This window comes from Hippopotamus amphibius, chromosome 14 (assembly GCF_030028045.1).
Source record: "Hippopotamus amphibius kiboko isolate mHipAmp2 chromosome 14, mHipAmp2.hap2, whole genome shotgun sequence".
Lineage (NCBI taxonomy): Eukaryota > Metazoa > Chordata > Mammalia > Artiodactyla > Hippopotamidae > Hippopotamus > Hippopotamus amphibius.
This window is the reverse complement of record NC_080199.1, coordinates 10,793,064-10,864,113: the sequence shown is the minus strand read 5'-3', so window position 1 is coordinate 10,864,113 and position 71,050 is coordinate 10,793,064. Positions and strand designations below refer to the sequence as shown.

General features: G+C 47.9%; 2 protein-coding genes across 2 annotated transcripts; one reads left to right on the top strand and one right to left on the bottom strand.

Moving 5' to 3' along the window:
• Positions 1–20,168: 20,168 nt before the first annotated feature.
• On the bottom strand, positions 20,169–26,548 carry ZIC5 (Zic family member 5). The gene is made up of 2 exons (XM_057707774.1): positions 25,024–26,548; positions 20,169–20,611 (listed from the first exon to the last, which is right to left on the bottom strand). Exons 1-2 carry the CDS (start codon positions 26,546–26,548, stop codon positions 20,169–20,171), a joined length of 1,968 nt encoding a protein of 655 aa, XP_057563757.1.
• A 10,421-nt stretch (positions 26,549–36,969) lies between these two features.
• ZIC2 (Zic family member 2) lies at positions 36,970–40,536 on the top strand. Its single transcript, XM_057707706.1, has 3 exons — positions 36,970–38,041; positions 39,835–39,998; positions 40,186–40,536. The coding sequence occupies exons 1-3, from the start codon at positions 36,970–36,972 to the stop codon at positions 40,534–40,536; spliced, it is 1,587 nt and encodes a 528-aa protein (XP_057563689.1).
• The last annotated feature ends 30,514 nt before the right edge of the window (positions 40,537–71,050 follow it).

The window sequence follows — 71,050 nt, the reverse complement described above, 5'->3', positions numbered from 1 at the left end:
CTAATTGGGTGCGTGCATCCTAGGGACCTGTGGCATGTAGGGGGAAGGGATTCTGCCAGGTGACTCGAGAGGGCATTTTGGGCTCTTCTGAAGAACGTTCTTCAGGATGAGCAGAGCAGTAGGGAACCATATTGGTTAATAAATTTGAAATGAGGTTTGCCTCGTGCCATCTACAGCATCATGAAGAAGGAAGAGAAGGAAGATAGTACCATCTTTGGGGCTCCAAAGACACCATCGGTCATTCTTCATGACCCCCTGCACCCCCTGGTGCATCCAGCCTGAGTTCCATGGTCTCCCATTGTAACCCCTACCTCACAAGCACCGCTGACTCCTTGCTCCCCTCTCCCTCGCCAGGCCTGTGTAACTCAACCGTCCACCCCTCCGTGTCTACACCCAAACATTGCTGGGGAGAAACACTCCCCCTGTGGTTCCCAGGGGCTGGGAGGAGAGGAAATCAGGAGTTACCTGTTCACAGATGGCACAGTTTCAGTTTGGGACAGTGAACAAGTTCTGGAGACGGATGGTGGTGAAGGCAGCACAACAATTTGGTCTTAATGCCACTGAACTGTGCACTCGAAAATAGTTAAACTGGTAGGTTTTATGTCATGTACATTTTACCACATTAAAGAGTTTAAAAAAAAAAACACTCAATGTTGTTGGCTGGTGTCACTTCAATTTCAAGTACGCAAATAGCAAGTGGACATTTGATACCCACCATCAATCCTAATATACTTCCCTGGTTTTTTCACTTTCCCACTCTCCAAGTGACTGTTTCACACTTTCTCCTGTCTCCTCCTACACTCTTATGCCTATCTTCACCCTCAAGCTTCAATGAGAAAATGCAAGCCATTGGCTAGAAACCCCCTTATCTTCCCATCAACACACCCATACCTCTAGCCACATTCTGTGCCTTCCCTCCTGTTACTGGGGATGAAATGTCCTGCTCGTATCAAAAACTCCCCTCTGGGGGGAAAGGACCAGGGAATTATTGCTTAATGATTAGAGTTTTGGTTTGGGGTGATGAAAACAATCTAGTTGTACAATATTGTGAGTGTGATTAATATCACTGAAGTATACACTTAAAATAGCTAAAATGGCAAATATCGGGGCTTCCTTGGTGGCGCAGTAGTTAATAATCCGCCTGCCAATGCAGGGGACACTGGTTCGATCCCTGGTCTGGGAAGATCCTACATGCCGAGGAGCAACCAAGCCCACATGTCACAACTATTGAGCCTGTGCTCTGGAGCCCGTGAACCACAACCACTGAGCCCATGAGCCGCAACTACTGAAGCCCGTGCATCTAAAGTCCGTGCTCCACAACAAGAGAAGCCACCGCCATGAGAAGCCCACGCACTGCAATGAAGAGTAGCCTCCGCTTTCTGCAACTACAGAAAGCCCACACGCAGCAGCAAAGACCCAATGCAGCCAATAAATGAAAAACAAAATGGCAAATATCATATCTACTTTACTGCAGTAAAATTTATTTTTAAAAAACCCAGCCCCCCCGGGCTTCCTAGGTGGCGCAGTGGTTAAGAATCCGCCTGCCAATGCAGAGGACATGGGTTCCATCCCTGCTCCAGGAAGATCCCACATGCCATGGAGCAACTAAGCCCGTGTGCCAAAAAAAAAAAAAAAAAAAAAAACAAAAAAAAAAACCCAGCCCCCGACTTGGGCTCTGGCTCCCATTCAAGGCCTTTCTTCCTGCAGGATTCCCTCTTGCTCCCATGCCAGCAACCTTTTCAGCCTTTCTCTGTCTCCCCCTAACCCGCCCCAGACCACTGGCCCCAGCACACAAACACAATCCATCATCTCTTATCTTGAGAAAACGCCTGTGATCCTGGCCCCTCACCTGCTACTGCCCGTACTCTGCTCCCTTCACAGCCGTCCCCTTAAAAGTTTCTAGGCCTCTCTCTCCTCACCTCACCCACCCAATCAGCCTTCCATCCTTCCCTGTCCACAGAGACTGCCCATAGCAACGACACTGATGTGCTCTGTGTCATCCAATCAAACGACCACTCGGCCTTCTTGCTACACTAGTGGCTTCTGTGGCACCGTCCTTTCCTACCTCACGGAGAGCTCCATCTGGATCTTTCTCTGCTTCCTCCTCTGCCTGCTACAACGTCTCCAGGACTTTGTTTTGGGCGCCCTTCTCTTGTCCATTCATACAGTACCCCAGGTGATCTTATTCAGTCGTGTGGTTTAAATACCCATGAAGATCAACACACCCCAAATTCCTGTACCCACGTCTCCACCCCCTCCCTGGGTCTCTGGATTTTTACATCCTCCTGTCTAGCAGGCACCTCCACATTAATGACTTTCTGTCCCAAACCAGCTAAGGCCTTTCAAATGGAACTGTTACCCACCCTGTCATTGGACTCAGATCTTCAATCATTTCTGTGGTCCTTCTGTCCCTCATCTCTCACTGTTGCTTTGGCAAGTGCTGTCAACTATTCATCTGAAACATACCCTGAATCTGTCCACTCTTCTCTGTCTCCATTCCCCCATCACCTACACCACTGCCATAGCTTGCTCCCAGGATCTTCGGCTTCCTTCTTGCCTCCTCCCACCCCTAAAAATAAATTACATCATTCCATGCCCCAGCTTAACCCCCCCCCCCCCAGTGGCTTTCACGGAACCTCCAATTACATCTACACACCTTATGTGATCTGAGTCCAGGCTGCATCTCTCCAACATCAGGAACCATATTCTACCTCATTCACTATGTTCTAGCTACTCTGGCCATCCTTCTGGTCCTCTAACTCAGTGGTCCTCAACCAGGGGTGATTTTGCCTCAGGGGACACTTGGCAATGTGTGGAGGCATTTTGATCGCCACAGTTTAGAGGGGAGGAGGTTACTAACAGCATCTAATGCGTAGAGGCTGGGGGGTGCCAGGATACTCCTGAACGTCCCACAAGGCACAGGAAGCCCCCAAACAAAGAATTATCTGGCCCAAAATGTCCGTAGTGCTGCTACGGACTGAGTATTTATATGTTGCCCCGAAATTCATATGCTGAAGCCCTAATCCCCAGTGTGATGGTATTTGGAGGTGGGGCCTTTGGGAGGTGATTAGGTTTAAATGAGGTCATGAGGTAGGGCCTCTACGATGAAAGTAGTTCCCACAAAGAAGAGGAGGAGACGCTCTCTGCTACGTGAAGACCCAGCAAGAAGGAGGCTGTCTGCAAATCAGGAGGAGGCCTTCAACAGATACCAAATCCACCAGCACCTGATACTGAACTTCTCAGCCTTCAAACTGTGAGAAATAACTATTTGTTGTTCAAGCCACCATAAATATTTGCTATTTTGCTATACAAGCCTGAGCTGACTAAGACAAGTGCCGAGGTTGAGAAATCCTGCAAGTTGCTAAGGAAAGTAGGCACCAACCTCTGTCCTGCCTTGGGGCCTTTGCACAAGCTGTTCCCTTGGCGTGGAATGCCCTTCCTCTACTCTCTGCATGGCTCACTCCTTGGTATTCGAAACCCACCTTAGATCTTATTTTCCCAGAGATCTTTCTGATCACCCATCCTGAAGCAGTACCTCAACCCCTGTCACTCTCTATCACAGCTCATTTTAATTTTCCAAATGTACTACTTGATAGTTTTCTTACTTTATCTGTTTGTTTATCATCTTTTTCCCCCACTAGAATTAAGTTTCTTAAGAGGAAGAATCTTCTCTGACTTGCTCACCAGGGCCTAATAGTGCTTGTTGCATAGCTGGTACTCAATGAATAATTGTAGAACAAACCATCTTCCAATTGATTAAGCTTGATTCCAGAAATATGTGTATCAAGTATGTACAATGTATAAGCAATAAGTACTACAGGATATTTAAAACTGATGAACACAGTCACCCCACTCAGGCAGCTTACAACGGTATAAGAAAGATTAAAATGCTTTTACCCACCTTAGGCAGAATAGGACACAAGCTATAGGGAGATGGTAGAGCATCACATGTTGAAGGGCACGCATTGCCTTGTGAGATAATGCATGCAAGATGCCTAACGGTATAAGGGTTGAAAGGCAGCATCATATAGGGGCAGGAACATAGACTCCGGAGCCCATACTAGAGAGGTTCGAATCTCAGGTCAGCTACTTCCTGCCGTGTCACTTTCAACTCACTTCTTCATCTGTCTGTGCTTCAGTTTCCTCATCTGTTACATGCAAATAATGAAACCATCTGGTTCATAGCCTTGCTGTAGATTTAAATGAGTTTTATTAAGTAAAGCACATGGCTACAGAGGACACTAGGTCTGGCCACTAGTATTCAAAGAAAGGAGTGATCACACAGGACTAGACAGAGGGATGATGGAAGGGCTGACTTTTGAGATAAGGTGAATTTCAATGGAAAAGATGATGAGAGCCTTCTCAGTGGAAGGATTATATTGTATATCAAAGAAGATGCACCATGGCTGAGTGTTGCTGCTTAGGAATAAGGTCGGGCAAATATCCTTTTTTTTTCTGTTCACCCATCTGTGTAAGAAGGATGGTTTTTTGAAGGAGAGCAATGGATGGGACCATGCTCACCTACTGATCCTATTATATCAGAAACTGAGAGAGATCTGGCCATCAAATCACCATATCACTTTCTTTCTATTTTTTTATTTCTGTCCATTAAGCTTTGGTTTAAAAAAAATGGACTTGAACTCCTTTTGGCTCTACACTTACTACTGTGTGAGCTTGACCTTCTGAGTCAATTTCCTTACCCCTGAAATGAGGATAACAAAGCCTACTTTAGAGAAGTAGCATGTGAATCAAATCGATTAAAACACATTCAAGACTTAGACTGTTAGGTAGATATAACACTGATGTAAAGTATTTTTATTACCATGATCCTTCTTCTAAAAACACCACCCAGGGTTGTACTCAGAAATAGTATGTGCAGTGCATTTTAATGTAGAAGAAAAGAATTCAAGAACTTAAAAAAAAAACCTCTTTCTACCTACATGTTTCAGAAAGGAAAAGAGAAGGTAGGACTAAGGCAGCTAAGAGGGCTGGGTTCCCGGACCTGGGCAGAGGCAGCCACACAGATGTTTCTGCAGCAGATCAGGGAGAACCAGACACCGCTTCTATTACACCCCACCTTGGTGGCATCTGTGTTTACCCTTTTAAAAGGCAAAGCAAGACACAGGATCCATCCCCAAAGGGAAATGCCAACAAAATAGCCTCTCCTTATTTCTTGAAAGAAAAAAATGACTTCCTTTTACTGTTTCGTCTAATAAGCAACCATCTGGGCACCTCTGACTCTGTCCTATGCATTGTGATTTTGAGGGAGATTTAAACTATCAAACTCCTAAAATAATCCCAGAAAGGCAAGCTTGGGGTGAGGTGTGACTACGAATCTCTTTAACACATTGATCAGTATTTCCTTAAGCCTCCCCATAGCTGTCTTTTCCTTCTCCTGAATGACAGGACTAAACAGTAAGACACTCTCCTAAAAGAAGAACTGCGGGGGGGGGGGGGGGGGGGGGGGAGGGGGAGCAAAGGAACTGAGCAGCTGCTAGGAGAAGAACTCCATTCTGGCCAGCGAGTGCTCCCTGCCTTTGCTTCCTCCCAGAGCAGAACTGAGGCAGAGGCAGCCTTCCTGCCTGACCTGAACCAGCTGCTTCCAAATCCCTGCAGCTGAGCTCCCCTCACACTCACTGAGTTTCATTCCTGGCAGGTTCGGCAGCAGAATCCCCACGTATTGACGGAAGGCAGCGGAGGGCAAAGGTCAAAGCCAGGCGTCCGGTGGGATAAGGCGCCCACGCCCAGCGGGCTGAATTGTGGAATCGCAGCTGAAGGACGGCAAAGCTTCCGTTATCTAATCAAGAACCAGATAAGAGCCAGGAGAAAAAGACAGAAGGTACCCCTCTCAGAGCTCAGGGAGGCTGAGGGAAACATGAGATGGGGGTGGGCTCCCCGAAAAGATGGGGAAGCCAGAGAAAGAGTTGCAAAACAAAACAACACAATGAAACAGAGTTGGGAGGGGACAAAAGAGGGAGACTGGGATGGAACCGGGTCAGGCCTGAGAGCCGCGGGGGAGGGAACCGGGCTCCGGGCTAGGCACTGCCCCAAACTTTAACTCCCGGGCATCCTCTGAGTCTCCTCCTCCCCCAGGACTGTGGGAGAGGAGAAAGGGGAGAAGGGCGTCAGGCAAACGTCTCAAAAGGAAGGAGCTTTTTGTTTGAAGGGACTATTTCTTGGGCCGGTTCCCCAGTTTTCTGGGTTTTGTTCCTGGTTTAAAAGGAGTTTTATGTCACCCATAAGCGTCTGCATTTTTGTGGGATTCAAATATTCTTTAATTAGGTGTTGTCTCTTTACAGAAAGAAAAGACGCCTTTTATTTCATTTTACTTTGCCATTTTCATTTACTCCCTTTCGTGTTTAATAACTAGGTAGGGAAATGTTAAACAGCTGCTGTAAAATATTACAAACCCTGCTCCCTGGGACCATGGAGAAGGAACTTTCTAATGCTCCCCCCCCATCCCAGAGAGGGGCCATGGGAGGAGACCCACATATCCCAGCTTTGGGAGGGAGGGTGGGTGTGTCTCTCCCTCGGGGGCATTGCTGCCTCCCCCCCCCCACCTCCACCACACATCACAGTCTCCTCTTTTGGTTGCCCTTAGGGGTGGGGTAGAGGTGGCTGAGGTTTGAATGGGGAGCCCAGAAACACACATCCATCCATCTCCTTCAAGGGACCTGCTTGCCCCTCTGCTTAGGCACCCACCCCTTCTGAGGGGGGCTGAGACTACCTCCCCAGAACTAGAGAACTTGCCCTGTGGAATGCTAGCAAGTCAGCGGGGAGAACAGTCACGACAGAAAAGCAGAAGAGGCCAGGAAAATGTCTGGCCTTGGTCTACCGGATGCTGGCTTGCTTCTTGTGTTCTAGGTTTGAGGAAAATGTAAGGGGAGGCCACACCCGCTATCCAGTTCTGGACGGACCCTTCAGCAAAGGGTCGGTGTTTGTCTGCAAATTGCAGAAGCTTCCCAAGGGATCTGGAACACAAATTTGCAGGGCAGCGGCTTCCGTCTACTGAGCTGTGTATGATGCTTATACGCTCATTTTGCTGGCAAAAGAGCCTGTCATAAAATGTAATACTGACTATAAAACAAATCAGCGCTTTGAAACGACTTGCTTCAGATGTTTTCATAAATCCCTAATGGCTCAGGCACTGCCTGCTATTGATAATATTAATGTGTTAATAGTTCCTCTGAAGTAGCAGCACCAGGTAGGGCTGGGGACACACACACACACACACACACACACACGTGCACACACAGATGAGAATACCATGGAACTGGAAAACAATGCTTTGGCTCTCCCTTGAAATCCAGCTGCACTTTGTCGACCTCAGAAAGCCAGACCCAAGAGAGAAATCGGATATTCTAAAATCTTGGCAGAAACTCCCCATCTAGTTTGAAGTGTTTTACATCGGTTCACAAAAAATTATATCATATAGGTACATGGGTACATATAAAAGCATGTGAGGGCACCCATGTTCCTAGTAGCATTATTCACAGTAGCTGAAAGGTGGAAACACACCAAAGGTCCACTGACAGATAAACAGATAAACGGAATGTTATATATCCTTGCATTGGAATATTATTCAGCCATAAAGAGGAATGGAGTTCCAATGCAGGCTACAACATGGATGAACCCTGAGGACACTGTGCTCAGCGAATAAGCCAGATGTAGACAAAGATTGTATGATTACACTCATATGAGGTACCTTGCATAGTCACATTCATAGAGACAAAGTAGAATAGAGGTTAGCAGTGGCTGCAGGGGGATGATTGTTAGTGTTTAATGGGTACAGGGTCTGTTTGGAAAGATGAAAAAGTTCTGGAAATGGATGGTGGTGACAGCTGAACAACAATGTGAATGTACCGAATGCCATAAAACTGTATACTTCAAAATGGTTCAGATGGTAAGTTTTATGTTATACCTATTTTACCAGTATTTTTCAAATAGGGAGAAAAAAGCATGTGAGTAATGGATATCAGACTTCTCAACGACTCCCACCCCCCCACCCCGCCTTCTCCTACTCGTGTCCCGGCCCAGGGCCCACAGCAACCTCCCCAGGGCCTCAGAGGGAAGCTGCCCCTGGCTCCCCCAGGACCTGCGCTGGGCTTCCTTTGCTCTTAAAGAAATGGGAAGTTTGGTGTCTACAATCCTCCAGACAGGCGTGCAGTCCAGGGAAACCTTCCCATTAAAGGAATGTAAGAACCAAGAAGATTTTGCATGACATCATTTCTCTGCTCCTTCCAACCGGGCATTGTTCAGATTGGAGGACTCTGAGTCAACACTCCAGTCTCCTTGCCAGAGGCCAAGGACACTATAGTTCTTTCAGGGCACTCTTCTGCCTCTGGACCACCCCAGCCCTCTGACTGGTGGAGTGACTAGAAAGGCCTAGAAAGTCGAAGTTAGAATAACAGGGGGAGAGGGCAGGGAGGGGTGGCACTGGGCGGACCGCAGTGTTTGCCTGCACTTGCCTCTCTGTCTTCTGGGCTTCCTCCCTCCTGAGAGGCACTTGCCTAGAATTGCTTCGTGATTTCGCCCCTCACAGATTCAAACAGGGAACCACATGTGAGGATGGGTTTGAAGGCAAAAAGCGGTGCCCGTGTATGCCTAGAAGTTTCTCTCAGTAACACAGCAGATGCTCTACCTAGGTCACAGGTTTTCTAACACTTGCACTTCGGGGTCAGTTGATTTAAGAAATAGCCAGAACAGTGTAAAGCAATTATATTCCAATTAAAAAAAAAGAAAGAAAGAAAAGAAATAGCCAGAGCAGTCAGCCCTTTGCCCTTGCTCCTAAAAGGAGACAAATGTTGGCATAAAGATTCCCATTCCAAGTTCCCCCTGCCCCCCCCCCCAAACTTCCAGTGCACGTCATTACCCCAAACCAGGCTGCCGAGAGCTCCTGGGTCCATCACACAGGCTTTGGTCAGCTTTGTGTCTGCAGTCTGTTATGCACCGCCCGCTTCTCCCTGCAGGTCAGGACGAGGCAACCTGCAGCTGGTGAGGGAGAAGCCTGTTCCGAGCCCTCTGTGCAGACGAGGACAGAATGCGAGCAGATGCCTATTCGTTTTCAGGCTGATGGGCCCAATGGCAAGGACCCCAGACGAATAAGGGGAGTGGGCTAGAAGGGTCCCACACTTCTTGCCAGAGGAACCCCACTGGAAGGAGGTGGGGAGCAGAGCACAGGGCTTCCACTGTGGAGGGAGGGCCTTGGGCAGGGGGAGGTGCCGGCGACATGCGGCCCAGTAAAGGCAGAAGCAGAACGAAGTCTGAGATGGGAGCCAGCTAGTGGGTTCAAAGCTGTTAGGACTCAGAGCAGGGAGAGAGGTGCCAAATCTGCATATCTCTACAGAATCTTTGCAGCCAGTGTCCAGATTCTTTAAATCAACCACTTCACCCAATTCCCTGCCAGCTCATAAAATGCTTGCCTGACTTGTCTGCTCTTCTCCATATGATGCTATTTTATTAAACCTTGTTGAAGCTGTGGGGAGGGGGCAGGGCGCCTCGAGGTTGAGGGGGAGAAGTGGAGAGAGAAGTCAGGGGTGAATTCTATTTTACTATTACTTTAAAAGGAGCCTTTCTCAGGTTTGCTTCCTTCACAGCTGCCCTAAATTTGGTGAGGTCCAGGATGGGTAGGCCCTGATCATTTGCAAGGCTGGATTTAAATATGCTGTGACTGCGTGTGTGTATAGTCTTGTCTGATCAGATGTACATTTAACGCACATAGGTATTCATTATATCAGAGCAGAAACATGTACAACAGACTCTAAGGCGTGTTAGTGTTTACAGTGTTTGGAGATATTTGAGAGAACTGTATTCTGCTTTATGCATACGTATTTGCTTTTGCTCGTAATTCTTCTGGAAGCCTGACCATTTTAACTACTTAAGCATGGATCACTTTGGGGGTGGGGAGGCGTATGCAAAGTTGCAAAGTGCTTTTTATATTTTAAAAGGTGCTCCCCCTATGGTTGCCCTGCCAGGAGATGGTCCTTCTCTGGATCCACGTCCTGTTTTTCAGGCTGACCCAAGTTCTCAGGCAATCCAGCGTGGGTCAGCAGCAGGAGGGGGTCTCAGTGGGGTCTCTGCAACTCAAGGCAGTGTCATGGGTACAGGCTTACCCAGCTGAAGGCCTCAGGAGAGCCCACCCCAGGGTCCCAGGCAACCATAGCTGCCACTCCCAGAAGCACAACCACAGCCAGGCCCTGGGGCCATATCTCAACACCCCTCCCCACTCCCACCCCAGGACAGACCCTGTCACCACGCTGCCACCCACAGATGCACCAGGTTCTCTCTGGGCCCACTAGAGTACAGACACTCCAAACACTGAGTCAACAGGTAACCTTCACACACTCACTGCCTCCAAATATCATCCCGAATCAAACAGGCCTGGCCACAAAAACCAGTGGAGAAATTCAAGACCCTCTCCTCAAAAATTCAGCTACGAGGTTCATCTAGGAGACTAGCCTCAAGGACCCTCCGGGATCACTGTTTCTAATGGAAGCCCGCTCCTGGCGGGGAGGGGGTGGGGTGGGGGGAGGGGGTGGGGTGGGGGGAGGGGGGTGTCCCATGGACCTGTTCCTAACCTCACAGCTGTGCACACTCGCCGGCTCCTGAGAACCGGAGCCGCATCATCAGTGACCCTCGCCCCCCCTCCCCCCCCCCCATTTCCTGAGCTGGGATCTCCCGCAGAAGTTGAGCATTTCCTGTGCCAGGAGGGACTTCTTCAACTGGGAGCGGAAATCGGGTCCCGGGCAAGGACGCAGGGACGGGTCATCCACGTTTCTAGCTCCGGAAGCCGAGACTCCTACGGCCCGTCGGCTTCTTGGCCGGCGCTGCGGCGGGTGGGGAAAGATGGTTACACCCGAAAGGAATCACGACTCCTCGCGGGGCCATTACTCGCATCGCTCCGCACGCGCAGGTTCTGGCCCAGCTCTCAGCAACTCCCCCCGCTCGCTAACTACTCGCTCGTAATTTGTGGGCCGCGGTGGAGCTGCGCCCGGGGCTGCAGTCCCCAAATGAAAGCACTTTTGCAGCCCGCACACCCAGCGAGCTGCCTCCGCGCACGCCAGGCCGGCACCTCCTGCTCGCGCTCCCCTCTCTCCGCCCAGCTCCCGACAGCTGAAATGGATGTGATTTCACGCGCATTCCGCGCGCGCGCACACACACGTGTACACACGCACTCCCTCTCCGACGCCGCTGGCACACGCGCACGAGCTTGGACGTTTTCTTTTTGTGCTCGCTTTGCAGGACGTGCTTTCCTGCTCTTGGTTCCCTCTTTCCGCCCCTTCACCTCCTCTTCCTTCGCCACTTTGCTTTTGAGCCCCTTGGCCTGGCTCATTCCCCACCAGCGCGGCTGCCCCGGTGGTGCCTCTCGCCCTCTCCGCCGCGAGGAGAGGGGGCCGCGGAGACGCGCCCTGCGCGCCGAGCGAGGGCCGTGCTGCGCGCGCGGCTGGGACCCAGGGCTGGCCTCTGGCCTGCGCCCTGTTTGTTTTCCCTTCGCCCCCTGAATGCTAGATTAAGACGTAAAGATTACCGGGGCCGAATAATGCCGGGAGTCAACACTCGAGCAAACAAAAGTGCTTGCACAACTCCGCCAAACCCGCTGGGACCTGGGCCGCGGGCTGGGGGAGAGAACGCGCTCCTCGCTGCTAATTACAAATAAATGATGATGTGCTCACTAAGTAATTGATTTAATGAAGTTCCTATGAAACTATTAAACCCGGGTGGAGGTCAGGCTGGAGGCGCCCCAGAGCGCCCATTGTGGGCTGTTTAACTCCACCAGGCTCCTCGGAAAGACATCGGGGCTAATAGGTGAAGTCACAGCTGCTCGCGCTGACTTCTCGGAGCGCCCGGCCGGCCGCGGGCACCCTCGCGCCCTCCTCCTGTCGCGCCCTCGTGCCCCGCCGCCCGCGCCCCGCGCCGGCCAGCTTACCCACGCCACTCCCAGCCCCGCCGCCAGCTCCCGAGGGCCTCTGCAAAGGGATCCCGGGTCTCGTTAAGAGCGCGAAGTTGAGCACTGAACTTGTGCGCACCGCCAGCAGTTGGCGGCGTCCACCACCGCGCACCCCTCCCTCCTCACCCCACCCCCGCCACTTCGTGCAGGAACTTCAGCCAGTGTGCCACGCAGGGTGCTCGCGCGCTCTTGGCAAGGTGCCTGAAGCCCGGGCGTGTGCCCAGTGCACGGGCGGGGGTGGGGGCGCGGTGCGGGGAGGGGGGATGAGTTGTGCGTGAGCTAGTGTGTGTGCGCGCGCGCGCGCGCTGGACTGTGTTCCGGGCCAAAGGGCCGTGTTTTTGCATCTTCTACCCTGCCCTGGGGCCTGTTCTTGCAAAAAAGTAGTAGAGTCAGGAGAAGGGGACCGAAGAAAGAGATGCAAGAAAGATCACCAGGTCAGCGGTTGAGCACGTGAGCTCCAGTCTTAGGTTTTTCAGACCTGCTGGGGGAGGGGGCAGAGGGCTGGTCTGCTACAGCCCTCTCTCCTCCCCACCGCCCACCTCGGCCAGTGTCCAGGCCCCGCCAGGCGGTTCCCCACCTTAGAGCGACGCCTGCAGCTCCCACTGCGGTGGAGGGTGTAGGCCGCAGGCCGGAGTCTCCGCTGACAGATCCGAGGTACCCACTCCCATCCCCTCCTAGAGCCCAGCCCTGCCAGAACTGCTTCTTCTGCAGGATGGCTCTCGGTGGGAAATGTGACCTCTCCTTATCCAGGAGGCCCAGAGAGCCCCTGAGGGGACACATCCCAAGAAGGAGAATCAGACATGCAAATGAATCTAGAGTTACGGGTGCTAAACCCCTGTACAGGGCAGCAAGGGTCCAAACCAACGTTCTCTGTCTCACACAGACACACACACACAGAGGGAAGAGTATTTGACTGCTGTCTCCCACCACCTCCAAGGGACCGTGTGATAAAAGAGAAAGCTCCTGTCCATCTGGAAGTCCACACCAGGAGACGGGAGCTCCCATGGGGGATTCTGGCTGCAGAAATCAATCTGCCAGGGTATTCTGCACCCTTCTACCCAGCCAAGTCTTGTCTCTCCTCATCAAGAATTGATAGTTAGCAGAGAGTTTCTTAAAGCACGCATTGCATTTATGCCACAGTTAGTTGGCAGTGAACTTCATTCCTTTTTTTTTTTTTTTTTTTATTGTTAGGAATTTCCAGCTGCTGAAACCAACTTCCATTTGATTTTGAATCACATGCTTGGAACTGAGGAGAAGGGGATCTTCTGGCGTGGTTGTTGGCACCATTAAACAGAGCTTCATCCCCGTCTGGGTCTTTGGTCTCAGTGAAGGTCTCAACTTCCCACTCCCTGCGGGAAAACTGATAAAAAAATCCTCTCTGAGACTGGCCTGAGGTCTCAGTTTCACTATCTGTAAAATTGGATCGGAGGTCCTTGGCTGAGGCCCTTTGGGCCTTATTTGTGATCTGTGAAAGGACGTGAGGGGGGAGGAGGAAGCCTGGAAAGAAGCCGGTTTGCGCCAAGCCTTTGTCTCTCTTTGTAGAAGCTACTCCCTTTGTAAAATAACGCCCCACCAGACGGCCTAATAGATTTTTGCAGGGCTGGGGTTTAAATTGTCCCCACGCAGGAGGACAGACGAGAGAGAGAGAGAGAGAGAGAGAGAGAGAGAGAATTCCAGCCCAGCAAGTCCCGCGTGGCCCTTGTTTGCTAAACAACACTCTCCAAAATGTGCCAAAAGCAGTGCACGCCGGCGGGCTCTGCTCCCCGGCCCCGGGCAGATGTTCCCATTTTGTTCCTACCTCCCCTCCCCTCACCCCAGCCCCTCGTATCCCTTTAACGCCTGCTGCTGACTGCATCCCTGCTGCCCTTAATGTAGGATGGGCCCTTCTCTTCAGCCTCCAAATGAGAAGTGACATTTGCACTCGGCTCAGCCAACGCGTGAGCAGAGCGCGGGGACACAGGCCCATTGACCGAGCGCGGCCGAGGGGCCGGCGGGCTCGGCGGCATCCGAAGCGGCCTTAATTAATACCATCTTAAATAGTCCAGCAGCCACCGAAGACAAAGTTGAAGAAAGACTTTAAGGCTGAGTGCCCCTCGACAAGCTCTTTTTCCCCGTGTCATTCAATATTTAATGCGCCCGCTTCTATGCTACTACTGGTGTTCCTTTCTCAGCAAGGACATTATTTTTTCACGGTGCCCATAGCCAGGGAAAGCCCTTTAGGCAAAGAAAATCAAAATGTTTGTTGTTTTGGATGACTTATAACTCTTGTTTAACACAAGCACTTTCAGGAAAGTATAACAGGCGCAGCCTCCAAAGCAAACAACACAATCCTTGTGACAGAGTCGGACACAAAAAGCACATTGTCTTGCGGACTACCTCTTTTCTCTGGTGCTAGATGGGGGCTTGTCTCCGAGTGAACACCACGATGCCATTTCACTTTTGAACTATTGTTTTTGAGTTATGCCATGTGGTCAAAAGGAGCGAGAAGGGGGTTGTTTCCAGGCTCATAAGACAAACGAGTTGCCTTTTCATTGAAATCCCCCCGCGATCCTTGAAAACGGAGTTTAAATGTCACCTCCGCCTTTCTAATGGGCACAGGGCTGGAGGCGACCCTTCAAAGCGCCTGGGTGATAAACGACCCTTATTAAATATGGCCCGGGCTGCTGGGAACATCCCGCGCCCGGCCAGCGCGCGGAAGAGCGCCCCTCGCTGGAGGGCCTGGAGAGGCCCGAGCCTCCCCTGCCTCCGAGCGAGGCCGGGCGGCCGAGGCCCCGGCCGAGGCTCGCGGGTCGGCGTGGGGGTGGGGGCTGAGGGTGGGGACCCCCGGTGAGGGAGGGGCCAGTTGTAAGACAACTTCTTATCTGCCGCCCCCAACACGCCCGTGCGTCCCCATCCCCGGAGACTCGGCGTGAAAGGTTGGTGCGTTTCCCCCTGACTTCTTTTTGTCCGTGGCCGAGTGGCGTCTGCAAGTCTGAGCTGCAAAGTTACTGATTTGCAGGCTGCATGTTAAGGCAGCCCATGTAAGTAATTTCTTCGGGCACCCCAGCAAAGGAGAACAAATCGCTGACAAAGGCGAGCGCTTTCGATTCAGCGGCGTCGTTAAGGCAACCCCAAAGTATTCCTCCTATAATAAGTTCCACTTCAAAGGATTTCTCATTCAGCGGTGACTGCTTCGCACTTTTATTAAGTCCGGGCTTTTTCACTCGGAGGAATCATCTGTTTGGTTATTTTTCATCGTGTTTATTTTTCACCATTCACACAGTACTTGTATTAAATAAACAAAGAACAATCGCTCTGCAAATAAAAGTACTTAGGTGGGGAGAGAAGGAAGAGGAACTGCGGCTGGGGCGCTCCTGCCCCTCTTCCCCCTCTTCTGACATCACCCACCCCCACCCCCACTCGCCTTTCTCTCCTCCTCTCCTCATTCTTTCTCCTTTCTCTCAAGCTGGGAGGTTCTAAGGGGGAATGGTAACAAACAGTGGATGGAAAGACATATATGTGTATTCCGTGTAATACATATACTATTACATCCCTGCAATGTGGTGTGTAATATATTTTTCTGATCAGGTGAAAATCAACTGAGCTAACTTGGCGTGAAAGGGAAGGTCACTGCAACTGTATCTTAATAGAGTGTCTCGCATCACTGTGGACCGTCTGCCAGAGACTCCCCTGGCCCGGCGCATTGCCATAGCAATGCCTGCGCTCCGTGTGGATGTACCATAAAAGCAGTACTTTGAATTTCAAAGAACATGCCTTTGAACTTCTCCGTGCCTGATTAGGCACTCGCGGTGTGTGTGAATGTGTGCTCCCGAGTGTGTGTGCGTGGGCGTGGGGGTGGGGATGACAGAGTATGAGTTGCTGTGAGTTTTTGTTCACGGGAGGGCAAGTGTGCTGGCAACCCCAGGGCTCGTTCACCGCGGGTCTCCTTCACCATCCCTCCAGCCCTGGAAGGGTGGGTTTCCCCTGGCCGTGTGTCTGTTTTGGTAGACTACGGGTGGAAGGGCCAGCGGGCAGTGTGGTGTGACAGGCTGAAAGTATTACTATGTGCTCGGGTTGCTTTGTTTCTCGTGTTCAGCTTTCTTTTCCTCTGACTTAAGGTGATCATTTGAGAAATCAGATGGTCTCCGCAGCCCCCTCCCCAGCTGTATTTCATAATCAAACTGGTATAACAAATACTCCAAGTGGACATCTCATTCCCCTTTCAGAGAGAAAGAGATAAATACATAGATACACAGATAGATAGATGATAGACAGATAGATAGATGATAGATAGATTATATAGATAGAGCCATTATGGTTTCCAAAAGCTTCCAGAAAATGCAAGATATAAATGGCACAACTGCGATATCCCAGATAGTTGGGCCTTAGCTTTCAAGGAGTTTGAGCATCCTCTTTTCCTGTCTCCAGGGCTATCCCTCTTGTGTGGCCATCTCCAACTCCCTGAAAGAATGTAGTTCCCCCCCTCAAGCTTTCTCAGTACTTTAGATTTTAGGAGCATTAGCTTTACCAAAGAACATCCTGAATAGGGGAAAATATACATAAACTACAAATAATCATGTTTGAAGATTCTCCTAGCCTAGAAAACAAAGGTAGATGATTTAAACAGTGTTTACCAGGGCCACGAGGACCACGTTTTGCCTAGGAAAGATGAAGTCTTTGATGATAGCCAACTTAGTGTCAATAAGTGGCTTTCTTTGAGACATTCAGATGGGAACGTCTTGCTTGCCAATTGCCATAGAAATCTTAACACACCATGAAGATTGTCCAAGCGCCAAGCCTTCCGTTCTGGACTAAATTACTTTGAAGTGGCGCAGGACGAGCAGTGGTCAATTTTAACTCTATAGACTGGACAGAGAACGCTGGGAGTGGGAGATTGTGCGTTTTAAAGCAGAAAATAAGAAGGGGAAACTTGTTTTATACACTCTATACAAGGTTCTGCTCATTGTCAGATATCTTTTATCTTTTATATTTCCCATGAATGATTCATGTCTTGGTGGCTTTGTGTCACCCTTCTTTTCACAAGAAACTTCATTAGAGAGCTATAAGTTTCCCCATTGATCGGGGCCTTCATTTATGAGTATTTTTCTCCTTTGTGTGTTGATTTTTATCATCTGGTTTCAAACAACCCTTTGCAACTTGTTTCACCTTCACTACATGTAACAAACCTGACTTTAAAAAAACCACTATAATCTTTTGGAAAACTGTTTATTGACATTACTACCAATTGTTTTTAACTATTTGCCTTTTATCAGTTTTGTATCAGCCAACCTAAAAACCAGGAAGTGTTCAGCCTTGTTAATGTGGACAGCCAATCATATTGCTTTAAGCCACTTGGGCATTTTGATGTCATGTAGCTCATTTCTCCTTAACACCTGCTCCAAAATGCTGACCTAAGTTACTTATCTCTGCTCAACTTCCAAACAAACCATAGTAAAACGGGGCTCTGATCCCATCACCTGAGATGAGAGGTGTCTGAGGCCCACTCCTCGGCTTGATTCAGGATGTGTAACTCCACACCCATCTTAGCTCTTGAGGCTGCTTTCACCTTCTTTGTGTCTGGAAACTTCTCACTGTCCCTTTATCTTTCCCTCCTTCTTTGTCTCACCCTTTTTGAGAGTGGGCAGCAAAGAAATGCTAAAATTCTTTTCAGCTCTCCACAGAGTAGGATCACTAAGGATAGTCTTAATTTCAACACGTGAATGCAGTAACCCCCCAAGATTTATGCTACTGTTCTGTGCAAACCGCAGGGCTCAGTCTTCATAAGTATACTGTACTTTCTAGATTAGACTGTAAATTAGACCAAGCTGGAGAGATATTTGATCGCTTGGGGAGGGGGAAGAACCTAATAAGCAGCCTGTCCTGTCTGGAAGGGTATGGCGGGGATGCGCCACCACGTAACACGTAAGCAGTACGTATGAAGAATACCTTTATTAGATTTTCCACTTCATAATCATTCTTGCTTCCTACTGGAGGTACACATTTTAAGTTTTTATTTTAGGTGTATCAGGAACCAATAAATCTGTGGCAGAGAGTTAACCTATGCATGGCAAAATACATAAAATACATATTCCTTTGTTTCATAATAAATAAACCTGTAGCATAATAAAGAATAGTGCAAACTACCATTGAAAAAAGTTGTATAAATAAAACAACTCATTATAAACCAGGAATACTTTTGTTCAAATAAGTTTACGACACATAAATTATCCCCCCAAAGTTCATACCTCATTTTTTGTCTATTTGAAAGAGCTTGGAAAGTGAATACTATGAAAATCAAATAAATTCTAAAAACATAGAATTAGTTTATATTCAAGTTTTACGGTCTTTTTCTTTATAAAGGAGGGTCTGCATGTTTCATATTCACCGTAACAATCTGAAGACAACATTGAAAGGCTTTCAAAGTGACAGCACCATGCACTGTACTAGTAATAGAATATATCTATAAACTATATATAATCTTATCAACACAATGCAAAAGAGACATGCAGGAAGAGTCCTGGTTTTCACATTACGTTGTTCATTCAAGTAAGCTTAAAAATATATTTTCCCATTTTCTTTCCTTTTTTTAAAATAAATCGTGATCATAAAGGACAATCTTTCACCAAAATGTATAATATAATTCTTTGGTGTGCTTTGAACTCTTCCAGGAAAAAAAAAGGATGATGTCTGAAAATAAATTAATTCAACTGTACAAATAATAGTGTTCACATACAAGTTATTAACAATGACAAGACTACATCAGCCACTCACGGCACACAAAACAAATTTCTACAAACCCTGGGGAGGGGTGTCTTCAGGGTCTCTGAGGATAAATTAGTGCTCTTTAGTATATTTGTATGATGTTTATGATGGACTGCGTTTTGCACACGAGATGTGTTGTACCAACCGAAAATAAACTAAGAGTTATTGTCCTAGGTCCTTGACCTTTTTTGTCCTAGCCTGACAGCTCTGGCAAAGGTCACACATTCATCAGTGTTTGGTGGTAACTATAAACCTTTTAAAATTTTTAATATGTATAGAAACTCCCTCCCCTCTTTTAATGTAAATCATACACTGTGATCTTCAAGTGGGATAGAGTTCCGTGTGTTCAGGTGGAAGAAAATGCATTAAAATGCAATTTCCGACATTGAAAATACTTTTAAAAAGGTCGATACAACAGTATAAAAGAGGGGTTGGCCTGTTTTTAAAACAACAGCATTCCCAAAAAATAGGCATGTTGCCAACATCACACCTCCTTACACTTGCCTGTTAATTTTGGCATCCCAAAGAACTTATGATCTAAAACATAATCTCTTTATTACACAATAAGTTTGGACAGAGTAAAGAGGCAGCCTCTGAGATTTCAGATTTAAAAAACAAAAACAAAAACAGTAGAGGAAAAAGAAAGCACTTGAATTTCTTCTGTTTTATAAAACATCACAGTTTCACAGGTGTCAACCGCAGCAGCTTTTTCTTCTCTCCACTGTTGCTTGAACAATCACAGTAGCACAATATATGGAGATGTACTAGGCTGCTGCATCTTTTGTTTTTTTAATCATACAAGCAGGGTACTGAAGAAATAATCCTGTATAAAAATACTGTGTTAAGGTGAGCTCAGTAATAAAAGAGTGGAAATTAAAAATTACAAGTATTAGAACTGGAAGGGTTTTTACAAATAATTTTGGACACAGGTACAGTCCAAGATCCGTTGGCAATGGCAGCAAGTGTGTGGTTTACAATCAAGAGGCCTTTGCAGAATGAGGGCCCAAGCAGGAGGCCGAGAGGCTCCAGAGAAGCCCATTATGGTGTCAAAGACGTTCCCGAGGCACTCCAGGAAATGCAGAGGGCCTTGTTGCTGTGTTGAGTTCTGACTTAACGCTCTTTCTCTCACCCTTGTAAAAACTATATATACTGCATTGGCAGTGTGTGTCTCGATTAACTAACCTCTCCGTTCATTTTCCTTCATGCCCCCAGTCCTGTCCCCCTGCAACATACAAGTCCAGCTTGGTTGGGTTTTTTTGTTTGTTTGTTTTCTAAGGAAAAAAAAAAAAGCCCAAATATCTTAATTAAATTAATTAAATGTACAAACACCATAGGGTTTCATACTGAATAAATAGGGCTAATTAGACCCGGTGGCAAGTCTGAGTCACAGGTTTGTCTCACGCGCGGCATTGTCTCAGGTTAGGATATGGTCCAAGGGCTCCCACTTATTATTTTACTTTATTATTATTACTAATCAAATCTAATGTATCGTCCGCACGACTTCAGAGTTCCCGTACATCTCCTCATCGTCGGACTCGGAAGTGGTTCCGTTGCTGGAAGGGGTGTGGAGGTGGCTGGGGGCCCCACTGGCCTGGCAAACGTACCACTCATTGAGGTTGGTCACCTGAGGGGACAGAGTGCTCGAGCGACTCCTGGTTGGGTCCAGCACAGGGGACAAGGGGGCACCCACTGGAGTCCCCACGGATGAGTAACCCAGGGCTCCTGGAGAAGGGGGTGGGGACTTGCAGTGAATCTTCATGTGCTTTCTCAGAGAGCTCGGGTGGGTGTAGGATTTGTCACAGCCTCGGATCTTGCAGTAGTAGGGCTTGTCACTGGTGTGGACGTGGGAATGTTTCTTTCGATCACTGCTGTTGGCAAACTTCCTGTCACAGCCATCAAATTCACATTTGAAAGGCTTTTCCCCTGCAATAAAACATAGGTAAGGTTAACAAGTGCTTTTCAGAGACTGCTCACTTGACAGAGAAATCTTAGAGCAGACATGAGGATGCATCGTCCCGTTCTCTTGAAGACCACCTCCCAGCCTAATTCCTAATTCTCATGTTCCAGGATGCAACTGCGAAGGGACACTTCAGGGATGGGCCTGCTGTCCCCTGGCCTGGAGGCTCACCTTGGACCTGGGCTTGTGAGAGGCGGGATGTCAACCCCGAAGTACCACAGGGGTCAAGGTGAGAATGGCCAGAGCATGGTCCAGCTGTAACACTGAAATCCAGCTAGGACCCAAATACCCACGTCCTTGTTCATGTAGACCCTCAGGGTCTATATACACAAAAATTCAAGCCAATCCCCCTGTCAAGATAAATGCTGATAAAATACTTCCAAAGCCACAGCTTGGGTGAAGATCATAAGAAAAAGAGAAGAAAAATAAACACATATACTCCATTAAAGGTAAACTGGGGGTGATGCAGTAAAATGATAATAATGGCATTTTGTTTCAGAGTGTTCCCCAGGATTCCACTGATGGGAAAGGAAAGGAGATACACCAAAACCCTCTTCTCTCCAGAAATGAAGACGTCTGTGAAAAACATGATCCGACCACTAGATGTTTTACAAGCCTAGCTGGGCAGAGCATAGGCTGTTGGCCTCTTCGTTCTACCAGCTTTCCTCACAACTTGCTGGGCAGTTAAGACCCTAGCGGAACAGAACCTTAACAAACGCTAATAAAGACCACAAGCCTCAGCCAGAAACTGGCATGTCCCTGATGGCATAAGTAACCTTATTCTAACATTGTTTAATAATCAAAAAAGATCGACTGTTTACCAGAGTCTTGGGCCCACTGCCCGGTTAACCTGCCCTACCCTCCCTAGGAACACAGGGCCTTTAAACCCAACGCCCCAGATCCAGGTAGTGGAAATGCTCAGTTAAAACAACTAGATATTCAGCCACACTACACCTTGGTTTTAAAAAGCAAAAACAGAAAGACAGCAGGTAGCAGTGTGAATTTTCCTCCTCACCTTAGTATCCATGAACTTGATGTATTTGAGTCCATAACTGAACATGTTATCTCATACATATTATGGTATAATATATTCCTTATATTTAAGTGATTTAAAAAATAGGGTTGAATTTCTCTACACTTCAGCAGCTACTCTAGTGATACACAAGGTATGTTCCTTTCCTTGGTTTTTGACACTTTATGTTTTTTAAAAAGCCAGGCAACTATTAAGACAGCTTAGTGCACATAAATTTCTGTGGTGGACTATCCTATACAAATATTTCAGTGTCATCTTCTCTTTTTTAACTTCACCAGTGCTCACTGCTTCAGTGCCAGAGTATGTTAGCACATCTGAAAGGTATTCAGATGCTGGGTATATAACCTACCCTACCCAGAAATATTGTTTAAAAACAAAATTAAATATTATTCACATACCTCCTACGCTGGTCTATAAAGAGGAAAAAACACAACATAGCACAACAGTAATGACAACCTTTAAAAATGCCCTATAGAGGGTCTGCAACAAAAACAGTTAATCGAGTTTTATCAAAACATTGGTTATTTGTACCGATTTCTATATCCCACTTTAAGTTGGAGGTGATTCTAATGTAACATAGCGGTCTTCCAAAAAAAATTATAACCAGCTTTTCTTCAACACGGAGGCCGAAGTGGCTTTATTCACCCTATGCAAATGTGCAATGCTGCTTTTTAGAGCTCTCATGTTTCTGCATAAGCTACGTGTGTCTCAGAGTGTGGGCTTGGACCCTGCTGGCCCCGCCACTGCACATGGTAATGAGAAGCATTAAGAATCAGACCCAGAAAAGGCAGATACCCAGTGGAAAGAAAGGTAGAAAAGCAGAGATAAAGGAGAGATGCAGGAAGAAAGTAGAAAAAAAAGGCAAGGGGGATAGAATTGCCTATTTTATTCAGGGCCTAAGGGGGGCGGGGCGCAAAGCAAATTCTACCTGACCAGAAAGGCGGTGAGACCCCAGTGTTTACGTTTCAGATTCTGACAGAGGGGTCGCGGCAGAAATTAACTCCTGTAAGAGTTTCAGAGAGTGAGGGAAGCTGTGTGTGAGAACTCTAGTCCAGCCCAGAGGAAGGCTACAAACGGAATTGGGGGCAAGTGGGTCAGGAAACGGGCCTTCAGGAGTGGCCGGGGATTATTCCCTTTGATCAATCTGTTCCGGGATCCCGGATGACCCCCCAAAAAGGGAGAGCGTTGTGGTGGGGAGGGGAGTCCGGTCTGGCCCCTCTCTGGACACAATGCTCAATGGCTGAGCGGCCCAGGGACCGCCAAAAACACCCGGCGCGGACCTGAGCATCGACGCGAGGGCGCCTGCATCGCTGCCCGAGGGACCCAGCGAGGCCCACGCGGCCACCGCGAGCCGGGCGGGAGGGCAACCTTGCGCGCAGGGAGCCCGAAACAACACGTTCCGGGTCCCCCCGCGTCTCCGCCCCCCGCAGCACCCGCGCACGCCCCCCGTGGGGGCCCGCCCTCGAGGGCGGCGGGAGGCAGCCTGTCCCCGGGGACCCGCGAGCCGGCACCGGCTCAGCTGCCGCGCGGCCCATGTCCAGCTCCCTGCTTGACGCGGGCGGAAACGGCCCTCAGCTCCGGGCAGCCCGCCTGCCCGCCCAGGGAAGGTCCGCTCCCCTCCGAGGCCTGGAAAGGCGGAGAAGGGCCCCAGGTCTCGGGCTCCGCTTTCAGGGGTTCCCTCTGGGGACGGCTTCACTTCCCGCGCCCCCCGCGCCCGGTTCACAGCCCCAGGCCCCCGTCCCGTTGGGAAGTGCTGGGCGCGGGGGCCAGCAGCTGGCGTGGCGGGCCAGGGAGTTTTTACGAGAGCTTTGTGGGAAGTTGCCTTTCGGCAAAATCATGAAGGCGGGCTGACCCCGATTAGAGAAGCACGGGGCTGGCAAACAGAACTGCGGGGAAAACGCGCTCCCAGCCGGTCGACGGCCAGTCCGCAGGAGGCCTGTCCGGTACCGGCGACAGGAGCCAGGCCCGGGGCTCCAGCCTTGGGCCCCCGGACCCGGCTGCTCACGCAGATCTGCCCCCCACTCCCCCGCCCCGCGCAGTGGCCTGGACACCGGCAGCTGGCCAGACGTTGGGGCCCACGCCCGGCGGCTGCCTCCTCGCCGCCGCCACGCCGATAAATCAGCCAAGTAATTACCGAATGTAAACTCCAGTTACTTAAGTGTCCTCCGAGGGGTAATATTGTCTGTCCCTATAAATCCCGACCGCGCTCGCGCTCATCAGCGCTTCTGCCCAGCGCGCTCATCCGTTCCAAGGGGCACGCGGCCCACAGGCGGCATCCCAGCGCCCCAGGCCGCGGCCGCGGCACCCCCTAAGGCAGGGCTCGGGGTGGGGCGGGAGGGGTCCTCACGGCGCCCGGGGGCTGCCCCCAAGTTCCACGGCGGGGTAGGCCCCAACGACCGCGAGAGGCTCTGCAGCTCGCCCTGTCCTCCTCTAAGGAGCACCTTCTTTAAGAGCACAGAAGCTAATTTCTCCAGCACCCTCTAGGGCGTGAGTGATAAAATGTGTGACGGCGCGTTTGAGTATAGGTGTATATGAAGGTGTGTAAATAAGTGTGATTGTGTCACCAGGGCATAAGGATGTCCCAGCGATGAGGGAGGGGTGCATGGGGGAACATGGGTGTGTGAAGTTGTGTGATGTGTGTGCAGGTGAAGGAGTATATGTGGGGTGTGTAACCGTGGGCAAGTGTGTGTGCGTGTGTGTAGGGGGAAGGTCTCCAGGAGCCCGAGGGCGCATTACTTTCGCATCTTTGCACCCGGCCCCGGGGGAACAGGATCCCCTCCCCTCCTGGAGGGGCCACACCGAGCTGGGCCTCGCGGCCCCAATTCCGCAGGAAATCCCACACGCCCCTCGCACGGCCGCTCTTCGGAGCGCGGGGGCCGCGCGGGGTCTGTCGTCCGCTGGGGAGGGACGAGCCGCCGGGGCGGCTCCGGCTCCGGCCCTCCTTCCCCATCGCCCTCCCCACGTTCCCGGGGCCGGGCGGATGGGGGCTGCCGACCGTCCTGGGTGCCTTCCTGCTCCGGCGGCGGCTGCTTCTGCTCCGGGGCGGCGGCGGCGGCGGCTGGAGCGCGTTGCCGGTCCCGGCGGAGGGGCTGCGGGAGCGCTGGAGACTCCACCGTGTGGGAACCCAGCGCGGGGCCTGTGTGTGCTATCGAATTACTTATTCATAGAAAAAAAGGGGGGAGAGAAAAAAAAGAAGTCACATGTCCGGGTTATACGTATGCGAAGAGAAGCAGCAGAAGGAGGGAAAAGTTAAGGCGAGCAGGAGGAGGAGGAAGAGAAGCAGCGGCAGAAGCGGCGGCGGCGCGGGAGGCGGCGGCGGCGGCGCGGCCGGGGACAGACACCCACCTGTATGAGTGCGCTTATGGATCTTGAGGTTCTCCGAGCGCGCGAAGACCTTGCCGCAGCCCGGGAAGGGGCAGGGGAAGGGCTTCTCGCCGGTGTGCACGCGGATGTGGTTGATGAGCTTGTATTTGGCCTTGAAGGGCTTGCCCTCGCGCGGACAGTCCTCCCAGAAGCAGACGTGGCTGCTCTGCTCGGGGCCGCCCACGTGCTCCACCGTGACGTGGTTCACCAGCTCGTGCATGGTGCCGAAAGTTTTGGAGCAGGGCTTGGCGCCGCCGGCCGGGGGCGGTGGCGGCGGCGGCGGCGGCGGCCCGGCCAGCTCCTCGGGGTCGATCCACTTGCAGATGAGCTCCTGCTTGATTGGCTGCCGCATGTAGCGCAGGAAGGCCCCGGCCGCCCCTGGGAGGTGGGGGTGGTGCTGGTGCGGGTGCTGCGCGGGCGCCGGCGGCGGCGGCGCCGGGGGCGGCGCGTGGTGCTGCAGGTGGGGCCCCGGTCCGGCCGCCGCGGCGGCGGTGGCCGCAGCCAGGTTCAGGTTTAAGTTCACGGCTCCGTAGCCATGCAGGGCGGCGGCCGCGGCGACCGCCACCGCCCCGTAGTGCGCATCCCCCGAGCGCGGCGCGAAGGGCGGCTCGGCGCGGCCGTAGAGCTCAGCCGCCGCCGCCGCCGCCGCCGCCGCCAGCCCCAGGCGCATCTGGCCGTTGAGCGGGTGCGGGTGGCCGCCGGGCCCTCCCGGCGTGTCGTGCAGCGCGGGAAAGAGCGCCGGGCCCCCGCCGCCGCTGCCGTCCGGGCCGGCGTAGGTGCCGCTGGCCGAGATGAACATGCCGGCCGAGTGGGGAGGCGGGGCCGAGTACTCGGGGGAGCCGCTGCCGGACCGCTGCTCCCCTCCGAGCGGGGCCCCGTGCATGGCCGCCGCGGGGGCCGTGGCGGAAAGGTCCCTCCGGAGGACGAAGTCCCTGCTGTGGCCTTTGCCGCTGCTGCCGCCGCCACCACTGTTGGTGGTGGTGTAGCCCGAGAGGGCAGGAGGAGGGGGAGGGGGAGGGGGTGACGGGGAGGGAGGAAGAGGAGGGGCTGGGGGCGGGGGCGCGGAGGACGGCGTGCTGCTGCTGCCCCCGCCGCCGGGGTAGGTGCCGGCGCCGGGGTGAGCGACCGAGGCGGCAGAGCGGGCGGCGGCCGCTCGGGCCTCGGGCTGTGCCCGGAGCGCCTGGGAGGGAGGGCTGAGGCCGAGCGCGCTCGCTTGGGCCATGTGCTCGGGTCCGAGCGGAGCGATGGCCTCGCCGGGGTCAGCGCCCAGGTCCCGAGGGCGGAGGTGCGCGGCTGTGGCGCGGGCGTGGGAGTGGGTGGGCGCGCTGGCCAGCGCCGGGAAGCCTGTCATATTCTGAAGCGGCCTGGCCTGAGCCGTCGCCAGATCCGCTAATCTCAGCGCTGGCGAGTTCCTCTTGCTCAGAGGGGGCTCCATCGGAACGACACAATCAGACCCATAGACCCTCACTGGGGGGACTTTTTTCCCTCTGCCCGCCTTCAAAAACATGTATATGTGAGGCGCTCTGTAACTTCTTTGTCCTGGCCTCCTAACTCTGCTTATTCCCGTTCCCACTCTGTCCTCCACGGCGAACAACCACATTTGAGCTGCACAGTGGGACCGAGATTTTGGAAATGGCAAGGGTGGGATTGGAGGGAGCCGCGTGATTGGCAGCAGCCGCGGCTGCCCGATTGGCTCCCTTTCAGGCCCTCGGCCCAGCGGGCATCCGCCCCTGTGCTCCAAGCAGCCTTCGCTTTCGTTTCGCGCCCCCTCCTCCCCCGGAGCCCTGCGTCCCCGCCTCCCCGGGGATACCCAAGTTGCACTTGCAGAAAGTTTGCGCCGGGCCTGCGCGCGCAGCGCCCCGCGTTCCCATGACGCGCCTTGCGGAGAGCGTGCGCCGGCACGCGGCCGAAGGGCGACGGGAGGCTCTGGGCTGGGGACCCCCCGGGGGAGGGAAAAGGCGCGGGGCGGGGGGGAGCCCCCAACTTCGAAAGCCTTCGCTCACTGCACGCGGCGTGCCTTCCAGCATCCCAAAGTTCCTACCTCCTCCCTTGGAAGAGCTACGGGCTGCTCTCTGGGGGAGGAGGGTGAACAGATGTATGCCCGTCATCGTACTCGTAGAGGTGATGCTAGAAACTTATTTGGGAAGGACGCTTAATCTGCCGAGCGCTCACGGAGGGCGCACAGACAGTAGACGGAATGAAGAAAGATATTAAAATCCTATTGGTTCCAAAACACCAGGTGAAGTCAAAATAAATCTTTCCCAATAGGAACCATTTTACCTCGACTTTTTAGCTCATGGAATCCTTTTCAGTATGGTTCAAAGGAGTTGGCGCGAAGTGTAATCTCCCTGCTCATCGGTTCTATATCTGCCACTTCCAATTAGATCTACTGGGGGGAAAGAACATCAGGCAGCGATTCTAACTTTTGCTTCTCGGGGATACAGTGGGCAGGGCAGGCCAAACAGCATCTCTCCAGAGGGAAGCAGGTAAATAAACGATATCCTTTAAGCAGAAGTTCTCCTTCCGGTCCAGAACACACGCACACTGCATGGGTACCTCAGTTTCTTTGAAAGGACCACAAGTTAGAATTGATCCAATGAAATAATTATTTTTAAATCAAGCAGTATATTTGCTAATAGAATAACCTTTTATCCTGTTATTTTCTAATAAGCTCATCTAGCAGGACAGATGTTTTACCTGAAAACCATAAAAACTGGCTTTAAAAAAAAAAGTAAGCCCCATCCCTTTCTAGAGATTTGCTATCAAATCTTTTTAAAAAGAGAAATATTTCCTTGCATCACTTTGGGGAGGGGGCAGGGTGGAGAATTGTGACATCCTTCGCAATTTAGGGTTCTTACTGCCCCAAAGTGTCACTTCAGCTTTTAAAAACAAAAAAGCTTAAAATTTGGTTTTATTCCATGATGCTCAAAAATTAAAATCAGGGTTTTAAATTTTTATTTTGCTGCCCTACATAAAATTATTTTTAAAAGGGATAATGACTATACTTTTTTTTTCTTTTGGGATACAGTAAAACATGTTACCAGCTTAATTCGTTTGCTGTCCAAGTTTAAAAAAAAAAAAAAAAAAGAGGAAGAAGACTGCATAAAGCCATCATTTGGGAGATCATCCTGAGAAGTGGTAAGAATTATTTTCAAAAGAGCTGATTGGATAGCCCCATTTACATTGGTGTGAACAAGGTTTAACAGGGAATTTCCCTGTGAGCCCTGGGAATGTCATTTCTCTTATAAAACTGACAAGCAAACAAAGAAAATAGTACAATCAAATTTCAAGTGGGCATTTTCTTTAAGCTTCAGTGAAGCTCAGATACCGGGGAAATAAGAAAGGCATGAGTGCAACACAGCGAAAAAATTTTAATAAACGATAGCGACAAAATCCACATCTGTATTTGGAGAGGAAGAGTCCTTTCACAGTTTCCTTTTCAAAGACTTAGGTCTCAAGCCACCCAGGCAAGGTGGAGGGAGGACTGTGTCATCTCTGCGAATGGTTCATGGAGAAAGCATCATATTTGGAATCGTCGCCACTGTCTTCACTTCCTCTCAGAACATTTCAAATGTTTCCTTTATTTGAATTTTTTAGCAATAATCGTCAATACTTCCATAATGGCAGCTTTGCGTTCAATCCTGCAGGTTATAAGTTAAAAAACAAAACAAAAAGAATGAATAAAGAAAGAAGAAAATAAACCCAACCTAGCCTTTAATATAGACTGTTGAGCATTTTTATTGTGCAATAAAACGGGTACCTCCACCTCCTTCAAAATAGCTTTTCCTCAAAATTATAACTGCTTTGTTTTATTGAATTGCTGAAATTTAATGGTTTAATGGTTGAAGGCATGAAGGAAAGGCTGTAAAAATGTGAATAATGGTGCAGCAGAGCCGTGTGGAATCTGGAACCCGCCTCCTTGTACAACTCTTGTTAAACACAGCGTGATATGTATCTGTCATCGATTTAATATGTCTTAATTCAAATATAGCTCCCTGATCAATTTCTTTTTATGGAAGCTTTAAAAAAGAAAGACTTTCTTTGGAAATGATGGAGATTTGGGTAGCTATTAGAGAGATATTTACAAAGTGTGTTTAATGAATATTTGCAAATTTATGACCAAACTCAGACCCTAAAAAGATAATTGACTCAGGTAATCGACTTGAGATGCTAATTCTTAAAAGAAAGAAGTGAGAGCAAAATTTCAATCAACACCAATAAGGCGCCAATAAACCTCCTGCCAATTAAACCTGAGAATAGGCCTAAGCTAGATGGTCATCAGGAAGGCTGGCAGTGGATTTCCGGGATTGCCTTTCTTTATAAAAGAGCTTTTTATTTTGTAGACGCGCTTTTTGTTATTGTGATGACCCGCCTGACCCCAGGTGCTCTGGTTCTTTTTCAAGCCATTTGGGAGCCAAATCAAAACCCCTTAACCTCCCGAGTTTCTAAGGACCAAATAACTGTGTCACACTTCCTAAGTAAACACCAACAATTCCCAGGGTGTTGAAGAAAATAATAAATAGTAGTGTGGGTTTTTTTTGGTTTTGTTTTTGTTTTTAAGCAGGGGGTCGTAGAAGTCGTTATGCCAGTTCTCCGGTGCATTTAGCCCCATATTTCCGCGGTGGTACTGGTGATCAGGGCGGATGCGCCAAGCCCATGCCCTTGTCTGCGCTTTGGCCGCGGAGGTGCTTGTGTGGGGCAGCTACGCGACAGTCCGTGGAGATGCCCTTTCTGGGGTCAACAGGTGCTCCTGGGGGAACGTCGATTTCCAGACTTCTCTGTTGCACCCCGAATCCCAACCGGCTCCCGGCCCCAAACAAAGGCGCGGAGAGGGAGGGGAGGTACAGTAAACGCCGAGCCGGCCCGAACCCGGCGGCCACGCCGCGCTCCGCTGCCTGCAGGCGACAGAGTCGGGTCTCTGGGGATCCCCTGGCTGGCGCTCACGCCTTCCCCCTGCGCTGAGGGGTGACTGCGGCTCCCCGGTGCTCTCCGCTCGTCCCTGAACACGGCCAAGTTTCCTTGCGATGGGTGTGGGCAATTAATAAACTCTGAGGGAAGTGAATTGGACATTTCCTGGCTTTTGAGCCTTTGTTTGGTTGTTTCGGCAGGCGGGGGGAGGGGGTACGCCGGGGACGGTGAAGTGGACAAGAGAAGAGCTGGGGGACCCACCGAGCTGCCTTTTATTTATTGCCTTTGCAATTGCTTTACGGCTCACCCGTCCCGCGTGGCTTCCGCAAGGGCGGCCTCCTTGCAGAAAGGCTGGGTGCCCGGAGGGTTTGGAGCGCCCTGTGCCATCTGGGCTGCGCCAGAGGCAGGTTCAAGGGCGGAGAGGGTGCCCCGAGTCACCCGAGGGATCAGAAGACTTCTGAGGCCCAGCCTAGGGGCTCCAGTGGGTGCTCAACTGGGAGGAGGCGGGTTATCAGCAGACAATGAAAGAGGGGGTGGAGAGACCTCTCTAAAGCCGGGGCGAGGTGAGCGAAGGGGCCCACAAAACTGCATTTTAGTTGAGCTTTGTCATGGCCGGAAGTGATGAGGGCTTTGGGTTCAAGGGCTTTTCCCAAATCAAGCTCGCCAGGCGGCGACTAGGCAATGAGGTACCCGGCCGCCTGCCCGGCTTGCGCTCGGCAGGGACCAGATCCCCACCGTCCAGCCCTCACCACTGGTGACCTGACCTCGTGGGACCTGCGACACGACCCTGGGGCCTTGGGGGTCCGGAAGCACCGCGCAATTCTCAGCTCGCTGAGCGCTTCTCGCTTCTTGGAGGGTTGCCTCAGCTTCCCGCCCTTCAGAGCCCCAGCTGAATCCTCAGATCCCACGGCTATGTGTGAGGCTAAGAGTAACCAAAAATGTGCTTCTTGATAAAGTTTTTGATCCCTGTCCCATGAACATAGACTTAATGAGGATTAAAAACAAATCAAAACAAAAAACCTCAGCAGCCTGGGGTATGTGCCCATAACTGAAATGTTGGGGTTTGTTCATTTGTTTTGGATACTCAAGAATTGGACTCCCCATTTCCACCTGACCTGAAAACGCCCTTGAAAAATTACAGCTCTATTCACTTCCCCACTAAGAAAAAATAAGTTGAGTAAAATCGACCTGTCATCAAATATTATCATTTGGTTATCAATCATTTTTACCCTCAGGGATGGGGGTTGTTGGAGAATGGCCTTTGACCCACATTCAACAATTAAGATTGGTAGTTTCTTGGGAAATGCCTAATTGTTGTCTTTTCAAATATGGTTAGAAGGTCCATACAGGAAGCAGAAATCCCCTTATGTGTTCACAGTTCGAATAACCACCCAATACTTCTTTATGTTGGCTCCAAGATGTGCTTCTCCTACCCTTCATGCTTTATCCTTTAGAATGTTTTTGGATGGAGGATAAAGGAGGAGCAGAGTTGTGCTTTTATTTGAAATCTCAAATTTTGTGGGTAGTTTCCCCCCATTCCATACCCCTTCCAATATCTATATTTCAATATTTGAAGAAGCTGTTGAGATAAATCAAATAGTGACACGTTGACGGATTTACTTGTGTAAGCAATATGGTTGACATATGGCATTGTTATTTATGAATGACAGCATAAATTGTATTACAAAGTCTATTGCAATAATACTGCAGTTTATTGGAAAGCTGCTCGCCTGTCACTGGTATTCAGCCTCCCTGGATGTAGTTTGCCTGGGAGCCCAAAGGATAACGGCCCTCAAAATAATTAAACACAGTGATGTAAGCTAATGCCTTCTGTTTTGGGGGGTTGTTTTTGTTTTTGCTTTGCTTTACAGCAGTAGAAACTCTCCCATCAGGAAAGGAGACAAAGTAAGGACAATTAGTCCTCTTCCTTTTGCAAAAGCACAACCACTGTCACCTAGAAATGTGGGCTTCTATTTTTTTCTGAGTCCCTAATGACAAATACACACACATTTGCATCCCTGTCACTAAACTGCTGGTGAGCATATATTTTATATAGGGACTTTTTATAAGCCCAGTTACAGAACAGTAAATTTTAACTGTAGAAAGAAGTTCTTTTAGCACACTAGAGAGGGCCTTATCCTAAGATTCTCCCCACCTCCACTAAATCTGCCCCTTCTTAAAAATGGTATTTAAAAGTTACAACATTGGCTGAGATTTTCACGATTTCCCCTTCTTTTACATTACAGATTTCCCCTTCTTCTACATATCACTTCTCTAAAGCTCCAACAAAGAACTTTTGTTCTAGGTGGGTTTGGGGTGGGGGGGCACCACACATGTGGTCCTTCATGGGTCAGGGGTCGCCCAGCCCAGGAGTGGCTGAGAGGCTGAATCAAAGGTGACCTGCAACTTAATATCCTGTTGATGATCTTGTTGAATTTATGAGTCTGTGATACAGATGATAGTGCTGAAATCCTGTGAAATCCCCCACCCCCTTTTTTGGGTCCAATGTATATAGCCAGCTGATTCCACATTTTTTTCCTCCCATCTCTTCCCCCGTTTCCATCCCTTTCCTTAAGAAGAAAATTAAAAGTTTGAGTGGTATGGTCTAGTGTTTCTGCTTTCCAATTTAAAGATCACTTTTGTTTGCTCGTTTGTTTTTGGCTTTTCCTGGCCAACAGTATACACCTGTGTGTGTGTGTGTGTGTGTGTGTTGTATGTGTATTTACATTGTTTTTATGTATATGTACACAAAATACTCATCATACTACAAAAGAAGTCAGTCAACCGTTTACAGAGGCCCACAAACCGCAACTGGGGTGTTCAGTTAATGAGTGCCCGGGTGTTTGATGGGATTTTGTTTTTTTTGAAGACAACCCAAATTCTCTATTACACTGCCATTCTCCTTCCACTTGCCGGGAAAGGGACGCCAGCCCTGGCACCCAGGGGCCCGCCATGCAGGGCCATGCACATACAGCAAAACCTGGAGTCTCGCTGGCCTAGGCCGGCGCAGGCTCCGTGAAATCTCCAAAGAACAATTTTGGAAAACTTACAAAGAGGGCACATGTTTGCCCTATGGAGACAGTTGTGGGTCCCCAGGGTCTGACACCGACACGGCGGGCCCTTCTAGAAACCTGTTGAAAAACGGAATTCACTCACAGGGTGCGGAACTCAGCTTGGCCGCTTTTTTTTTTTTTTCCTTTCGGCCCAGGAGCGCAAATGTACTTTTGAGGCAATGACTCTGAAAGCCTTTGCAGGTTTGTTTTTGTTTTCTCCCCCCCTTCCTTCTTTAACAACAACAACAAATCAAAAAACTGTGTCTTGAGACAAAGGAGTTTTGCAGTTCGTAGAGAAATAAAGCACTTCTACGAGGGGACGGCGACGTGACTTTGAACTTGGCTCAGCTCCTCCGTGTCCAGCAGAGAGAGAACTGGAGCCGGGAAAGAATAGCCAGGAGGGCCCAGCCCACGGGGTCTCCGGCGGAAATGAGTCGTCCGCCCCACCACCCGGCCGCGCGGCCCCCGGACCCAGGGCCAGCGAGCGCCCAGTGGCATCGGCCCGAAACGGGCGCTGCAAAGAGGAATCAAAGCGAAAGGAGAGAATGGGGTGGAGAGGAGGGGGGCAGAGGAGTACGGCGGGGCGAGAAAGTGGGAAGGGAGGAAACCTTGAAGAAGTCTGATGGCTTGGGAGAAGGAAAGGAAGTGAGATTCGAGGACGTGCAGGATTGCTGTTCTCACGACCAATCTCTAAGAAAATATTTTCTTTTGGAAATACTTTTGGAGTAAGCTTTTCCAATTACTCCGCCCCCCCCCAATACATATTGGTGAATAAAATAAACGTGTGAAAGGCTGTGTGCATTGGGCAATTTTATAGATTCACTGTATCAGGGCAGCCTTTCTGCCTGGAGTCTGTTTCTCTGTCTCTGTCTCTCTCTCAGGTCCCTCTCTACTTAGGGGGGCAGTTTGGTATTTGCCTCCCCCTCCCCCCAACATGGAAAGAGATGTGCGGAGAAGAAGAACGTTTCCTCCTTTCAGAGAAGTAGAGAATCCCCAGCTTCCAGGCAAACTCCCGGGTTTCAGACAAGATGCCCCCGCATCCTTCCTTCTCCCCCCCGCCCCCCGCCCCGGGCAGGGAAGGGGGAGAGCGGGAGGGCCCAGGGCCCCTTCTGCGAGGGGCTGCGGCCAGCTCCGACCTTCAGAGACCCGCTCAAGCCGGGAGAGGCTGCCTGTGCCGGCGCGAGAGAGCCCGGTTCCGCCAGCGATCGCCAGCTAGAGTTGTCTTCTCGCGTTTTTGCTGATTCCATTTCAACATGAAATTTTGAAATGCGTGTTCATGATTTTCTCTTACTTGAATTTTATTTCAACTCCCAGAGATCTGTTTAAAAGAAGCAAAGAAAGGAAGGAAGGAAAAAGCAGTTCCCCACGCCAGCTAGGCGAAGAAAGGCGCTGGCCTCAGGCCTTCCATCCACACCTCCGCAGCCTCCGGCCGGCCGTTCCCCCTCCGGTTACCTCGCGAGCGCAAGCGTTCGCCGGCGGGACAGGAAATGTCCTCAGCGGCCAACCGGGGGCCTGGGGGGCGGCCGAGCCCCGGGGGCCGCGAGGCAGACCCCGCGAAGCACAGGGAGCAGCCTCGGGCCCGCCAACGCCTGGAGGGGGCGGGTCCCCGCTCCTGGAGAAGGATTCATAACTATCTTCTGGAAGGTTTAAGCCCTACCAGTCTGGAGACTTCTCTGGAGGCTCTGAGCCTGACCCTCGGTCAAACTCCAGCCTGAGCCTTGCTTGGCCGCGCGCCTCGGGCGTCCTCACACCTCCCACCCTACCGTGGCAGAGGCCCGGGCTTCTGGGCATCCACCCCGAGGGTGACACTGTCTTTAAACCGCTTCCAAACACCCCCCCCCCCCACCACGGGGGCCGCTGCCCAGTGTTTACGGCCGTAATCAGAGCAGGACGCGAGCGGCGGGGGGAGCGGAGGGCGCCGCGCTGCGGGTGGGGGCCGCGGCCGGGGAGGGGGCGGCGTCTGGGTGAGTGTCCGAGGGTGGGAGGAAGGGGCATGTCTGGCTTTCTCTAGGCCCCCCCCCCATCCTGCACCTGTGTTTCCAGTACCACAGAACAAGTTGACAAAGTGTGTGTCGGGGGGCTGGGCGCGGACAAGGAGCGTGCCGACCGGTCAGGAAACCAGCCCCCCGGCCGCTCCCCGCGGCGCCCCGGGCCTGTAGCGTCCTGGCGCGCGGAACCCCGAGGCCCGGTTGCTAGCCAGCCACGTCCTTGAACGACCAGGGGTGCCCGCCGGGAGCGGTTCGGATTCCCGGGGAATTGGTGGCCTCTACCGGAGGGCGCGAGCGCAGGGTGCCGTCTCCTCCCGGCCCGGCCAAGGGCGCTGTGACCCCGCGCACGGCCCGGGCCCGCGCTAGGCCGGCCGCCCAGCTCCGGGGAGCGCCGCGACCGGCCGGCCGAGGGGCCGCAGCGCCAGGCGCGCAGGCGAGGAGCGGGAGGCTGGCAGACCCGGCGGGCTGCCACCATCCGCAGCGGCCGGGCGGGCGGGGAGCTTCAGGGGCGCTGGGGAGGGGCAGACCGGCTGCGGGGCGGGGGCGCCGGATTGACGGGGCCGCGGCGGCCAATGGCGGCACCGGGAGGGCGGGCGGGGCGGGAGCCGCCGTTAAAGGGGTGGCGAGACGGGGAGGCCCGGCCTGGAGCGGGAGGGGAAGGGAGGGGAGGGGAGGGAGGCCGGAGCTGGAGACGCGGGGGCGAGGGGGGAGGGGAGAGGAAAAGGAGGAGACAAAAAATAAAAAATAAAAGGCTGCGGCTCTGGCGGCGCCCACTGAAGTAAACAGAGGCGGAGGTGGTGGCGAGCGCAGCCCACCGCAGCCGAAAGCGGGAAACCTACTTCGGCCTCTGCGCACTTGCTCCGGCCGCCGACTCCGCTCGCTCCTCGCGGGTGCAGCCGCCCGCTCCGGGTCCGGTGCCCCTGGGCCGACCGGCGAGAGGGAGGGAGCGGGCGAGAGAACACTTTTTTTTATTGTTGTTATTGTTTTTCAGCCCAGCCTCCCCCTCCTCCCTTCCCTCGGCTCGCCTTCTCCCCTCCCACAGCCCCCTTCTCGCCTCCTCCCCCGCCTCCTCCTCCCGCACAACTTAAAGAAAGAGGGAGCGGCGCGGCAGCTCCCTTCATCTGGGGGAATTCGTGGCCGCTGCAAGTTTACTACGCGAGGCGCAGCCAATGCCGAGCGCGGAGGACGAGGCGGGCTAAACACCGCGGCCGCGGAGCCGAACAATACCCGCCGCGCGCGGGGCGGCGCGGGAAGGGCCGCGGGGGAGGGAGCGGCCGACCGAGCGCGCCGCGGAGAGGGCGCCGGGCCTCCGTCCGCCGCCCCAGCTCCCCCGCCGCGGTCAGGTGGAGCCGCGGGCGCGCCGGGCAGGGGCGCCGAGCGCGGACGTCGCCTCGGTCCTCGCCTACACCAGCCTGCCTGGCCCGCGCACGGCCGCTGCGCTCGGGCACCTTGGCCCCGCCGCCGCTGTGATTTCATTCTGCAGGCGCCGCTTGGCGCCGCCGGGCCCCGGGTCCGGCGGGGGTACGAGCGAGTGAGTGCGTGCGCGCGCGAGTGCGCGCAGGGGTGGGGGCTGCGGCGCTGCGCTCGCCCCCCGTCGACCCCCCTCTCCGCTCGGTTCCCCACACCTCCCTCCCGCTCCCTCCCTCCTCCCGCCCGCCCTCCCCTCCCCTGCCCTGCCCGCCCGCCCCCGCCGCAGCTCCTTTAATACACTTTGGTTCTCCGCCTGGCTTTGGACTCTTCTCCACCACCTCCTCCTCCTCCCGCGCCTCCTCCGCCGCCGCCGCCTCCTCTTCCTCTCCGCGCCTTCGCTCCGCGCCCGGCCGCCCGAGGCAGACCCAGGCGGCGGCGGAGGCGGCGGGCGCAAGAGCGCGGTTCCCGGGGCTGAAGCCGCCACCACCACCGGCGCCTGCGCTCGGAGCCGGGCGGCCGTGGGAGCAGAGGAGGCGCGGGGCTCGCCGGGGCGGGCGGGCGCGCTGGCCATGCTCCTGGACGCGGGGCCGCAGTTCCCGGCCATCGGGGTGGGCAGCTTCGCGCGCCACCATCACCACTCGGCCGCGGCGGCGGCAGCTGCCGCCGCCGAGATGCAGGACCGCGAACTGAGCCTGGCGGCGGCGCAGAACGGCTTCGTGGACTCGGCGGCCGCGCACATGGGCGCCTTCAAGCTCAACCCGGGTGCGCACGAGCTGTCCCCGGGCCAGAGCTCGGCGTTCACGTCGCAGGGCCCCGGCGCCTACCCCGGCTCCGCCGCGGCCGCCGCGGCCGCCGCCGCACTCGGGCCCCATGCCGCGCATGTCGGCTCCTACTCTGGGCCGCCCTTCAACTCCACCCGGGACTTCCTGTTCCGCAGCCGCGGCTTCGGCGACTCGGCGCCGGGCGGCGGGCAGCACGGGCTGTTCGGGCCGGGAGCGGGCGGCCTACACCACGCGCACTCGGACGCGCAGGGCCACCTTCTCTTCCCCGGCCTCCCGGAGCAGCACGGGCCGCACGGCTCGCAGAATGTGCTCAACGGGCAGATGCGCCTCGGGCTGCCCGGCGAGGTGTTCGGTCGCTCGGAGCAGTACCGCCAGGTGGCCAGCCCGCGGACCGACCCCTACTCGGCGGCGCAGCTCCACAACCAATATGGCCCCATGAATATGAACATGGGTATGAACATGGCAGCGGCCGCGGCCCACCACCACCACCACCATCACCACCCTGGTGCCTTTTTCCGTTACATGCGGCAGCAGTGCATCAAGCAGGAGCTCATCTGCAAGTGGATCGACCCCGAGCAGCTGAGCAACCCCAAGAAGAGCTGCAACAAAACTTTCAGCACCATGCACGAGCTGGTGACCCACGTCTCCGTGGAGCACGTCGGCGGCCCGGAGCAGAGCAACCACGTCTGCTTCTGGGAGGAGTGTCCGCGCGAGGGCAAGCCCTTCAAGGCCAAATACAAACTGGTCAACCACATCCGCGTGCACACCGGCGAGAAGCCCTTCCCCTGCCCCTTCCCGGGCTGCGGCAAGGTCTTCGCGCGCTCTGAGAACCTCAAGATCCACAAACGGACCCACACAGGTAACCGCGGGTCGGGACAGGGACGGGGCGCAGAGGGGAGAGAGGCCGTGGTTGGTTGGCTGGGAGAAACGCGCCGACCGCCAGCCCCTGCCCGGGAATGGGAGATGTTTTTGTGTGTGCGCGAGAGCCAGTGGCTTGTTTTTGTTGGAGAATGAAAGAATATTATTGGGTTGGGTTTTTCCATATGCGGAAGTTGAGTTTTAAATGATCAGTGTAACATCAAATGTATGCTTTGGGTGAAGCAATTGCTTTGTTTGCTCAGCCCCGGTTAATAATTTCCGTCCTGAATAGAACGCACAAAATAAAACTGCTCTCCAACTCGGTGCCCGGGAATCGAGCCTAGAGAGGATTTTGCCAGCTTGTCTGAATGTGCTTTTCTGCTCCGGGTGTGTGTCTGCGTTTGAGTGGCTTGTGTGTTTTCCCACTTCTTTTACTTGGGGTCCAAACGTGCTTACCCGCACTGTTTCCCATTAGAAACGAGTCTGGTGTGAGCCGAAGCTGTAAAGCGTTTCTCTTTTTTTAAGTGTTTTTAAAGCCCATCCCGTGGTGGCTCGCGGGGCTTTACGGTGGGTTTGCAGCAGTTTGTGAAATTCTCTAATGGGCACCAGAGGGTTTGCGATTCCAAACTTGGACCGACAACCGGGTCAGTGAGAGCCCGGGGCAGCGCGGCCCCGCGGGGCAATCGCGTGAGAAGAGAGAGCCGAGAAAGAACGCGCCTCTCGCCTCATAGATTATTCATCTATGACCAGGTCCCAGCCAAAATCGTGCCAGACGATTTCCTAAAAGAAAGCCAAATGTTTTAGCAACTTCCTTCGTCAATATTTACTCCAAAGTGGGGATGCGCCAGCGGCCTATTGTTCTCTTCCGGGAAGGGAGGGACCCGAGGTGCTAGACGAGCTTTTAACAAGGTTTAAAATTTGAGAAATTTATTTGCATGAAATGCTCGCTTTCGAGTCCTGTGTCAGAGCGGATGTCTTTAAAAAACAATTTAGGTGCTAATGGAATTTAACGTTAAATGGTCCCCTTTCCAAGTGGAACAATGTTTGAGTTCTCACACCTCTAAATGACTCCAAGCATTTGGAATTCTGGCAACAGGATGCAGGGACCGCCAGAAAATTAAACAGGGAGATTCTGAAAGCCTTTGCTGATGCCCCCACCCCCCACTGCCCAGTCTGCGCCTCTCAGCAGTCGCTAGGTGCTGCCTTATCTCTGATATTTATCTCTTCCCCAACTTCTCTTTAAAAGACTGGAAGTGAGACTAGAATTCTGGTGAATTCAGTTTGCAGAATTTTGGATGAGAAATACTGGCTCAGTCACTATCCACAGCACGGTCCCCAAACAACACACAGCAACTCCAAATGGAATTGCCTACTGGCCCCAGAGAGTAGCCGACAGCAGCCCAGCAGCCTGTGTGATTTTGATAATGCCCCAAATATTTTGTCATAATAACAGCTTCTCCGTGGCAAGACCAACTTGTTAGAAGCTGCGAATCCAAGAAGCCCTATAGAAAGGCAGGCAGGGCTGGTACGCTACCCCAGATTCGTTATAAATTGGAGGAAATGCGGGTCAGCCAGGAAGAAAAGTAAAATATGAAATAAATGAGCACGACTTTCAGGTGGGAAGGCAGTTAATTTCGTCTTGGTTCTGCCACAGAAGGGATCCGCCTTGTTTAAGGGAGCCAGGCCCTTACCGCCCCTCTTTCCTCTTCCCGGAGGCCTAGTCCCCTCCAGGGTGTGTGTGGGTTCCGGGGGGCGCTGGGCGTCGGCAGCAAGCGCCCGTGTTCGTGTCCACAGGGGAGAAGCCCTTCCAGTGTGAGTTCGAGGGCTGCGACCGGCGCTTCGCCAACAGCAGCGACAGGAAGAAGCATATGCACGTCCACACCTCCGATAAGCCCTATCTGTGCAAGATGTGCGACAAGTCCTACACGCACCCCAGCTCGCTGCGGAAACACATGAAGGTACCACCGGGGAGGAGGGCGAGGCGGCTGGCCCGCGGCGCCGGCTCACCACCGGCCTGGGAAGGCGAGGGTTCCCCGGGGCCGCGGGGCGCATTTCTGGGGGTGCTCCCCCGGGGGGCCCGGCCCCACAGCAGCTGCACTCACACCCAGTCCCCTTTGGTCTCCCCTCCCGGCTTTTGTCTTGCAGGTCCATGAGTCCTCCCCGCAGGGCTCCGAGTCCTCTCCGGCCGCCAGCTCCGGCTACGAGTCGTCCACGCCCCCGGGGCTGGTGTCCCCCAGCGCCGAGCCGCAGAGCAGCTCCAACCTTTCCCCGGCGGCGGCGGCGGCGGCGGCAGCAGCGGCGGCGGCGGTGTCCGCGGTGCATCGGGGCGGAGGCTCCGGCGGCGGCGCGGGTGGCGGCTCCGGTGGAGGCAGCGGCGGCGGGGGCGGCGGCGGCGGCGGGGCGGGCGGCGGGGGCGGCGGCGGCTCTGGCGGGGGCAGCGGGACGGCCGGGGGCCACAGCGGCCTCTCCTCCAACTTCAATGAATGGTACGTGTGAGAGGCCGGGGCCTCTCTCCCTCTCCCGGTCCCCACCCTGGCGCCGCAGCCCTCCGATGGCGAGCGCCCGGGGCACCCTGTGATCGTGTTGTTAAAATTATGAATCTGATTTTTATGATGATGAAGACGATTTTACCAGTAGAAGGATTTTTAAAAGTTTTTTTTTTTTTCTAAATAATCTAGGCATGAAAAGCAAAAATATCCCTTCCAGAGTCTCTGAAGCTAAAAATGAAAATAAAAAATAAAAAAATAGTGAAAAACCCATAAAAATATTGAACCAAACCGCCCATGCCTTCCTCCATGCCCGCTCTCCTTCCCACTCCTTACCCAGTCTTCTGCCAAACTGTGTACATAGCGGACTCTTCCTTCCTTCTCCGAGGTGGTTTTAATGGCTTCTTGGTGTATAGAAGTTTGTCCATTTGTAATTCTCCAGATTGCGTTCCTCCTGCCTTTCCTCCCTTCCCTTCCCCAAGTGATGGGCTTTTTCTTTTCTCTTTTTAGTTTCCCCGGTTTCTTTGTAAGTAATGTGGAAGAAAATGGTTTCTTTTGTATTGTGGTATTGAATATTGTGTTCCTTTTTATGAGGCAACTTGATTGTAAACTTCATGCAACTATAGACTGGAAAAAAACAAGCCGTGCCAAAGTCTCCCTTCTGTTTCTTCAACACGCTCATCCGCAGTACTCACGTACACATCACCACCACCACCACCAACGCTTGTGAATGTATTTTTCTGTTAGCTGGGTTTACATGTGATGTTCTAGTGCTTTTGCAAGTTCCATTTGTTAGTTCCCGTATGAAAGATTGTGGGGGGTGGGGGGGAATAAACGTCGTGCCCTTAGCTTTTTCCCTGATAACACCCTTCCTTCTGTAAATATCCGTTACCATATTTATCCATTTGTAATTAAATTATGGTATTAACTTGCTACAGAGGAAACAATATTTATAAAGAGTGTTTCTTAACTATAAATATGTACAATTGTGGGCATAAACTGTTTCAGATTTTTTATTTGAAGGTTTTAAGTGGTTTGATCATTTCTTGTGATATGTTTTGAGAGTAATGCATACAGAAATATAATAAAATGTGTTGAAACTGCATGAACATACTATTTTTTCTAGCAAAAGTTATTCAAGGAAATGGGGAGGAGGTAGCTGAGGGCTGCCATGGGTCTGGATCAGCTGCCCAGTTGAATGGGAGACACCACCTTACGTTCTGGGGAGGAAGGTATATGCCTGAAAACTGGGCCAAACTGCCCCTTTGGCAGAAGGTCTCAAAATTATTTTCTAGGTCCTTTGTCTCCTAGCTGAGAGTGAATTAAATTTTTGGAAAGCTGTGAGGAATGGCGGCAGGAACCTTCAGAGTTTCTAATGGCTCCATTATCTAAGGGAATGCCTTTCTTTCAGCTATTTGGACTGGATTGAAGAGCACTAAACATTTCCTTATTCTTTGTTTTCCTTCTTCCCTGCCCCCTTTCCTCTCCCTCCCTCTGAAAAGCTGAGGTACAGTTATTTTTAATTGCATGTTTAAAACCCGAGCTGAGTACTTTGTTTTTGAACTTGGCTCAATGATTATAGTTTAAGGGCCCCTTTCTACTAAAAGTTTTTTTCTTGAAATTTTAAACAGAGAGCTTGCTCAAAAAATCCTGCTTATCTACCCAGCTGCTGCTCACCAATAAACGCGATGTTCAAGGGAGGAAGGTGACCAATAGACTACATTTCGATTTAGGAAAGCAACAAACTATCGGCCCCAAATGAAAGAACCTCTTCAAGAGTTCAGTGAAATCAAATAGAATAAGCTACAAAGACGAAAATGGCCAGATGGAAGTCAGTGAGGCCAAGGACCCACTATCAGCTTTCTCTAAGGTGTTCAGCCTCACTCCTCTCCCCTGCAGAAGTTTAACAGAGCTTTCAAACAAGATGCTCTAAGGAAGAAGGCAAAAAAATAATTTCAATAATCCAAGGGTAGGCATGGGGCGATTTCTTTTTAAATCCCTGAGCCATGAGGACATTTCCATCTTCCTGAGTATAGGTGTTGCTCAGAGAGGCCCTGGCAGCCCTGGAGTCACCCCTCCAGTGGTGAAAAGGTTTGGACGTCGGCGGCGACACCCCTATAGGATCTCCTAGCAGCGAGCAGGGCTCTGCTGGCGGAGGCCGATGGCGCGGGTGGCTGCGGCAGCCGGCGCTTCTCTCCTAACCCTCTGGCCCTGGACTGAGCCGCAGGGACAGACAGGCGAGGCTGGAGGGCTGCTTGGGGAGAAGGGCAGCCCTGACCTCCCGGAGGCCATGCTACCTATTCAATGGGGAGGGAACGACTGTAGCCTGGAGGCTGTGTGTGTGTGTGTGTGTGTGTGTGTGTGTGTGTGTGTGTGTCCCAGAGGGTGATAGTCGCCGCCGGGCTAGCCCTCCCCAGCTCCTGAAGCAATCAACCCCCTATTAAAATCAAATTTATAACCCCTAATAATATTAAGGAAAATTATTAAAATAATTGGCATATGTTACTGATCCTTAGGAGATTTCATTGAACACATTATAAGCTGTGAGGAAAACGTGTAGAGTTTTTCAACGCCTCCATCCCCGGGGGAGGGGGCGCAGGAATCAGATTAAATATCCGTCGTAACTTGTGCAAGAATGAGATGATCTATTCTAAATGTTTTAAAACTTTGTGTGTGTGTGAAATTATTGGCTTTGAGACACCTCCCAAACATAAGGAGAGGGTTGGGAGGTTGGGGGAGGGGTGCGATTTTCTTTCTTCTCTTTTGGGGGAAGAAGGAAGGCTGCAAGAAGAGGACACTCTCACAGCCTTGGATCGCTTTCCAGATCTGAACGTCAGAGAGCTACCGGGGGCCTTTTAGGTCCGGGGGGCGCTGATCCTAGTTGTAAGCAGGAAATAAAACTGGGAAGGGGCCTGGCGTGAGGAGGACTACAGTCCGGGAGCGGCCTCCTAGTCCACCCTAGGATGTGAGGGGCGGATGGGAGCAGCTCTCCAGCGAAATGTCTCCCCGGTTCTCCAGCCCTTGGGTCCCACCGCTTTGTCCAAACAAGTCACGGACCCGACGGTGTGGCGGGGTCTCCGCCTTCACTTAGGTCCTACGCGTCCCGTCCCGGAGACAGGATGGGGGAGAAGGAGATAGCGAAGGTGTGAGAGCATCAGAGATGTCAGGACGCCTCAACTTAGACGCGCGGGTGGCAGGCGGCCCAAGATCCTGCGCGGCCACGAGGTACCCGAGCCTGGGGGTGGGGGTGGGGGGTGCAGGCGTCCCCCTCCCCTGCCTAAACGGACGCGAACCTAACCTGCCCCTGCCTTGCCTCCAGAACCTCCAAGCTGAGGCCAGTTTCTGCTTCCCTCAGGGGAACCAGAGCTGTGCTGTGGTTCGCTGCCCGCAGGGACGCCGACTGCCCGGCCGCGGACGGTTTCTGCCGGTCAGCGCTGTCAACTTGAACTTCAGAGCTCCCAAGCTCGCTCCTTTTCCGCGCCTCTCCATCCACCACCGAGGAACTCCCCTCAACGCGAGAGTCGCTTTATCTGGAGGCAGCTGGAGCCCCCTCGGGAGGCCAATCATGATTATCACTAATTATTGGGATCCGCACTGCATTATTAATGACCACAATGATAACTGACATCGGCCCGGTTCAGTAACGTCCCCCAAAGCCACGGGCGAGGGGGAAGTCACTCCGGGAGCAGGGGCCCAGTCGGTTCTGCTCCGGGCGCGAGCAAGGGGAGGCTGGAGGGCCGAGGCCCGTCGGGAAACGCGGAAAGGAAACAGGTCACAGGCCCAGCACACCCCATCCTATGCTGTCCGGCCCCTTTCCTTTCTGCTGGCATCTTCTCTCTTCCTCCCCCCCCCCCACCCCCTCGTCCCTTTGTCTCTTTTTCAGACGGATGTTTTTAGTTTCAAGTGGTGTATCTTCCGCACAAAACCCCGAGATCAAGGGCAGATCATAGACTGGACCGGAGGTTCGGGTTTCCCTATGCTCCCTGCTGTTCTCCTGCAACCTGGGATGGACTAGGAAGGCCTGGGCTTTCCAGGCGACCGACTGCCCGCCCGGGTCGGCAGGACTGGTGTGGTGAGAGGGTTCTGGTAGGCCCCTGGTGAGCGCACCGGTGGCATACTGGGGACACGAGGGGACCCACCAAGTACTCACTAGAGACTCAGGCCCTCCCTCCCCGACATCAGGCCACTGAAATAACCCAAAGGGAACGCTAGGCCTGCGTCCAAGAGCTAAGAAATAAAGGCCTCAAAATAACACCCCACCAAGACTTGGTTGAACCACTGGATGCGTTTTCACTTAAAGGCACACGTGCCCTGGAAAGCGACCCTCGGGATCCAAAGGAGGCGTGCAATAAATACTTGTGGATTGATTGATTACAGTCTGATATCTCTCTCCTTCCACAGAAACTAGGAGCGCCTTGGCCCACGGCTACCCCCAGCAGACCGCAATGAATGGTTTCTATTTTTAACTGGCAGCTCAGAACAGGGCCTGAGAAATGTCGCCCTCTTCTCTACCCTTCTCCCCCACCCCAGGCCTCCAACAGATTGTTGCCGGGTTTTTATTTTAGGGAAGAATCTAGATCCTTCCAGACTGAGTCGGGTGATCTGGCATAAACCCTCAGGCCCGTCCAGCTGGGCGCCTGAGAAGGAAAAGGCAGCGCTGGGCCATCTGAACGGGGTGTTACCAGTGAGAGCTTGTGTAAACCATAACCAGGGCAGCCCGAGGGTTCGAGTTCACGGTCAAGGCTGTGGGGCGACTGGGGCTGCAGCGTCCACGCCCCGCCCCGCCCCTGCGCGGCCACAACCCGGATCTCTGGCGGGGTACGTGGGGCTCGGGTCCTCCCACTCCCGCCCCGCCCCCACAGGGCCCAGTCGGGGTAAGGCCAGTGCTGGGGCCCCCTCTTCGCCCTCCCAAGTTTCCCGTTTGTTCCCAGGGGCCGATGAGCTTTTGAAGAGGTGACACCTCCCTTGTCTCCAGCCCTGCGTCCTGCCTTCTCCCGCGTCCCGCCTGCCCCTCACTCTGGGATGAGGTTAGGCGCAGCCGCCAGGCGGGAGATGGGGGCTCCCCTTTCCTCGCGTGCGTGTACACACACACAGACAGACCGAGTCACACACGCGTGCACTCACACGTGCTCACCTCTGGCATTCCCCAGCCACGGGCTCGCGTGGGTGGGACGGACTTGAGCCGCAGAGATTTGGGGCAAGTGGCCAGAGAACCCAGCGAGGGATGCTCTCACCCCTCCGCGCTTTCCCAGCTCCCCCACCCTCTGTCAGCCTCTCTCCGAGGGGGGCCAGGGCCGTGCTCCGGGGCCCGCTGGTCAAGCCACCAGCGTGGAACTAAGTTGTGTGGGAGCTACCTGCAGTCGCGGTCCCTCAGGCCCACTTCCCTGGGAATGTGATGAGCCAGACTGTCCGGCCTGACCGCGCCCTCTGACCCCCAGGTGTGCGTGTGGAGGGGGGCGCCCCCGCATCTCTCAGTTAAACCGGGAGGAGCTGACTGTCCCCGGACAGGCGCACACCTCACCTCTCCAGCCCCTGCCTCCGCCTCTTCCTTTCTTAACCTCCGAAGCCAGGTATTTTTTCTGCCCCTGAGGCCAACTGGTGGTCCTGGGGAACAGAATGGAGCGAAGCGCCCCTAGAGAAGGTGGGGAGTAGAAATAATAATAATTTCAAAGGTAATAGTTGTAGTTAAGGCTCTGTCACTGGGTTGCCTCTCAGACGTCGGTGGAAGCCTAGGGAGGCTCCAGACCGCGTTGGCCTGGGACTGGCGTGGGGTTCTTTTGGGGGAGGGGGGCGTGAAGGGGGCTTTTATGTTGCCTCCCCCTAACAAAATCTGGGGTCTGGAACCAGGCCGAACCAGCAAGGGCCTGGCCAGAAGCCGCGCTGGGACTCTTGCTGCAGACGCGGCTCATTCTTTTTCTTCTCTTACTCCTGGCCCACTGGGCCCACGGTGGTTGGTGTGGCCAAGAGTGCGGTTTCTTGAAATTCTTTGGAGTCGGTTGGGTCTGTTTGCCCACTCTCCCCCGCCCCGGGCCTGTTTCCCCCTCCCTCTCCCCGCTGGCAGATGAATGGTGGATTTAATGAGCATGGGCGCGGCGTCGGCCGGGCGGTTCTGAAGATGCTCTGACCTGTAGGGAGGGCGCGAAAGGTCAGGTGCACGCAGGGTCCAGCTTGGGCTCCTCCCAGGCCCACGCTGCTCAGATATTGATCCTGGGAGAAGGATAAACAGAAAAGCTGGACATTCGGTCATGAATACTAACGAGCCAGGGTAGGAGTTTTAATTGGTATGGACTTCCTTTTTTCCAGTTAATCTTTATTGCAGACTTCGGAGTCAGTCTTTTCGAGCTTCGTTTGGTCTCCTTCTCTCTCCGCCCTCCTCCTTATACTTTCATTTGAAATGTCCAGGCGAAAGAGCCCCGTGTCAACTTACCTTTCTCCCTCTCGCAGGGCCGGTGCGCGCGCGAGAGCTCACAGCTCGAGTTCCCAGCGTGGCGCTTCTTCTGCTCACTAATTCTGGAAATGTAGGGGAGCCTATAAAATAAATTGTTTCAGTGTGGTTTTGGTGAGACTGCTTCTTGAATTCCTCACCCTCATTGTTTCAAAGACTTCGTCTGTCCTTGGCCTTTAAACCTCCTCTTGACAATTGCCTCTTTTCTCTAAGCACTGAGCTCCTTTTTACTCCAAACGGGTGCATTCCATCCCCAAAGTTTCCCGTTTCTCAAGTCTCCAGGATTTGACACTGGCTTTGCCAACCACAGTGTCCAAGTGTTTAAATCTAGCAGTGAATTCCTAGGCAAGTGAATTGACCAGATTACATAAAAGTAGTATTTTCTTTGGTACCTACAAGGAACAGTGAAATCTGAGACAGGAACCTAAGGTAATTTCCAGAAAGATTTCTGCCTCTGTTCTTGATATGTATTTGATAACTTAGTAATACTATTTTTTGGAAAATAAAGCCATTCTTGAATTGAGTTTTCTCTTGAAGCTGTATAAATTGACTGGAAATCGCATAAAGCAGCTTTGGCTGTGTGATCATGAGAGCAAAAAAAGTGCAAGCCCATTTCTGTAACAGACTATGTAGAAATGTGTTGAAACCTAAGGCAAAAAGAAAAAAAATCAGCTATACTACAATAATTTCCAGTATTATTCTGATACTTAAAGTTTTGGACAAAATAAACCCATATTTCACATCATGGCCAATAGGTCCCAGCATTGAAGTCTCCTGAGGATTCTGTTTCACTTACACTTTTCAGTCCAAACTTTTTTTTTCTTCACACAGTGATTTATTATGTAGGTAATTTTAGGGGATACAGTTTACAGCTTGAATTATTAGACTGAACACCTCTGGCTGACACCACGCCTTTTTTTTCTGCCTGCAGCTGTGAGTCACAACCCCATTTTCATACCCAACTGCTGCACATTCCTTCACAATGTATATTTCCTTCTTGCAGAGATCAAACATGCTTTGGTCAAAGTGTTTATTTTAAAATACAGGAAAATTAAAACTAAACACAGCTCTACTGAAAAATCCCCAAATGTATCATATTTTCCTCCTCCTGTGCCCACAAAAAAAGAGTAACAAATTGCACCAGTTTCTGGAATAAAATTACAAATCGAAGGGAAACACAGGCACATACAGACACAATTTTCATTTTACTATTGAAAAACATAAGGAAACCTCCCACTTCTCATCATATTTGGACTCCTATTTGGATGTCTTTAGTTTCTCACCATAAAAATGTCACATGCAACAACAAGGACAACATATCCTTAAGAAGATGCTGACAGGCATCTATTTTCTTCACCAACCTACACACTCCTCATTTCTGGTTCAGTTTTCCATCTTGGTATTTTTCTTTTAATTGTGTCTCCCAGAATAAAACTTTAGGGGGAGAAGGATATTTTGAAGTATTTGCCAAAAGGAAGCAAAAAAAAAAAAAAAAAAAACTAGCTCAGAAACAAGTTAACATTTCCCCAGCATCTCAGTAGGTCTTTGGTATGTGCATGTGCTTCCTTTTTCCCTTCAAATTAAGATGAAAAATTACAAGGTAGAATCACTCTTCGTCAGCACCTAAATTGTGTAAAGTCGATTTCAACTCTGGATTTTGAAGGACAAGTTGTCCTTCTGTAGCCCACTATCTACCGCTTTTTTTTCCTGAGCTTCTCTCAATAACCAGCTGAAAGGGATCTAGATCTCAGCCACCTCCTCTCGGAGGCAGTTTACTCAGCTTCTCAAGCCTCACAGTTCTTTAGCGGGGCAGAGACTGTTAGGCTGTTTTTAATCAAGTTTGGAAAGCTGAATCTTTTCCCTCTGATGACTGTGCCCGGGGTGGATCTGGCTGAATGTCTGGCGCTGCGGGCAGCAGGCTCGGCCACCCATTTTTCAGACACAACACCAGAGAATGGCATTGAAATAATTGTGTATGGCAGAAATGTTTTAAAAATATTAACTGCTCTTACTCCCCATACTTCTGAGCTAAAGGGCAAGAGAAACTAAAAGGAAATCTGAAATGATATTCATTTACCTACCTAAGCCAGATGGAGAAACTGAAAAGAGAAGATGCTTTGAAAATATACATTACAGAAGCTTTCACATTAAATGCTGTTTAGGATGAATGGCAGTAAAGATTTTTTAAAGAGATTTGATTGGTTAAAACTTTTCTTGATATGAGTGATAAATTAATAGTCTAGAGGCCTCTTTCGAGGGAGAATTTGGGGGGCATGTAGAAAATAATGTACATATGGTCCTCTTCTTTCTATTCTTTAAGGGGAGGCAAATTATAGTACATGCTATTTGTATTTTTTTTTACTTTAGACAAAGATATAAAAATGTTTAGCCTTTATATATGACTGAAAATTCTTTGCAAGAGTGGAGAATCACGGATTTTCAAGACCAATAACAAAACAAGGAATCAAATCACAGCCTTCCTCTAAAATACATTTCTTCCTCTCTGGGTTTTCAAGTGATCTCTTTGGTGATTCTTTCTTTATTTGAACAATCTCTTCAAATTAAAATCATTGACTATTTCCCCCAGATAGCTTAACTTCTGTCATGCAAATGTTTCTAAAAGTTCTAAATGAAAAAAATCAAAGACTTTTTACCAAGCCTTGGTGACAACATTTCATATCATGGCCAAACCAATTTATTGTGAACTTCTTTCATCTTTGGTAGATTATTTGATACATCAAAAAAATCCCACCTTGAAAATGTCAACTCTTCAGTCAATCTTATGAGAAACTAATTTCATAATATGCAATTTGGGGTTTATGATTTCATTTCCATTTTTTTTAATTCAAGGGAATTAATTCAAAAATTGATTTGGTCTACAGAGGAGACATTCTCAGTGAAAAGTATAAATCAAACACATCTCAGCTACCTCCCAGCACATACATACACACACCCTTCTTGAAGAAAAAATTATCTTAGAGATGTGTAGAGAGCAGTCATATCAGCCATTGATTTCAAATGCCTCCTAGAAAAGTCTAATATATCTATTTCACAATATGGCAAAACTGTCATCTAAAGTTTCAGGGTGACATTTTTCTAAATCTTCACCTGATAATTAACTAATTCAGAAATATAAAAAACAATTGACTTTACTGGGCAAAATATTTCTTCATCTATTTGTTAACATAGACATTTCTCATAGCATGCTACTGTAATCTACATAAGTTCTCTTTTATGGACAATTGAGTTCAATTGCAGACAGTATACTATTCTCTCATGCCCCCAACATTGTTGCACTTGAAAGAGAATGTTGGGCACTCTGAGGTTGGAAACTAAATCGATTGCCTTTCCTGGGAGCAAAAGATGTCGCCCTCTGACAGATGCTACTTTGGGTGTCTTTTCTGCTAAGCGAATCTCAGAGCTAAAATTAGCTTCATCATTTGCTGCTCTGTTTTCCTAAGACTCGTGGTCCAAGTGTCAGCCCTCCCTGAAACATACCATAGTTTCTGTCGCATAGTGGCAAAGCCGCCTGTTTCTTTGCTTCAAGTTTCGTTCTCTGTTTAAAACCCAAAAAATAAGTTTAAAATCATTTTAAAGAGAACACTTTCAAGAAGCGCTTCCTTTCTTACTGCCGGACTGCGTTGCTCCCCAACCTCTTGGCTGGAACCGTTGCTTTCGATTTGTTTGTTTCACGCATTTCCCTAAAGAACCCGGCTCTTTGCGCTATTTAATTCTGCTTTAAAAATGCATCGCTTCTGCCCTGAACTCCTCTCTGAAACAAATTGCTATCGAAAGTGTATCATATTCGTTCCAAATATGGAATTTGAATCAATATTCCCACGCTAGAAATATTTTTTAAATTGTTTTTGTCATAGGAGTTCATGCTTTTGCAATATATTTTCAATTGAAGTAGGGTCGACTGTATGTCTCATGATAAGCAAACAAAAAGTGGCAATTGCCGTCTGCTTAGACTTTCCTTTATTATTATTTTTAGCCCGTGTATCATTACCTAACTGGTATGTGTTCTCCTACCCAGGTCTTGATGATCTAGTTGAATTCTAGACATTGTGCCAAGAAGTGTATTTGAAGCAGATAAGTACGTATAATACAAATGCGTTTTGTTAGACCTGATGGATGCTATTTTTCTTTTAATAGGTTTGTAGCAAACTAACACAATAACACAATGTATTCCTTTTCAAGGTACATTGTTGAAACAGGTCTATTAAGAGCGCGTTGAGCTATTTCTCGCTTCTATTGAACAGTCTGTTGCTCAAACACAACAGCCAACAAACGCCAGCTGCCTCAACAAAAGTAGAAACCTAACCCTTTTATGTAATGTTTTAACAGAAAGGGTAGCTGTTTAATTAAAAACATTGATGATTCAGTGAAACAATGGAAACTCAAGTTCAAGTGGTGCTCTATTGATTTAAGATGATTTTTACTAGCAATGGGTATAATTCACCCCCCCCCCCAGCTCTTTCTTGTGTAAAGGGGTTCCTTCTTGGGGCATTATTTGGGTGAATAGGAAAAGACAGAGATGGCTATTGCCTTAGAAACCTGATTAACGCACGTTGCTTTGTGGGTAAGGTGTTTAATTTATAAGTGCACCCCATATTTTTTGTCAGTTTATTCGCGGTGGGGAAGCTTTGAAAGTAGCTCCTCTCAGCAGGTTAAAAAGTGAAGTCTGCGTCCTGGCATTTAAATGTCTTTGTTATTGTGTCAAGCAAGTTGTTGAAAACCGCATGCCCGGAATACTAAGGTTGGGCAGCTAGATGAAGCAAGTTGTGTGTGTGTGTGTGTGTGTGCGCGCGCGCGCCCCTGAGCGCAGGGTTGTGTGCGAGGACAATTATTTTTTATCAGCTGCTTATTCGCCTGCGCCCGACTGCTCCTCTTCGCAGAACCGACGGCCTCCGGGCTTTCCACTCTGGGAGCGAAGCAGGAGGAATTCCTGCATTGAGACTCCCGCCCTGGGAGAGTCGAACTCTCTCAGCCCTGGGGAGCGGAGCTCGGTCAAAGGTACCCGGCTCGCCCCCCAGGCAGGGGAGCACTCGGGGGCGCCGAGGTTCCAGGGTCCGACCCACGGCGACCTCCGCGAGGATGGCCCGGGAGCGGCGGCGACGGCCTGGGGGCCCAGGTGGAAGGAGGCAGGTGCCTCCCTCAGTCCCCGCAGCCCCGCAGGCGGCGCAGTCCGGGCCGCGCTCGGCGGCCGCGCGCCTCACTCCTCCTCCTGGCCGGGCCCGCGGGCCCCGCTGCCCAATTCCCGGCCCCCCGGGGAGTGCGCGGGACTTGAGAGAACGCAGGTCGCGTCCACCTCCCTCCCACACGGCAGCGCCCACGAAGGCCAGAGGTCCCCAGGGCCGGCCGACAGGCGCCCCCGGGGCCTCCGTGCGGGCCCTTCCTCCGCAGGGCGCCCTTTCCCGCCCGCCCATGTAGACGAGAGGCGATGGGCCCAGGGCCGTGGCCTCCCGGATCCTCCACAGCGGTCGGACAAGTGCCCGGGGTAGGGCCGGCGACAGAGCACTTCGGGCACCGTTTGACTCTACCAGCAGTCCAACGGGCAGGCGCGGCCGCCTCGGGGTCTCTCCCTCTAGGCCGCCATCAGGTCCCTGGGGCCTCGGGCGTGGGGGAGGCCCACTTCCGCCTGCTCCCAGCGTCCTGCGCGTCCAAGGTCAAAGGGCGCGGGCCCGCCTTCCGGGGTCCGACCTCTCCAGGGCGCCCCGGGCCTCCGCGGGCCCTCGACGCCGCGGGACGGCAGCGAGGAGGCCTCGAGACCACACGTGGCTGCACGGGCCGCCCGTCAGGCCCACCGTCTGGGCCGAAACCGGGGGAAGAACGTGGCCAGAAAGGGGACCGAGAGGGAAACGGCCACATGGGCCCCGCAGGCCTCGAGTGAATTATTTAATTTGTTCCTGGTGTTTAAAGAGGTTTTTCAGTTTTTAAAGAATGTTGTGAAAAAATACCAGCCCTTGTTGACTCCCTCATGATATGCTTTTTTTCCCCCCTCAGCTCGAACAAGCCATATTTCCTGAAACGGAGGAGCTATGTAAGTGTTCAAACGTGTGTCAAGTGTCTTATAATTTATAATACAAATTCAGAAAGAAGGGGAGGAAATTTAACTGATAGCTGAAGGACTTGGTGTAGCTGCATTTCACTGTTGGGTTATTTTTGGCTGAGGACTTGTAGAAAGGAAACTGCTCTGATTCTTGGGCACCTCCTGGAGCCCTTTCCCTTTCTTAGCCTAGTCGCTCTGAGTCTGTACTCAACCCTGTCTAGAAATGCCTTTGTCCAGCCCACGGAAGACGTTCAGATGGTCCACAGAGTATGTATAATACAGGGTTAACACTCAACTCAGTATTTTGGAGTCACCTTTCTGTCTTTTCCTCTCAGCCTCCCAGTATTAAGAGTTTCTGCTGCTGTGACATCCCCCCACCCCTCTTGTCGGAAGCGGGTTAGTGCTGCTTCTGGCAAAAAAGACAGCAGGCGCTATGAGGTCTGGGCTTTACCTTGGGATCTGGGCGAGTAAACCATTTAAGTTTTTGTGTTCATTCTCTTACTTAGAAAAGCGGGAAAAAGATGTCACCCTAACACGATCTGAGAACCTCTGAGGAAGGTTTAAGTCCAAAGTACTATTTTATAGTAAGATGACATATATTGTTTTGAAATGGATCACACTTTAGAGTTCCTCCCCGCCTCCCCCATGCTTTAGTTCCTTGGGTGACACCTTTGATGTTGGTTGTCATTCCGTGAAAGATTTCTGTGGGCATTCTATTCCTAGCTGTTAAAATGTGTAAACTGGGACTTCCCTGGTGGTTCAGTGGTTAAGACTACGTGCTTCTACTGCAGGGGGAACAGGTTTTGATTCCTGGTTGGGGAACTAAGATCCCACATGCCTCGTGGCACAGCCAAAAAAAAAAAGAAAAAGTGTAAACTACAGGAAAAAGTAGGAATTTTCAGTTATTAACATACTCAAATGTTTTTGTAAAGTCAGCAGTCTTATTTTTAAAATATCATATTGTAGTGAGTGTGATTGACCAAAATCAACTGCGTTGCAGATTTGAGGAATAGGTTACAAATTTACCTTCCCAAATAGTAGTCCCCTGACATTCTCAATTTGACGTTTTGCCCCTCTCTCTCATACCTTGACCGTATTGTTAAAATAACCATGCGGGACTTCCCTGATGGTGCAGTGGTTAAGAATCTGCCTGCCAATGCAGAGGACACGGGTTCGCTCCCTGCCCCAGGAAGATACCACATGCTGCAGAGCAACTAAGCCCGTGCACCACAATTACTGAGCCCATGTGCCACAACTACTGAAGCCCATGCGCCTAGAGCCTGTGCTCTGCAACAAGAGAAGCCACTTCAGTGAGAAGCTTGTGCACCACAATGAAGAGTAGCCCCCTCTCACTACACCTAGAGAAAGCCCAGGCAGCAACGAAGACCCAACATAGCCAATAAATAAATAAAATTTAATTTAAAAAAAAGAACCCTGCTTCTTGTGCTGTATGCATCTGGTAAAATTCCATCCACATTTCTCTAGGGTGCTCAAGAGATATTGTAGGTATTTTCAATAACAAGTCTGGTAAGCTGCCAGATTTAGTAGGTAATAGTATTTTATGTTTTTAATCCATTCTCCAGTGATTTACCTTCTTCTGTGGGTTTTTTCTCATACCTTTTGGTTGCTGGTTTTGCTGGGTGTTGCCCCTCTTGTCAGGCATTTCTTCTGTGTGCATTGTAGCTGCTTCTTTTGGATACAGCTGGTGACAAATGTACTGGTAACATGGAGATGCCAAAGCACCTCAGTGTTCATTGTTGATTGTCTGTGATATATTCTGTCAGAGGGTTCCAAAATGGTCTGCAGTGTATTCTGTCAATGGCTTTAATAGAAAAAGGTATTTTCATTTTTGCTTATAGCCCTCCGTCTCCTTAGAACCTAAATTTGAATCCACAGTGGTCTGAACTGGGGTAATGCCGTCTCAAGAACTATGGTACATTCAAAATTACTTGTCTCCTCTAAGCACCAACACTTTGTTTCAAGATCAAGCTACCTAATCTTCTCTTTGCTTAAGATAATAAGTTTACTCCCAGGAGGCTTCTCAGTCTTTTATGTAAATAGATTTCAGGTGGTTATTTTCCTGTTCTTTCAAAATTGCTCAGATATGTTTGAACCCCAGTGATGGAAACAACTTAGACTGTATATATAGAAATTGTCAGGACTATTCCCCTTCCCAATAAATTCACTCAGAGTCAGATCTGTACACACGGTATAAATTACCATATTGGCAGATGAAAACCTTGCTGAAGTTAATGAATACCTTTTTGATGTTTAAATAATTTTTAATAAGAATGCCAGCCACCTGTTGAAAGCCAAATAATAAATTGTGCACAGAATAGTCAATGCATACAGTTTACTCATTTGCTGTTCGTACTTAAACATTAGCCAATTGTCAACAAATTGATATCTAGGCACCCTTTGAGACAAGCCTTTTTTGCTAAACCCAGGGCATTTTGATCTATTTTTTTTTAATGTGCCATTCCCCATTCCATAAGAGAGCATGGTCTTTATAGGAAAAGATGTATAGCATTTTGTACAGCATCAGGGAGCTTGTTCTCTAATGGGGAAGAAAAGGCAATTATGTGAAATGACTAGGGATTTCCCTGGTGGCACAGTGGTTAAGAATCCACCTGCCAGTGCAGGGGACACGGGTTTGATCCCTGGGCTGGGAAGATCCCACATGCCATAGAGCAACTAAGTTTGTGTGCCACAGCTACTGAGGCTGCTCTCTGGAGCCTGCAAGCCACAGCTATTGAGCCCATGTGCTGCAGCTACTGAAGCCTGCGTGCCTAGAGCCTGTGCTCCACAACAAGAGAAGCCACTGCAATGAGAAGCCCATGCACAGCAACGAAGAATAGCCCCCGCTCGCCACAACTAGAGAAAGCCCATGCACAGCAATGAAGACCCAACTCAGCCAATAAATAAATAAATAAATATTTTTAAAAAATGACTAAATAATACAAGGTAAGTAATACTGAGTTATGGGGAATGACTAGTATAAAGTATAGCATGTACCTTAGAAGAAATGTCAATAAATTGTTTTAGGGTGTTCAAAGATGAACAAGATAACGTCAGAAACTGTAAAAGATTATAAATGAAGAAACAACATTTAAGCTAGCAGCGTACTTCTCAAAATTAACAAGACACATCTGAAGATAAAGGAATAATATTTTGAAAGGGCTGAGAGGAAATAACTATAACTCAGAATGCCATACCCAGGTAAGCAGTTGTTTAAAAGTGAGGGCCAAACAAAAACATTTCAGACAAAAAAGTGTAGGAATTTAGCAGTCATCTTTGATAACCATAATAAAAGTTGTAGGAGGTACAGGAGGAAAAAGTCTGTTAAACCTAGAAGGAAAGAGTAGACGGCAAGTAGAAATGGTGTATAAAGCTGTTAATCATCAATGTGTGGGAATATTGAAATAATTATTGCATATGTAAAATAATGGTAATGACTAATTTAGGGTGTTTAAAAATATGGGAACACAACTGAGAGAATATGATATAGAAAATAAATATGAATAGTTCATGGTAAAAACTCTCAGTAAACTTAGAAGTCATCTTTCTTGACTAGGCATCTACAAAACTTCTACAAAAAAGCCACATCTAACATAATACGCAAAGGAAAAGACTGAATGTTTTCCCCGTAAGATTGGAAACAAGATAAGCTCTCACCAGTTCTGTTCAGTATTGTACTGAAGCCTAGTGTATTCTTTATCTGATTCATTGCTTTAAGAAGAAATAGAAGACCTAAGTAAACATACAACCATTAAACAAATATAATTATTTATTTAAAAAGTTTCCATAGTAAAACATACCAGGCTGATAATGCTTTTAAACTTTTAAGGCTCATAATGATTTTTAATCCTCAAGGAACAGATAACTCCTATTTTATACCAACAGTTTAATAAAATTTAAAAAAGAAGGCAAGTTTCCTAACTCATTTGACGAGCATGGTAAAATTTAACAGGGATAGTAAGAGAAAGAAAAATTATGGTCCAGTTTCACTCTATGTTTGTAATGCAAAAATCCAAAATAAAACATGAGCAAATCAAATGTGTCATGTTTAAAAATCACAATCTTAGTTAAGGAGGATTTATTTCAGAAATTCAAGGATGGTCTTACAAGTAAAAAATTTAATGATATAATCTACCACATTTACAAATTAGAGGAAGAGAATGACATGATCATCTCAAAAGATTCAGATAAAAGTTTTGATAAAATTTAAAACAATGTAAATTCATCTAAGTAGGAATAATAAAGGAATTCTATTAATATGATAAAGAGTATCCCATAAAACTCAGAGTAAGCATTAGAAAGTGTTCCCCCCTTTTTAAAAAACATTTATTTGGTTGTGCCTGGTCTTAATTGTGGCAGGCAGGCTCCTTAGTTGCAGCATGTGGGCTCCTTAGTTGTGGCATGTGAACATGTCATTGTGGTATGCATGTAGAATCTAGTTCCCTGACTAGGGATTGAACCCAGGCCCCCTCTGTTGAGAGCACGGAGTCTTAACCACTGTGCCACCAGGGAAGTCCCAGAACAAGACAAAGATGCTAATCTCACAACTTCTGTTCTACATTTTACTGAAGATTCTATCCAGGGCAATAAGAAAAGAAAAGGAATGAAAAACACTAAATATAAAAAAGAAAATTAAAGTTGTTAGTATTCACTATGATTGCCTATATAGAATATCTAATACAACCAAAACATTAAAATTAACAAGAATTCAGAAAAATTATAGGTTACAGGATAAGTAGACAGCATTCCCATATGCCAACAACAAACAAGTTGAAAATGCAATTAAAAAAATAGCATATGAAATGGCCAAAAACCCCAGGGGCCTTGGAATGTATCTAACAAAAGATGTTGAGGATCTTTATGGAGAAAATTATAAAAGTGTATATGATATAGAAATGTAACATGCTCATGAGTGGGAAAACTCAGTTTTGTAAAGATGAATTTCTTCCTGTGTTAGTTCATGCATTCAGTGCAGTTCCATTACAAATGCTAATAGTTGTGTATGTGTGTGTAATTTAATAGGTGAATGTTAAATGCAAGAGTAAAATGTCAAGAATTACTAAGATACTTTTTAAATATTATGAGGGATTTGTCCAGCCAAATATCAAGATTTAGTATAAAGCTTTAGTAATCATAGTAGTGTGACATTGGCACAAGGTTATAAGCATAGACCAATGGAACAGAAGACAGTCATGTATCTATGATAATTTGGTATATGACAGAGGTGATTATAAATCAGTGAGAGGGAATATTCAATAAATAGTGCTGAAAAAGCTGGCTAATCTCATCTAAAATTATCTTTATCTCACCTATACAGAAACCACATTTCAGTATTAAAGCCTGTATTTGAAAAGCAAAACTTAAAAATTTTTAGGAAAAAACACGGGAGAATATTTTTATGATCTCAAGAGGGACTACTTATACTAGACACAAAGAATAATCAGCCTAAAATAATTACTATTTGTCTGTCGTCTAAGAAATCATTCTTAAACATATTTGGCATATTTGGCCAAGAATCTGTAAAAAAAAGATAACCGAAATGCAGCAGATAGTAAGACAGAAATTAATTTCTCTTTGATGTGATAGTTCAGAGTAAGTAGATAGGCTTTGCTCTGTGAAGCCCTCATGGAGACCCAGAATACTTGAATAGCTTTGTTATCCTCAACATAGAGTTTGCAAGGTTGCTCTAGATTTTAATGTGACAGAGTGAAGGAAGGTGAAGAGACAGTGATCAAACACATGTCCATTATTTTAAGATTTATACTCAGAAGCAGCACACATTACTTCCAGGTACATTCTTGGCAACTTAGTCACCAAGCTGCAAGGGAGGCTGGGAAATATAGCTTAGCTGGGTAGACATATCTAGCTCCCACTGTTATTGTGGAAGAGAGAGAGAATGGATTTTGGTGGACAACTAGCAGCCTCTGCAATAGCTACATTAAAACTAAAAAATTCTCATAATAAAAGACACCATGTAAAAATGGAATACTCAAACCAAAGACTGGTGGAAATTATTTTCAAAGAAATTCTTGGTATCAAGAATATATGTAGACTTCTACAATAAAAAATGAGCAGGCAACTAAATAGAAAAGATTAGTCATTTCAAAGAACAGGAAACTAGAATGGTTAATGATGTTTATTTTATTTTATTTTTTTTTTCATTTTTTTATTTTTTAAATAACTTTTATTGAGATACAGTTGACATACAATAAACTGCATATATTTAGAGTGTCTGTATATGGCAATCTGGTTAATGATGTTTATGCTTGGTAGTAATCGGGGAAATGGAAATTAAAACAACAAGAATATACTGTTTCATGTCCATCAGATTGGTAAATTAATATATTTGATAGCCTAAGTTATTGGAGAACATGTGGCAAAATTGGAACTCTTACTTGTCGATGGGAATATAAATTGGAATAACCTCTTTGAAATTTTCAAAGACATTTGGAAATACTTAAAATGGCAACAGCTGCTTGTTGCTAGCTGCTTACCACAATACCGATATCTGTTTTTTCCTTCTTCCTTAGAAATAGAAACCCTAATTTTTAGTTGGGTACATGGCCATCCAGAATAAACACTGCATTTCTCGTCCTCTCTTGCAGGTAGGTATGGCCATGTGACTAACTTCTAGCTAAGTTCTGATACAAAAATGTCTGCTCTAAAGAAATTCTTATATATCTTTGCAAGGAGACATGTTCAAGGATTTCATTGCATCACTATTTGTAATAGCAAATATGGGAAATAATCTGTCACTCAGCAGGAAAATGAAGGCATAAATTGTGGTTTATTTATACAATGGGCCACTATGCAGCATTTAAAATGAATGAACTGCATCTATATGATCAATATATGAAAAAAGTAGAGTTCAGAGTGATACATGCAGTATATTATTTACATAAAATTTTAAAGTATAAAACAATAGTGAAAATGTAAAAAAAAAAACAAGCATGGGAAGAATACGAACTAACATTAAGATAGTGGTTATCAAACATTTGGTTACCGGGAGGAAAGAAGTGGGGATGGATAAACTGGGAGGTTGGGATTGACGTATATACACTACTATATATAAAATAGATAACTAATAAGGACCTGCTATATAGCACAGGAAACTTTTCAATACTCTGTTATGACCTATATGGGAAAAGAATTTTAAAAAGAGTGGATATATGTATAGGTATGACTGATTCACTTTGCCTTACAGCAGAAGCTAACACAACATTTTAAACCAATTATACTCCAATAAAAAAAAAGTGGTTATCTCTGCGGTGGTAAAGAGGGTTCAGGTAAGGTAAGACTTTAGTTGTGGGGGCTTCCCTGGGGGTCCAGTGGTTAAGACTTCACACTTCCACTGCAGGGAGCATGGGTTCGATCCCTAGTCTGGGAAACTAAGATTCCTGCATGAGGCGCAACCAAAAAAAAGACTTCAGTTGTATCTGTAACATTTTTCCTTTTTTTTTTTAAAGGGTGATATGAATCAAATATGGCAATATGGTTATATCTTTAGGTATCATCTAATTTTCTGGTATTTTCTATATGTTTGAAATAACTCACAATTAAAAGATTTTAAAATATAGAAATACAATAATTGTAAACTGTTATGCTCTTTTTAAAAATTATTTATTTATTGGCTGTGTTGGGTCTTTGTTGCTGCACACGGGCTTTCTCTAGTTGCAGTGAGTGGGTGCGCAGGCACTGTGGTGCACAGGCTTCTCATTGTGGTGGCTCCTCTTGTTGCAGAGCACAGGCTCTAGGCGCATGGGCTTCAGTAGTTGCAGCACATGGGCTCCATAGTTGTGGTGCACGGGCTTAGTTGCTCTGTGGCATGTGGGATCTTCCTGGGGCAGGGATCGAACCCGTGTCCCCTGCATTGGTAGGCAGATTCTTAACCACTGCACCACCTAGGAAGTCCCTGTTATGCTCTTGAAATGTATTTCATAGGAAGATTCAAAAATCACAGACATAGAAAACAAACTTATGGCTACCAAAGAGAAAGGGAGGGGGGGATAAATTAGGAATTTGGGATTAACAGATACACATGACTATATATAAAATAGATACACAGGGACCTAGTGTATAGCACAGGGGACTATATTCAATATTTTGTAGTAACCTATAAGATTATAAATAAATATATATACATATCTGAATCACTTTGCTGTACACCTGAAACTAACACAACATTATAAATAAACTATACTTCAGTTAAAGAAAAAAGAGTGCTTAACAGCTAATTTAGGGTGAAAAAGTAAAAGAGTGCAAGATAAAATTCTTTTTATAATTTATTTATTTACCTATATTTATTGGTTGCTTTGGGTCTTCATTGCTATGAGTGGTCTTTCTCTAGTTGGGATGAATGGGGGCTACTCTTCATTGCGGTGTGTGGGCTTCTTATTGTGATGGCTTCTCTTGTTGCAGAGTACAGGCTTTTGGCACTCGGGCTTTAGCAGTTGTGGAGCGTGGGCTCAGTAGTTGTGGCTTGAAGGCTCTAGAGCACAGGCTCTGTAGTCGTGGTGCACAAACTTAGTTGCTTTGTGGCATGTGGGATCTTCCCAGGCCAGGGAACGACCCTGCGTCCCCTGCATTGGCAAGTGGATTCTTAACCACTGTGTTACTAAGGAAGCCCTGCAAGATAAAATTGATGAGACAAAAATGAAAGAATGATCACTAATTGAAATAGAATTTGGAAGGGACTAGGTTTTGGAGGAAAAGATGATGCATTCAGCTTAGGGGTATTAAAATTTATATTTTAGTTCTTTTGGGATAGCCTAATGGAGATATCAAGGAGGCAACTGGAAGTGCACATATACTTAGGAGGCAGGTCACAGATTCCAGAGTCACTTTATGGCCATTGATGTCACAGGGGTGAATGAGATGCTTGCTGCAGCTTGTTGTGTTATGGCTCATGCACTCCTTTCCTGGTCCCAGTGCCTGGTGGCTAGCATTCAGTAGACTCGGAGTAGTAAAAATAGGCCCCAGTGCAAAGGCTAACATAGACTCACTCCCCAAAAATAGCAAAAAGGGTTTTTTTTTTTTCATATGTAGGTATATAACTTTATCATCAAATGGCATTTGGAAACAATTTTTAAAATCCTCACAACTATATAAATATTCTTTGGAAAGCTTAAACTTGAAAGCAACGTAGTATAAAAAGTAAACACAATATTTTCCTGTCGCCAACAATGTTTAAATTGTAAACAAACTTAAAATAGTTTTTGTGCAAAATTACCTAAGTTATGCAGCTTCCATTTTTTGAGTTGCTTAAATTTCTTTCCTAATTAGTAGTAACTCAGTTACATGTTGTTGCCTTATAGTGATCCAGAAATGGTTCTTAGTTCATTTTAATTAAGAAAAAGAATGTCTTAAACAACAAGGTCTTAATGTATAGCATAGGGAAGTGTATTCAACATCAATGTGATAAACCATAATGGAAAAGAATATTAAAAAAAGAATGTAAAAAAATAATTAAAAAAACCAAAAAGAAAGCTCAAAAATTTTAAAAAGAGAGAAAGAATGTCTTGCTATAAATACAAGGATAGATTTCCCAAAAATAAAATTCAAAAAAATATATTTGGGATAAAAGACATACTCATGTAATACTTTGTAACTCTCTCAGCAAATTTATGGATTTTTAAATTCTTTTATTTTAATGAATTTAAGTAAAGCAGTAAAGCATTGCTAAAAATTGTGTTAGATTATTTGGAATTTTCTTTTGCCATCTTCTGTGTATTTCTCACGCTGGAATTGTCTTCTCTTTGAAGTATCTATGGAGAAATAAGAAAGGAAAACAAGTCAACCATTACCCTTGGCCCTTGATATTAGGAGGCAGTCTTATTGGATTATTGATACACTAAAACAAGCCATGCTGAAATCTTTTGAATATGCAAAACACGTATGAGGAAAGCTTTAAACATTAAGTAAAAATAAATTCAAATAATAAAGACTTAAGCATGACAATAACTACCATAAGCAATGTAGAAAGATAAATGATCAAGTGGGAAAAATACTTGTGATTCATATTACAAAGAAGTAAGACCCATAAAGAGTTTTTAGAAAAAAAATCTAAAACAAAGTAACAACCCAGGAGAAAAAGGTAGAAAATATTTTATTATTTTCATTTTTAAAATTTTTATTGAAGTATAGTTGATTTACAATATTATGTCAATTGCTGTACAGCAAAGTGGCTCAGTTATACATATATATACATTTTTTTATATTCTTCTCCATTATGGTTCATCCCAGGACATTGGATATAGTTCCCTGTGCTGTACAGTAGGACCTTCTTGTTCATCCATTCTATATGTAATAGTTTGTATCTACTAACCCTAAACTCCCAGTCCATCTCTCCCCCCAGTCCCTTGGCAACCAGAAGTCTGTTCTCTATGTCTGTGAGTCTACTTTGTAGATAGGTAGAAAATATTTTAACAGATAGTTTCAGCAAAAGAAATCTTTTAAATCAGTCTCACTGGAGAATTAAAACTCTACTGAGATAAATCATTTCTCACCTATTATATGGGCAAAAATTCTAAAGTTTGATACCATATTTTGTTGGAGAGATAGTGGAAAAATAGGTACATTGCTGGTAGAAGTACAGAAAGGTACATACTTTATGGAGAGGATTTGGTAATATATAGAAAATTTACATTGCATCTACCCTTTGTATTAATTCCCAATTGTTGCTGTAACAAAATACCACAAACTTAGTGGCTTAAAATAACCCAAATTTATTATTTTACAGTTCTGGAGGTGGTAAATGTAAAATGGGTCTATAAGGCTACATTCTTTATGGAAACTCTAGGGGAGTTTTTGTTTCCCTGTCCTTTTCTAGTCTCTAGAGGCCATCTACATTTCTGGGTTCATGGCCCCTTCCTCCATCTTCAAAGGCAGTAGTGTAGCAGCTTCTCTCCTCTCTGAGCTGGCTCCTTCTCTTGAGGACCCCTGTGATTGCATCCACTCACCCATAATTTGGGGTGAAAGTAAGGAGGTCCTTATCTTAGTCATATTTGTAGAGTTCCTTTTGAATATAAGGTAACAATTCAGTTTTCTGGGATTATGATGTCCACATCTTTGGAGGGGCCCCTATTCTGTCTACCACACCCTTTGACCTAGCATTTCCACTTCTAGGAATCTATCCTACAGATACATCTGCATAGATTAGGATATCATTGCTTATAGAAATGGCCAAAGATTGGAAACAAGGCAAGTGTCTGGTGATGGGGACTGGTTAAATAAACAACAATCTCTACAAAATACAATATAATGCAGCTGTAAAAGAGAATGGGGAAGATCTCACTGTACTGGTATGTATAGAGATCTCTAGGATATATTGAAAAGTGAAAAAAAGAAAGGAGCTGAAAAGTTTATATATGATTCTACCTTTTTTTTATAAGGGATAAAATGTGTTTTGCTTGTGTTGCATAAATACTAGATTGAAGCAAAGAAAATGAATAAAAACGGTTATGCCTATGGGGTGAGGGGGACTGGAGAAGTAGCTGAGCCTTCTCAGCGAATTTTTTTGTATTATTTTGTTTTTGAATCAGGAAAAGATATTATATAGTAAAAATAAGACCTCATGAAATAGACAGCTTTTTTTTTTTCCTATACAAATTTTTATGAGGCTTAGCTTTAAGGAGGCTGTGAGCCACTGGCCTGCCACCAAATTGCCTGAAGTTTCTAATTTGAGTCCTTAACCTCAACTAAGGGGTTATGTTCAGTAGTTCCTAGTTAAAATGCAAATGTATAACCTACTGACACAGATAATTATTCATTTATAATTTAATATACTTTAGAATCTAAAGTTTTGTTCATTAGTTTCATGGAATACTCAGGAACATTCTGATGGAAGTCAGGGGTTGGGAAATGTCACAATGGTGGGCCACAGTATGTGCTAGGAGTGGATCCTTGGGCAGCTAAGGAGCCACGTGAAAGCACCTGACTGCTTGGGGCTTGGCATTAGGGTGAAAGAGCTCGAATGCAAGCTTTATCTAAGAGAGAGTTTTACCTGTACGTTAGTTTTTGGTTTAGCCCTGTCTGGAAAACCATGCTTTTATCTTTTGTTTTCCCCTAATCTTTAAAAAAATTTTTTATTTTATTGAAGTATAGTTGACTTACAATGTTGTGTTAATTTCTGTTGTACAGCAGAGTGATTCAGTTATACATATGTATATATATATGTATATATATAAATATATTCTTTTTCATATTTCTTTCCATTATGGTTTATTACAGGATATTGTGCTATACAGTAGGACCTTGTTGTTTATCCATTCTTTATATAATAGTTTATATCTGCTAATCTCAAACTTCTAATCCATCCCTCCTCCAACCTCCCTCCCCCTTGGCAACCACAAGTCTGTTCTCTCTGTGTCTGTTTTGTAGATAAGTTCGTATCATATCTTAGATTCCACATATACGTGATATCATGTGGTATTTGTCTTTCTGATTTACTTCACTTAGTATGATAATCTCTAGGTGCATCCATTTTGCTACAAATGGCATTATTTCATTCTTTTTTATGGCTGAGCAGTATTCCATTGTATATGTGTACCACATCTTTATCCATTCATCTATTGGTGGACATTTAGGTTGTTTCCTTGTCTTGACTATTGTGAATAGTGCTGCTATGAATATAGGAGTGCATGGATCTTTTTGTGTTGTGGTTTTGTCTGGATATTTGCCCAGGAGTGGGATTACTGGATCATATGGTAATCCTATTTTTAGTTTTCTGGGGTCACCTCTATACTGTTTTCCATAGTGGCTGCACCAATTTACATTCCCACCAACAGTGCAGGAGGGTTCCCTTTTCTCCACACCCTCTCCAGCATTTGTTATTTGTAGACTGTTTAGTGATGGCCATTTTGACTGGTATGAAGTGGTACGTCATTGCAGTTTTGATTTGCATTTCTCTAATCATTAGCGACATTGAGCATCTTTTTTATGTGCATATTGGCCATCTGTATGTCTTCTTTAAAGAAATGTCTCTTTAGGTCTTCTGCTCATTTTTTGATTGGGTTGTTTGTTTTTCCCCAATCTTTTATTCTGAAACTTTTCAAACATATTAGGCTGTACTATGTGACATTGTGAAATTTCACCCCTAAAGTGTCAGCATGCACCTGCTAAAAATGAGGATATTCTCCAACATAAATATATTATCATTATTACAACTTAGGTACCATTCAGTTAATATTCAGATTTCTTTAATGGTTTCAACAAATATCTTTTATAGCTTTTAAAAAGGGTATAGTGAAAGTTTCCACATTGTTATGTTCCTTAATATTTTTTTAATCTAGAGTAGTCCCTCACTTTTAATTTTCTTTTTATTACATCAGTTTTTTAAAAGGTCCAGTCTACTTTTCTTATAGTATGTCCCATATTCTGTATTTATCTGATTGTTTTGTCATGGTGTCACTTAACCTGTTCTATCCCTTTTCTTTTCTATAAATGTGATTAAGTCTAGAGGCTTCATTAAATTTAGGTTAAATATATAATGTCATCTTCTCCCATCATTAGTGATGCGACATTTGGTCACTTGGTTAAGGTGGTGATTGCCAGTTCTGTCATTTTCTCCTTTGTAGTTACAAGTAGTCTGTGGAGCAATGCTTCAGCACTGTGCAAATATCCCTTCACCCAGTGAGGAAGCATGCGTTTAACTGTTTCCTCTGGCTTGCCCTGATGTGGAGTTGATTCATATTCACAGGCTCAAGATCAGAAGACACCTCCATCTAGATCAGTGGTTCTCAACTGGTCTAGAGTTGATTTTGTCCTCAGGGGACGTTTGTCAATGTCTGGAGACATTTTTGGTTGTCCCAGTTGGGAGGGGTACATGCTACTGGCATCTAGTGGGTAAAGCCAAGGATGCTGCTGTGCACCCTACAATGCACAGGAAAGCCCCCACAAAGAATTTCTGGTCCAGAATGTGAATAATTTCACTGTTGAGAAACTTTGATTTAGATGTATAATTAAGCTTCTCTCTCATACACAGTTCACTGACCTTTCTGGAGATGCTAGTAAAGTTTTAGAGCCTGTCTTCAGCAACGGTAGAAACCAGGCAGATGTGAGAGTCCCTCAGAATTTTCCCATGTTTCAAACCAGGCAGATTTTTGAAACCCACCTGTTCTTTCCATGTCTTTGTAGGTGTCTTCTCCAGAAGGATTTAAATTGTTTTCCTGTACTCTCAAGAAACTAATAAGAATGAAAAAAACCCTAGAATTAACACTTGAAACATTTTGTTTGCTTTTGTGTTTCCTAGAAGATTTTGGAGCAAAAGCTCCAGAGCTAGGAAGGAGAAAATGGAGAAAGAGAAATATCAAGTTAAGAATTCACTGTTACAAAAATGGCCCAGAGAGAGTAGCCAGAGTTCAAGAAGGGGCAGGGGAGTGCAGAGGGCATTTCCAGTCTCACACCTGTAAGTTATTAATGACCTTTGAAGTGATTGTTGATGGAAGCACTTGTGCATTTGAGCTGCTTCATATGTATACTTAGTGTATTCAGAGAACTGCCTAGCTTCTGCAGCCCTGAAATATCTTCAAGCTGTATCAGAGATCAAACGGCAAAATCCACGACTTGGGAATATCATGTAGCCATGTAACATGTGGAAGGGTCCAGAGTATGAGAACTGATGCCTAAATAACTACACTGTATATTTTTAATTCAGAGATTTAATATTGCTTTTATAACTTTTAAAATAGTAATCTCAAACAATAATGTCCCACAGTTTCAAGATAAGGTAATGAGGTAAAGTTTTTTTTTGGGGGGGGGGTACACCAAGTTCAATCATCTGTTTTTATACACATATCCCCATATTCCCTCCCTCCCTCAACTCCCCCCACCACCCTCCCTCGAGTCCCCCCCACCCTCCCCAAGGTAAAGTTTTTGTACATTTATTTTAGGTTCCTATTCTTAAAAGATTAGAATGTAATTACCTTATTTTCATTCAAATTGTCCTTAGATAGTTTATACAGCATTGCTTGGTTTAGGTTGCTTGGTCTCCTAGGCCAAGGACATTGCCCTTCCCTGTTGAGAATGGAATCAACAATTTTGTTTGTACTTAGGAAATATGGAATCACTTCAAGTCCAACTTTCCTCTCCTGTACTATGGAGCTAGTACATGAATGCTCTCATCACCTATAGTTACACTTTTGGAGGAAGCAGCAAAATACATAGGTCTTTGCTTTTATTTTTAATTTTTTCCTATCAGTATTTCTTAAAATTATTTTTCATGCTTATTCATTAACACACCTTTCTCAGTGGAATAACATAGCAGCTGTTGTCGTGACATGGCATTAAGAAACAATCTTAAAGAATTCAGTGGAAAATTATAGAACATGATTTATTTCCAAAGTATAATTTGTACTCCTTATTAGTAAGCAAACTGTTTTAGATAGATAGTTTGATTAGAAATTAGGGATCAGAACTTAAATATTTAATTCTATCAGTCGTTATTTACATTTTTCCTATACTTGCTCAATTTGTACAAAATATGAAAACTTGAAGGAGAAGATGTGACAGAGTATGTATCATTATTCTTCTATCTATAAATGAGAAAAGGGAATAAGAAGGGGAGTAGGAAGATGGTGAGAGTAATTATTCTAATATAAGGGACCTTATTTGTTGTCACTGTCAGTAATGTTTCTTTATCTATGAAATTTTCATTGTTCTTTATGAAAGAGATTGACTTAGAGCAACACCAAAAGCTAACAAAGTAGTACAAGAAAAGAAACTTATGGTGGGGGTGGGGGTGGGGGTGTGTGAGTTTCCTAGGTGGCGCAGTGGTTAAGAATCTGCCTGCCAATGCAGGGGACACAGGTTCGATCCCTGCTCCAGGAAGATCCCACATGCCATGGGGCAATTAAGCCCGTGTGCCCCAACTATTGAGCCTGTGCTTTAGAGCCCATGAGCCACAACTGTTGAGCCCTTGTGCTGCAGCTACTGAAGCCCATGTGCCTAGAGCCCGTGCTCCGCAACAAGAGAAGCTGTGGCAATGACGAGACCGCGCACCACAACGAGGAGGCCCCCACTCACTGCAACTAAAAGAAAGCCCGTGCACAGCAAAAAAAGACCAAACACAGCCAATAAAAGAAAGAAGAAGGAAGGAAGGAAGGAAGAAAGAAAGAAAAAGAAAGAAAGAAAAAGAAAGAAGAAAGAGAGAGAAAGGAAGGAAGGAAGAAAGAAAGAAGGAAAGAAAGAAACTTATAGGGGACTTCCCTGGCAGTCCAGTGGTTAAGACTCTGCGCTTCCACTGCAGGGGGCATGGGTTCAATCCCTGGTTGGGGAACTAAGATCCTGTGTGGTGCGTGGCATGGCCAAAAAAAAAGAAAGAAAGAAACTTATAGACACATCTCATTTATAAATCGTAGCTAAGATCTTAGCAAATTGAATCCAGTGTTGAATAAAAATGATAAATACATCATGACCAAATTGGATTCATCCCAGAAGTTCAAGGTAGTTTAACATTCAAAAATCCATTTTATTATGATTAATATATGTAATTTATTAGATTAAAAGAATAAAGGATGAAAACCATATGATCATCTTAATAGATGCAGAAAAATAAAAAGAAAACACTCTTTAATAAGCTGGGAACATAAAGGAACTCCCATAATCTGATAAAGCGCATCTCTGAAAAACGACAGCAAGTATACTGAATTGTGAAATGTTAACAACATTCGTTTTATGTTAGGAACAAGACAGAGATGCCCCAAATCATCATTTCCATTCAAATGTTGTATTGAGGGTTATTCTCAAGTAATGTGAGAAGAAAAAGAAGGTATAACATTTGCAAAGAAGAAACCAACTTTTTTATAAATAATATAATTTGTCAATATATTATTTAGTGAGGCCACTGGATACAAAAGCAGTATTGAAAATTTAAATACTAGGAAAAAATATTTTAGAAATAACATTGTAAAAAATTTTATTTATTTATTTAAGCTCTTTATTGGAATGTAATTGCTTTACACTCTTGTACCAGTTTTTGAGGTGCACCAAAGTGAATCAGCTGTATTTATACATATATCCCCATATCCCCTCCCTCCCATGACTCCCTCCCACCCTCCCTGTCCTGGCCTTCTAAAGCATCATCCATCATCGAGTTGATCTCCCTTTGTTATACAGCAACTTTCCACTAGCTATCTATTTTACATTTGGTGATGTATCTATGTCTGTGCTACTTTCTGACTTCATCCCGGCTTCCCCTTTGCTGCCCCCCCAACCCTGTGTCCTCAAGTCCATTCTCTACATCTGCATCTTTATTCTTGCCCTGTCACTGCGTTCATCAGTACCATTTTTTTAGATTCCATATATATGCGTTAGTGTATGGTATTTGTTTTTCTCTTTCTGCCTTACTTCACTCTGTGTGACAGACTCTGTGTCCATCCACCTCACTACAAATAGTTCAATTTCATTCCTTTTTCTGGCTGAGTAATATTCCATTGTGTATATGTGCCACATCTTCTTTGTCCATTCATCTGTTGATGGGCATTTAGGTTGCTTCCATGTCCTGGCTATTGTAAATAGTGCTGCAATGAACATTATGGTACATGTTTCTTTTTGGATTATGGTGTTCTCTGGGTGTATGCCTAGCAGTGGGATTACTGGGTCATATGGTAGTTCCATTTTTAGTTTTTTAAGGAACCTCCAAACTGTTTTACATAGTGGCTGTACCAGTTTATATTCCCACCAACAGTGCAGGAGAGTTCCCTTTTTTCCACACCCTCTCCAGCGTTTACTGTTTCTAGATTTTTTGATGATGGCCATTCTGACCGGTGTGAGGTGATACCTCATTGTGGCTTTGACTTGCATTTCTCTAATGATTAGTGATGTTGAGCATCTTTTCACATGTTTGTTAGCCATCTGCATGTCTTCTTTGGAGAAATGTCTATTTAGGTCTTCTGCCCATTTGTGGATTGGGTTATTTGCTTTTTTGGTATTAAGCTGCAAAAAATTCATTTATTATAAAACCAAAAAGTATGAACCACCTTAGAAAAATGAAAAGAGTTTATTCAAGAGATG

Excerpts from the sequence above, each read along its gene's own strand:
- ZIC2 (XM_057707706.1), top strand. The coding sequence starts at position 36,970 with ATGCTCCTGGACGCGGGGCCGCAGTTCCCGGCCATCGGGGTGGGCAGC. Across the intron at positions 38,042-39,834 it reads CCACAAACGGACCCACACAG|GGGAGAAGCCCTTCCAGTGT; the intron begins GTAACCGCGGGT and ends TCGTGTCCACAG. Across the intron at positions 39,999-40,185 it reads CGCTGCGGAAACACATGAAG|GTCCATGAGTCCTCCCCGCA; the intron begins GTACCACCGGGG and ends TTTGTCTTGCAG.
- ZIC5 (XM_057707774.1), bottom strand. The coding sequence starts at position 26,548 with ATGTTTTTGAAGGCGGGCAGAGGGAAAAAAGTCCCCCCAGTGAGGGTC. Across the intron at positions 20,612-25,023 it reads CCATAAGCGCACTCATACAG|GGGAAAAGCCTTTCAAATGT; the intron begins GTGGGTGTCTGT and ends GTTTTATTGCAG.